Raw genomic sequence first — 72,089 nt, 5'->3', positions numbered from 1 at the left:
AGATTTCATCCTGATAGTTTAGAGGGTAAAGAATCATCCTTTTCTTGGCCTTATTCTAGCTCAAACTTTTTGTTGGCCTATTATTGGTAATACTTCGTAAAGCGATAGTGATGCGCATTTTACGTATACGTGCATGTGAAGGCAAGTATACCTTAATCGTGTATCAAGTAATAAAGTGAAAGTAGAGTATCATTCTTGCGAGGATGGTGATTATAAGTACTAATAGCTTTGCTTACTGTCTATTATTTAAACAATCAAAATGTAAAGTTTCTTGGACAACCAAGTTAAGACTTAAGCAAGAAATGAAATGAAAGTTATACAAATTAGGTGAAGCTTACTTATAATGAAATAAACTAAGGCTTCTAGCTTCCCTTAACCCATTTGCTTGGTAATAACACTTGACTTTTTTAAGTTGTTTTATCCTTTTTAAGATGGCGATTCTTCTTATTAACTAATAGATTCTCGAGATTGGTTCTAAACTCTCGATTAATTACTTTACCTTGGTGCGCTAAAGTAATTAATCTAGAGAAGCATTAAGTTTTATTAATCCAAACTTTTTTAACCTACTTTACCTTGGTCCGGCTAAAGTGATAGACTTAGAAGATGCCTTTTTTTAATTTGTAAACTTTCTCCTCTTGTCCTTTGACTATAAAACCTTTTGGCTTCCCAACAAAAAATTCTTCACAAAGATAGCCATTTAGAAAGGCTGATTTAACATCCAATTGGTAAAGCTTCCACCAATTTTGTGCAGCCAAGGCCAATAACATTCTAATGGTGTACGACCATGTAAAACCCGCCAGCAGGCAACCGAACGAGAGCGAGGGATATTCTTCCCCTAAATAAACCGCTACCATTTGGACGTCTGAACCGAGCCGAATAGTGTAGAGTATAAACCCTTAAATGTGAGACGCCCTTTAGAGCTAGGTTCCCAAATAGAAACGTCACTTTCGTCGAGGCCACGGTGGACTTATTCAATACGGTCTTGTATTTCTATAGGAAGCTGATCAAGGCATTCCAAGGCATCCCCTGAAAGGAAATCCTCTACAGATTCAGAAAGACGCCGTTGAGTTTTGATTGGTATATTCAGCTGGTCCGCAACTGATGGTTTTATCCAAAGCCCAGTCCAATATTTAAGACGTGATCTGCTCCCAATCCACCATCGCGTGCTGTTATAAATGACGATATACATAGATTTGCATAACGACCATACAGATGACAGAGAGACGCAAATCCTAGGCAGTCCCGACACCATAAAAAACTATCGTTTCAACAATTCAACCACAAATCCATTCCCTTGTATCAGACCTTTCCCAACAACGCTAAGTTGAACAAGCCAAATTTTTTCATCCCAAGGCCACCCTCATCAACCCGAAGAAAACAAATGTCCCATTTTACACTTATGAGTTTGCTTTGGTCTATGCAACCCATCCAAAGAAAATTCTTAACAGATTTATTAAGCCGTCGTATGATACTAGTTGGCCATTTAGAAATAAAGAGCGAGTGAACAATTGATCCAGTAACAACTAATTTAAAAAGTGACGGACGACCCGCTAGCGATAGGGCATTACCTTTTCAATTACTGAATTGGGAGAGAAATTTGTCAGCCAAATTACGAAAGTAGCATGCTCTCGGAGCTCCTTTGAACGGATTGTCTATAGAACGAAAGACGTGCCTCCCAAAATAGACACTAGATTTCCCCCAACGGACCTCCTGATCAAAGATACTGCCATAGAACTGAAACACGTCCTTCAGAGCTTTGACATTACGCAAGGTAGCCTTGCCAAAAACCAACATGTCATCCGCATATAATAAGTGTGATGAGAAGGAAGTATTACTAGTATAATCCATCGGGAGAAGAAATCCTCCGCCAGTCCAAACAGAATAGGAGAGAGTGGATCCCCTTGTCTGACCCCTAGAACAACCAAAATAACCGTTAGCAGATCCGCCAATCAAAACCGAGATGTGTGATGAGAGGATATTTAGAATCCAGTCCCTAAATTGTAACGAAAATCCAAAAGTCTCAAGCACAACCAATAAGAAATTCCTGTCTAAGGTGTCAAAGGCCTTCCTAATATCAATTTTGAGCGCCATATTCCCCTTAAATTCGCGCTTGTCAAGCATGTTTATACCTTTAGAGGCTGCCGCGAATAAGAAATTCCAGTCTAAGGTGTCAAAGGCCTTCCTGATATCAATTTTCAGCGCCATATTCCCCCCAAATCCGCGCTTGTCAAGCATATTTATACCTTCCGATGCTGCCGCGATATAGTGCTGCACACTACGACCCTGTACAAAACCAAACTGATTAGCCGATACAATCCGGGAGGCAATAGTGGCAAGCCGATCCGCTAGGATCTTGGATATAATCTTAAATGAGAAATTTCTCATCACAATTGGTCTCAAATTTTCAATTCTATTGGCGCCCTAAGATTTTGGAAGCAGAGCCATCAGGTTAGAATTAGTTTGTCTTCTGTTTCTCCATAACAAAAGTGGCGTGGAATTGACGTGGGCACGGCTTAGCAGACTTTGCCTTCTGCCTAATTATCAACAAATGGAATTCATGTGAAGTGGCGTGCACAGCCTTGTGTCCTACCTCAATAACAATTAGTTTGTTTATTTTAATTAGTCATGCTCCTACGCCAATAACAATTATTTATTTTATTCTCTTTTTAATTTTAATTAGGCAATTTACCCATTTTCCATTAGCTTACTCTTTCATTCTTTAATTGTTTGTAAGGACTATTATGCCCATAGCTAATTAGATTTAGGTTAGGTATTTAAGCTTTGTTTTCGAGGTTGTACGGCAGCCAACGTTTTTTTTTTTAAATTAAATTCAGGATTTGTTCTCTTGAGATTCAAGTGAGGGTTTCTCTTGTGTTCTTTGGGGCACTACAACTGAACAATTCAGAATCGAATCCTTGTTAGTTAGACTAGGGATTGGGTCTTTGCAACTCCGTTTTGCACGGGTTTTCTTCCGTCTCAATTTATCATTCGGATTTTTATTCTTGGTTGTTGGAGATTGGGATTGGGTCTTTGCAACTCCGTTTTACAAAGGGTCTTTTCTATCCAATCCTGATTCGTTAGCTTTCTTGGAGATCAAATCTAGTTGTTGGGTTTTCGAGGCACCGTTCCTCAGTTATAGATATATATATATATATTAAAAAAAACTATAAAAATTTGAGTCTAAATACAGTTGTAGAAGGTAAGGGGTGCCAACGCACCTTGACTCTCAGAAACCATCTCACATTTTGAGGTTTCATTTTTTTTTAAGTTATAGTCTTATGGATTTTATGTGATAAACTTATGCCGTAAAGGAACATTAATACGACAACGAAGACATAGTATATTATCAGTTCGTACTAATTCATATTCAATTGGATTTAGGATTCAGGTTCTATCAAAAAATTGTATTATAAAATTTTATCCAATACAACCATTTTTTGTATTAAATTGATTTTCAACATTTCCTGTTGCAGATATATCAATATATTTATCATCATTATGCATTTTCACGGTGACTTTTGAACCACTCAACTAAATTAGAATCTGTATATATAAATTCTTCCAAATGCATTTTCAATTCTACAAGCCCACAAATGTAAAATAAATTCTCAAATTATTAAGAATTTGTAAATTCATCATCATATCATTATCACTTTATTCATCAATCATAGAGTTAATAAAAAACTCAAGCTTCAAACAATTATTCAAAACATCACCATGTCAAAATAGGAAAATAAGAGATAAATATAGAGAGAAAACCCGTTTGCAGCGAAAGCAAAGCCGGGATTTCCAAGCTTGTAAGCAGAGAGCAATAGAAATTAACCTCTACTGCACTTCATAAGCTTACGGGCCATCCTGTCAACATCGTTAAAGTATATTTGTTGGCCCAAAAAATAAAATATTATTTTTATGTATATAAAATGCTTGGGTTATGTTTTTAGGATATAGTTTATATTTTCTAGAAAATAATACACGTGTAAACTAACCTCCAACCCATGAGATAGTCCGGCACCACGCGGGGCGTGTCCTCCATACGCGGCGCGTAAACAAGGCGTCCGGAGAAATCAAACGTCAGAGACTCAAATACGCAGTGCGTCCTTCACTTTACGCGGGGCGTACTTTCTTACGCGGGATGTACTTGCCAATACGTCATGCGTAAGACGCATCCGCAGAGTATTCCAAGATCAGAAGCGCCAACACGCAGGGCATATCCGCCAATATGCAGGGCGTACTCCTTTACGCGGGACGTGACACCAGAGACGCCACGCGTAAACATCATCAATGAAACGCACAAGGCCTAGGAGCCACAACACGCAGGGCGTAGTAGGACATACGCGGGGCGTATCGTCTCTTTCGGAAGCAGTCAACGGCAGTTGAGGAAGTTAAGTTAGTTGGTTAGAGTTAGTTGGAGTTAGTTGAGTTAGTTGGTGAATAATTACCAAAATGCCATTGAATAATTACCAAAATGCCACTCCAAAATACTATAAATAGACCCCCTCCCCTTCATTAAAAATCACACTCAACACACATACAAACCCCTCTCTAAAGGTTACTCTCAATGCTCTCTTTTTAGTTCTTAGTTCTTAGCTCCAAGTTCTTCAAGTTCTTCAAAGTTCTTCCTTTCGTTCTTCATTTTTCTTAGTTTCAATCCCTTTTTTAGCTCTTCTTCAGCTTTAATCCAAGTTTCAATAGCCTCTTTCCAAGTCCTTTCCAATTCAATTTAGCATTCCAAGCCTTAAATTTGCTCAATTCCTAGCTATAATTCTGTTTTCAAATCAATTTTCCAGATTCGTCCAAGTATTTTCAAAGCCCGATTCCGTCTGTTTAAAGTCATTTTTTGCTTTCAATCCCTTCGACAAAGTTGTTCCTAACGTCCTGAAGTTCGATCTAGTGTTTATTTGCCCAATTCCGTGCCCAGAAACTCTAGTTACAAGCCGATCTTTCCAGCCCAAATTCTTTTAGACATTCAGTTTCCAGAATCTTCCAGATTCGTCCAGTTATTTTCAACTACCAATTTCGTCTACTTAACATCCGTTTTAGCTTTCGATCCCTTATAGAAGTTTGTTCCTGACCTCCTGAAGTTAAATTTAGCCTATTTACTCGTCTAATTCCATGTTCTTAAGCATCCAAACGAGCCTCCCGAAGTTGAGGGTTAAATCTGCCCCATTTGCCTACCAACGTTTTGCCATTGCCAAGATCATATACCGTACGGGCCCGACCGGCTGCAGCTCTCCGAGGACCTCGCACCAACACCAAAATTCAACATCAATCCGAGATAGCTATTGTGGCTCCGAGTTTGTTGTTGAATTCCAATTTAATTTAATTGCACTTCAATTCCTTGTATTTGATTTGTCCTTCCAATTCAATTGAATTAGCTATATGTTTAGTATAGAAGTTCTTCAATTGTAATTCATTTCCAGTTTCATGTTTCAAACACTTATTCAATCAATAAAATACCAATTTTCACCAAATCTTGTGTCAATTTCGCATCTTTCAATTTCTTTATTTTTCACGTCTTCAATTTATTCACATTAGCTTAAATAAAACAATTTATCTAGCAAAGTTTCTATAACGGCGCTAGAGACCCAAGAGGGACTTTTTCAATCCTTGCGTCCCTCGCCAATCGCTTCGATTAGATTTCAAGTTTTGGCGCGCAAATTCCATAAACTTAACCATTTTAATTGAGATGTAATCTTCTCTGGCACGCCCGCACCCTAACCACACGTGACAAGGTTGAAATTAGCATATTTCGAAAATATCGCTAACAATTTTTGGCACGCCCAGTGGGACCTTTGTTTTAGGCTTTTGCCAAAAATTCCAATACATTTTTTTCTAACACGTCCAAATTTTTCACAACACTCTGTTTTTCACTTGTTTTTTTTTCGCCCCACTTCACTTACCAAAATTTATTAGCTAACGCTAACAATTTTTGGCACGCCCAGTGGGACCTTTTGTTTTTTTATTTAGGCTTAGCCAAAAATTTTAAAACCTTTTTTTTTACACTCAACTTTTCAATTTAGCTTATTATTCTATGCTCTTACTTTATACAATTTTACCTATTCGCTTCATTTACTTGATTTTCATAATAAATTTTGTTCAATCATTTTTTCTATTTATTCACGGAGAATGCCTCTGAATATCAATAGGTGCAAAGCAATCAAACCATGACGAGAACATCATACGAAGATGCAAGGAATGCTACGATACCAGTGTATTTTGGTGGTTTCAATCGAGATCGACATTTCACAATAAGTACAATCGGATTGTGGGTCCATTGGTACACCGTCTTTAGATGCTACGACGATGGCTATGTTCAGTTTATTCATAGTGAAGAACATAATATTGACTGTAAGTGTTGTGCTTACGTTCAAACCACGTCATTCTATGATGATCAATATGGTTGCTATGTGGAGCAAGTCCAGGAGTCCCATAAAAATCCACATGGTCCTGATTATGTTGAAGTATGGGAGCATCTTCGAATGAGTAATCCTCATTGCCGAGGTAGTTATATTTGCAATTATAGGGATGAAAACCTCCATTTCCATCGTCCTTGTCGGCAATCTTGCTTCGAAAGAAGTACGATCATGGCACCAGTCGAGCATAAGACCTATGAAAAGTTTGAGTGCTCCGATATAAGCTACGACCAAAATTCTTTCAAGGATTTTAGTCGTGTGGCAGAGATGGAAGCAGTCCAAGTGGTTGAGGATGATGGAGAAATCGAATCATTACTTATGGAGGAGAACCAACCAAAGGACGATGAATATCAACAAAGAATGGACCAACTCGAGAAACAGGCGGACATTACAGCGGCTAACATAGTGGCTTCTTTAAGAGCCTGCATTGAAAGCTATTGGGGGGCAATCCAAAAGGAAGAATTTCATCACAATACGAAGTTAGAAGCATCTCCCACACTCCCAACTCCTCCAAAAACAAAGATGCCTAATGATGAAACGATAATGGAAATTCAAGAGCATGGAGATGATCCCTATGACTATGATTCTAGGTCCATGCAAGAGGATGATGCCGCTTCCAATGATCTTGATTCGGGGGGCATCCACGAAACTCTTATAGCAATTCAAGAAGAAGAAGGATATGTTTCTAGGAGCCATGAATCAGAATCCAACGAAGAGGACAATGTTGTGTCTAGTGATCTTGGTTTGGGGGGCATCGAAGAGGAAGCGATTCAGCAAGAACCCACTCTAGAAGTGTTGCCCAGAAATGCAAATACCCCAAAGACAATGGAAGTTCTATGGAGTCCTGACACGAACAAGAAGGTAGTTGTACTAGCCCAGGAAGAGGATGAAGATATATCTCATGATCTCAATTCGGATTTCAGTCGGGAGGGTGATGACCCATCAAACACTTCTAACTCGGGAGGCATCCATGAATCACCTATAGAAATTCAAGAAGATGAGGAAGATGTTTCTTAGAGCTATGATTCAGAATCCAGTCAAGACGATGAGGTATCCAACCCGAGGGACATCCAACCGGAAGAGGTTCAATAAGAATTTATTCTAGAAGAATCTCTCATTCTTGTGAAGTATTTAAAATCAGAAGATTTTATGAAAAGTTGTGATATCAAAGAAGAAGTGGCTTCAGAAGCACATGAAGATGTTTTCTATGATTGTAAGTCGTAACTCGGTCACGATGAAGAAAACTTTTATGATCATGGTTTGGGGGGCAGTCAAGATCGAGAAGTTAATCGAGAATCCACACCAGAAATACCTCTAATGATTCTTCCAACAACTCATGTTTTTCCAGAGCCTATGATCACCATGAAGTTTGTTAACTCAAATTGGGGACCAAGTTTGCAGACCATGATTCTTCTTTTCGCCAGTCTACTTCAACTTTCCTACCATCCGAACAAGTCACGAGGTTTCTACTTCTTAACCTTGTTTATTTATGTAGACTCTAGTTTACCAATACTTTTTATTATGCGGAAAGAGAGTCATGAAAATAAGAATCTAGACATGGAAACTCATATCCCTCTTGTAGAGATGTTACTGAGCATTTTGTTGTATGAGGCGATAACATAATGTTGTACTTACAACATAGCCCATAAGACCATTTATGGTCAAAATAAGTTGGCGTTTTTGCCAGCACAAAAAAAAAAAAAAGAAAAAAATATTTCAGTTTTCAAAATAAATTATTTATGTTCATGCTTCCATTTGGTTCATATTTTCTACTTTGTTTTCGCATTTTCTTCTTCATTTGCTTCAAACTCCAACTCACAAACCAGAACACGCAATCATTACCATTTCTAAATCGTACTTGTTATCTATTAGTTGATTCCGGATAATTAAAATACCCAGAACCAAGCTTTTGGAAATTATTGATCTCAAAATCATAATTTCCATCAAACAACTGTTCTGGTTAGCTTTTTTCCCAAAATTGATTTCATCCGTCATAAACCACCTTTTCCTTCAAAACCAATCTCAATTTCTTCGTTGATATCCAAATCATAACTCTCAACTTTCATTTTGTTCAAAACGATTTCCTATAACCTCAATTTTCTCACTCGAAATCATCCCATTGCCATTTGATTTTTCTTACATCGGGTAACTCGTGTATTCAAATAATTCCGACACGTCCAATTTCTCCAATTCGACAAATTCCAATCTGATTGTTCTAGAAGTCCATTTAGCTTAGACAAACATTATCCACTCCTCAATTCGAGCCAGTTGTGTCCAAATTAATCATTATTATAGCTTTAAGATATTTTTCATTATTACGAGCCATTCTCTCGTTGCAAACCATTTCCATACCCTTTTCAAAAGCAATCCGTGATTCTAAAGTACCAATTATCTCAGAACCAAGCTTTTGGTATTTATTTGATCTGAATCAAATTTAATCCCATCAAACAACTGTTCTGAACAGCTGTTTTGATCTCAAACCATTCATCGGTCACGAGGTCAAGTTTGTTATTATTTATTTTTTTACAATAATCTCCAATAATTTCGGCGTACATATTGCTTTGTAATTTTCCTGCTTTATTTCTCACATTAGCACAAAAAAAAATCCTAAATACATTCTTTTGTGTACAAATTTTCAATTCTAGTCAATTTATACACAAAAGAGGGGGGCAATTGTTGGCCCAAAAAATAAAATAATTATTTTTATGTATATAAAATGCTTGGGTTATGTTTTTAGGATATAGTTTATATTTTCTAGAAAATAATACACGTGTAAACTAACCTCCAACCCATGAGAGAGTCCGGCACCACGCGGGGCGTGTCCTCCATACGCAGCGCGTAAACAAGGCGTCCGGAGAAATCAAACGTCAGAGACTCAAATACGCAATGCGTCCTTCACTTTACGCGGGGCGTACTTTCTTACGCGGGACGTACTTGCCAATACGTCATGGGTAAGACGCATCCGCAGAGTATTCCAAGATCAGAAGCGCCAACACGCAGGGCGTATCCGCCAATACGCAGGGCGTACTCCTTTACGCGGGACGTGACACCAGAGACGCCACGCGTAAACATCATCAATGAAACGCACAAGGCCCAGGAGCCACAACACGCAGGGTGTAGTAGGACATACGCGGGGCGTATCGTCTCTTCCGGAAGCAGTCAACGGCAGTTGAGGAAGTTAAGTTAGTTGGTTAGAGTTAGTTGGAGTTAGTTGAGTTAGTTGGTGAATAATTACCAAAATGCCACTGAATAATTACCAAAATGCCACTCCAAAATACTATAAATAGACCCCCTCCCCTTCATTAAAAATCACACTCAACACACATACAAACCCCTCTCTAAAGGTTACTCTCAATGCTCTCTTTTTAGTTCTTAGTTCTTAGCTCCTAGTTCTTCAAAGTTCTTCCTTTCGTTCTTCATTTTTCTTAGTTTCAATCCCTTTTTTAGCTCTTCTTCATCTTTAATCCAAGTTTCAATAGCCTCTTTCCAAGTCCTTTCCAATTCAATTTAGCATTCCAAGCCTTCAATTTGCTCAATTCCTAGCTATAATTATGTTTTCAAATCAATTTTCCAGATTCGTCCAAGTATTTTCAAAGCCCGATTCCGTCTGTTTAAATTTATTTTTTGCTTTCAATCCCTTCGACAAAGTTGTTCCTAACGTCCTGAAGTTCGATCTAGTGTATTTATTTGCCCAATTCAGTGCATAGAAACTCTAGTTACAAGCCGATCTTTCCAGCCCAAATTCTTTTAGACATTCTGTTTCCAGAATTTTCCAGATTCGTCCAGTTATTTTCAACTCCCAATTTCGTCTACTTAACATCCGTTTTAGCTTTCGATCCCTTATAGAAGTTTGTTCCTGACCTCCTGAAGTTAAATTTAGCCTATTTACTCATCCAATTCCGTGTTCTTAAGCATCCAAACGAGCATCCCGAAGTTGAGGGTTAAATCTGCCCCATTTGCCTACCAACGTTTTGCCATTGCCAAGATCATATACCATACGGGCCCGACCGGCTGCAGCTCTCCGAGGACCTCGCACCAACACCAAAATTCAACATCAATCAGAGATAGCTATTGTGGCTCCGAGTTTGTTGTTGAATTCCAATTTAATTTAATTGCACTTCAATTCCTTGTATTTGATTTGTCCTTCCAATTCAATTGAATTAGCTATATGTTTAGTATAGAAGTTCTTCAATTGTAATTCATTTCCAGTTTCATGTTTCAAACACTTATTCAATCAATAAAATACCAATTTTCACCAAATCTTGTGTCAATTTCGCATCTTTCAATTTCTTTATTTTTCACGTCTTCAATTTATTCACATTAGCTTAAATAAAACAATTTATCTAGCAAAGTTTCTATAACGGCGCTAGAGACCCAAGAGGGACTTTTTCAATCCTTGCGTCCCTCGCCAATCGCTTCGATTAGATTTCAAGTTTTGGCGCGCAAATTCCATAAATTTAACCATTTTAATTGAGAAGTAATCTTCTCTGGCACGCCCGCACCCTAACCACAGGTGACAAGGTTGAAATTAGCATATTTCGAAAATATCGCTAACAGTTAAGCTTCCATATTCAGATTTGGGACGAAGTGAGTATAAGTTTTGGATCCAAATTGAAGGTAACTATTGTGAAAATATTTTTCTAGCATGTAAGATGAAAATTTATGATATAGGGATATGACTATAAAAAAATAAAAAAATTATGGCAGGTGAAGATAAATTAACATTTATTTTTGTGTTACAAAATATAAATTGATTTGTAATTTTTCTTTCCTGTCATACAAATTCTCGGGTAAATTTCAATTTTTTCCTCATTTCACAGTGATGTACAATATTCAATTTATCTCACTAATGTATACGATCCTCCCACTTTGATGTATAGCCGGTAAAAATGACCGATCAACATGGCAGGTCATCATTTTCATTCAAATAACTAGTAAAGTGGGACCCACAAATTAAAAAAAAATCAATTTATCATTTTCCTCTGTTATCCCTCCACCTCTTTTTCTTCTTCTCTCTATTTCTTTCTCACTCTTCAAATTTATTTCTCTCTCTAAATTTCTTTCTCTCTCTAAGTCACCCCTCTCTCTCTAACATGATCTGAAAGTGAAATTGATTCTCAATAGTGCAAAAGATTGGACTTTAATTAAGTTTTGGTGTTACTATCAAATTGAACAGATAAAAAAAATAATTGTGAAAAACAAAATAAAAATATTGAAATATGAATTGGACAAAGTTTAAAACAGAGGTATGAAGGCTGAAATTTAGATAAACATAGGTGAAAACATAAAAGAGGATGAAATAGGCACAAAGTTTAATATGAATTGGACATATACAAAGATTGTTTTGATTTGAATGCCAACATTATGAGAATTCAAAATCTATTTATTTACTATGTACACAAAGTTGAGAGGCAAACATGACAGAGTCACCTACACCAAAAGCATCCTTGATATGCTGCCTGTCATGGAATCGTTACCCTCAATCGCTTAGTCTAAGAGACTTAGATACCATGCCATGCAATTTAATCAACAAGTGGAACTGCTAGGAATCGAACCCTAAACCACTTGGTCAAACTCGCTTTTATACCATGTCATGAAACTGTTTTAACTAAAAACTCAAGCTTATAGTTAAAGCTCAATCATAGATTTTCTATTAAGATCTGACGCTGCCTACCTACATGTCACTGAATACTCAATAGAACCTTTACAATTGCTATAAACACTTCCTGCATAATTCATTTCAAACTCCTCCTTCCACTCTCAAAATCTCAATTGCTCAACTCTGCATACTCTTAAAGCAAAATGCAAAAAAAGAAAAGGGAAAATTGACAATTCTCATGACACAGTTACAATGTATGTAGTGCAAGACGCGCCTCCTGATCTAACAGCACCACCTTCCCACCTTTCAACCACATAAGAGAATTACAAATATCCTACCTTAGAAGCAAAATGATGATTTTTATTTGCCTAGGAGTAGGACTATGGACTCTTTTAGCAGACCAAACTTCCTTTGACTATAGGCATGGACAGGGGTGGAGCCAGGGGTAGGGGAGGGTCTCCCGACCCTCCGTCCCGTCGGAAAACACCCACCCCTGACTAGGCGATTTTCTGCCATGGCCGGAGCCCCTCTGGCCATGGCAGAGGTTGTAGAAGAGGGATATCCTCTTCTTCAACCATCAGATGGGAAGGACAATTTCGTCCTTCCCATCTGTTTATTTTTTTAAAACTAAAGGCACAAAACGACGTCGTTTTGTGCCTTTAGGTTTAAATGAAAAATAGATGAGACGGACTAATTTTCCCTTACCATATTTAACAAATACCAAGGTCAAAATTAAAAACCTTTCACGCGCAGGCATAAAAGAAAGGGGTGGAATTTGAAAAAATTCCAAAATCACTCCATATTTCTTTTTAAATTCTAATTGTTCTCAATTTTTTCTCTCAATCAACTTCTAACCTCCAATTTTCAAATAAGTTTTTTTTTTGTATTTCTCATTCTTTATTTTATTTCTGTTCTAGATTTAATTTTATAATTTCTAAAATAGAGTTTATTATTAGGGGATTATTATTAATATGTTCTTTACTTAAAGATTCTTTACAATTAATTTATGAACTTCTAATCTAATTTAGGAACTCTAATTTAGAGATTTTAATTTAGGTTTTAATTTCTAATTTACTTTAATTTCGGGTGGTTATTTTTATGTTATTTAGGAACAAGGTGCATAAATTTCTGGAAACGGATATGCAATTAGTGTAGAATAACGAATAAAATGTCTTTGTTGTATAATGATGTCTAAAATTGACCTAACTTGTCAATATTAGGGATAAAATTGCTCTTGGCTGCCAATGTTAGAAGTAAAATTGTACCATTTTAAACGTTAGATGTAAAATTGCTCCTGGATGTAAACGTTAAAGTATTTTTGCACCATATAATTTTTTATAAATACGTTGAAGTAATATTTAAATTTTTTTTTGCCTACGGTCTATCCCCTCCGACCTTTAGCTCCTAGCTCCGCCAGTGGGTATGGAAAATCAAACTACTTCAACTATATAACTACTTATAGAAGCAAGTACGAATGATTTTCTAATTGAACTATGAATAAATATATGCATGCCGATGTAGGTAATCTCTTGTACACAAATGCATGTAATTGGTACAACCATTAAATAATCTAACGGTTACTCACACACTTTTGTTTGCACAGATAGACCAACTAACAATATTATTTTAAACCCAGTTTCATAGAAAGTAGAAGAGACCAATATCCACAAATTTAAATTGCAATCAAATAATTAAAAAAACATCCATTCATGTGGGCACGGTTCGGTTAACCGGTCCATTAGGAAAAAAAATTAACCGAACTGTTATCAACGGTTTTTAAACCATCCAAACCGAAACCGGTCCATATCAATCGGTTAACCATTAATTTCGTTTAGGTTTTTCGGTTAACGGTTTTTAACCAATTCTCACTAGCTAACCAAAAATCAATGGTTAAATTTTTACTCAAACCTAAATTTTTCAACAATATTAAAATACACATAATTTCAAAAATTTAAACGAAACGAATTCATATAAAAGTTTAGAATTCAAACATAAGTGCCGAACTAAAAAACAATTCATCAAGTTTACATTTAAAACATAAAGAAATATAAATAATATTTCGTCAAAATACTTATTACAACATAAAGCAGTATAATCTATGTTATATATTTATATTAATCTATGTTATAATCTATGTATTTATATTAGGGTAAAGTACGAAAAAAATGCTCGTGGTTTTCCTTGTTTGCAAATAGAGGTCTGTGGTTTCAAAATTTACAAATAGAGGTACGTAATATGCTTTTTTTACAAAACAAAGTATCTAAAATTAAACTTATAAGTAATTGATGACAATTAAGAGAATTTTTTAAATTTTTTTTCAATTACATTTATTTATTGACATAACACGGATCCAAAAATCAAATTTTAATTGTGTAAAATGAACTTAAATATTAATTTAGTTCACAACCTGTCAAATTAGTAAAAAAACTGTTAGAGAATAATAATAGTTGAGGGAGTTATATTGTAATTAGCCTTAGGGCTTTTCCTAATTGTATAAATAGCTGATATTTTATCAGCAACACCAAGTAATTGAAATTCCTTTCTTCTTCTTTTCAGGGAGATCTGAAAGTAGCGATTCCAATAACAATCGCAATTCAGATTCTAGAGAAGGAGAAGGCGATTCAACGATGAATTCAAACTCGAATTCATCAACTGTCAACAATAGCAATGATAATCCCAGACTTGTTATTGTCAGCACGATTTTGAATGGATCTAATTACATACCATGGCGGAGATCGATGTTGCTCGCTCTGAGCGCCAAACGCAAGTCAAATCATATTCTTCAAGATGAAGAACCAGTAGATAACACCTCAGATGCATACAACAAGTGGAAATGAGAGAACAATCTTGTTTTTTCCTGGATTATAAATGCGATGTCCAGAGATTTAGCCGATGTGTACTTGTACGCACCAACAACCAGAAAATTATGGGCGGAACTGGAGGAACGATATGGCGAGAGTAATGGACCATTGATTTTTCAATTGCGTCAAGAGATCTGTAGCTTGAATCAAGGAGGTATGTCTCTGGTTGATTTCTTCAATAAAATGAAACGAATGTGGATGAATATGCTATTGTGAAGCCTCCAATTGCTTGTTCTTGTGAGGCAAGGAAATTAGTACAGGAACAGGTCCAGGAAGAGCAACTTATACAATTGTTATCTGGATTAAATCCAGAGTTTGATCATGTGAGAGATCAAATATTGTTGATGGATCCTCTACCTCCAGTCAATAGATCTTATTCGATGCTTATACGTATCGAAAAGCAGAGAAATCCTAATTCCATTGCTTCTATTCAGAATGATTTTATGAATTTAACAACTAGAAATCGAAATTTCAGTAATAAAAAAACTGGAAATGTCAATCGTAATAATAATGGTGGCAATTATGGTAATCGGGGTAATAATGCTAATTCCTCGGTGAAAAGCAAGGAGGAGAAATTTTGTTCTTATTGCAGGAAAGGAGGACATGAGAAGAGTGAGTGTTTCTGTATTAAAGGATATCCTGATTTGTTTAAAGGAAAGAGAGTTACAGGTCTAGCTCTAGTTAACCATCGGGCACATATGTCTCATGAGCAACAAGAGTTTTCTCCACTAGATGATTTTGAAGAAGGTGAAGGAAGTTCTGCTAAGAAAGAATATGTACAAGAACTAGTGCAGAGAGAAGTACAGAGGATACTCAAAGGGAAAACAACACAAGACTATCTTCCACAAGAGTTTTCAGCATTTGTAGGGGCATGTGCACGTAACAGTTCTTACTCAAGTTCTCTTAGCATTGATGAATGGATAATTGATTCAGGAGAAACAACTCATATGACATATAATGCTGGTTTATTGAGGAATATGGTCAAATTAGATGTCCCTAAGAGAGTATTTTTACCAACTGGTGAGGCTCAAATAGTCAGTCATCAAGGAGAAGTATTATTTGCTGAGAATTTCAAATTATTGAATGTGCTTTATGTTCCCAAATTCAAATACAATTTGATGTCAGTTAGTAAACTGCTACAAGATCAAGGTGTCTCAGTATGTTTTTGGACCACATATTGTATCTTGCAGGGCCGAAATTTTAATCAACGATTAGCAGTTGGAAGATTGAAGAGAGGGTTGTATTATCTTGCTAAAGATTCCTTTGATAGGAATGCAATTCAAAAAGTTGTAAGCCAAACTGATTTGTGTCTTTATCTGTTATAGACAATAATGTTGATGTCGAATTATGGCATAAACGTTTGGGGCATACCTCACATGAGAAATTATCACATGTTTTTAATTTGCCTAAGAGTTCTATTATTAGTTTTGCTGATTGTGATATCTGCTTAAGAGCTAAACAAATTAGAAATTCCTTTGGATTAAGTTTCATTAAGACCTTGTAAGTGTTTGATCTGATTCATGTTGATTGTTGGGGGCCTTATAAACAAACATCTATTAGTCGTGATAGATATATGTTGACTATAGTTGATGATTTTTCCCGTGTGATATGGACTATTTTATTTAAACACAAAGACCAAGTGTCAGGCTTACTAGATGGTTTTATCACAATGGTAAATACTCAGTTTCATACTAAAGTCAAGACAGTTAGAAGTGATAATGGGACTGAATTTTTTTGGGCATTCAACACAGTTAGTGTTTGCAAAACATAGCATCACGCATCAGAAAACTTATGTGTACACACCTCAGCAGAATGGGGTGGTAGAAAGGCGGCATAGTCATTACTCAAGCAAGGAGGATTGTTTGTCAAATTATATCTATCTGACTAAGGTATTGCAGTGGAAATCTCCACATTTTTTGTTATATGGAAAAGAACCAAGTTTGACAAACTTGAAGATTTTTGGTTGCCAAGGATATATGTTGAACAACAATCCTCAGAGAGGGAAATTTGATGACTGGTCAACACAGTGTATCTATGTTGGGCTCTCAACTGAACAAAAAGGATGGAAGATGTATAACATGGAAACTCACCGTTTGTGTGTGTCCACGGATGTTCATTTCAATGAGCATATTTTTCCTTATTTATCTAACACTATTGTTTCAGTACATGACAGGCCCTTAACATCATCAATGTTGTTTTAGTCTTCGCTTGATAATGATCAAGGTCTCACTGATATTGAAGCAAGCACCTCTTCACAGCCTTCACAACCTCCTGATCGTCTTCATAGTGCTCAAAATGATGATTATTCAGCAGAAAATACACCACAAATTCCTTCATCAGCAATTACCAGAACTGACTCACCGACAACTAATCACAATATGCCAATTGTTGAAAATGAAATTCTAGCAAGAAGATCTACCAGGGTCACTCAAAAACCTTCATGGTTACAAGATTTTGTTGTCAATCAAGTGATTCATTATGACAATATTATTCAATACAACGATCATTATCAAGCTTCTTTGTTCTCTATGAGTAAAGAGCATGAACCAAGAAGTTATAAAGAAGCAAAAGGACAACCTCAATGGGAGAAAGCTATGGCGGAAGAGATTGCAGCCTTGGAGAAAAACAAAACCTGGACAATCGTGCAATTGCCGCCTGGTAAACGTACAGTTACTTCCAGGTGGATTTTTAAGATTAAATATGCTCTTAATGGATCAGTTGATCGATGCAAAGCAAGATTAGTTGCTCGAGGTTATGATCAGCAAATTAGTGTAGATTATCATGATAGCTATTCTCTTGTCACTAAAATCACAACGGTAAGGGTGTTTCTTACGGTGGCAACTACGAATGGTTGGCCAATGCAGCAGATTGACATCAACAACGCGTATTTGCATGGTTCTATTGTAGAAGAACTATATATGCAGCCACTAGAGGGGTATATCAATTCTAATTGTAACCTTGTTTGCAGGCTTGATAAGTCCTGGTATGGCTTGAAGCAAGCCGGGAGATAATGAAAGATGTTCATGATTATTGCTTGTTTACCAAACAAACTGAAGATGGGAATTTTTTGGCACTTATAGTCTATGTGGATGATGTGTTAATCACTGGCACTTCCATGATACTAATTGAAGAAGTTAAAAAATCTTTGGATGCAAGTTTTACTATAAAGGATATGAGGAGGCTAAATTTTTCCTTGGTGTTGAATTGGCCAGGTCTGATAGAGGGTTGTTTATTTCACAATCTAAATATATAAGGGATTTGATCAAGGACGCTGGTTTGAGTGAAGCTCACAGTGTTGATAATCCTTTCCCTACAGGGTTAAAGTTAGATGAAGAATCTTCTGCCTATGAAAAACTAGAGAGCTATAGAAGATTAGTTGGGAGATTGTTATATTTAGGCTTTACCAAGCCTGATATTGCTTTTGCTACACAACAATTGAGCCAGTTCATGAGTATTCCTACTTGTATCCAAATGGAGGCAGCCAAGCATGTCGTGAAATACTTGAAGGGCACTGTTTACGGTGGGTTTGTATTACACAGACAATTCTGATTTATCTCAAATGAGAGGCTATTATGATTCAGATTGGGGTAGGTGTTCAGTTACTAGACGATCGATGACAGGCTATTGTGTGTTTGTTGGAGATTGCCTTGTGTCTTGGAAATCAAAGAAACAAAGCCAGTTAGCAAAAGTTCTGCAGAAGCATAATATAGAGCTATGTTAATTACATCTTATGAATTGAAGTGGTTGACATATTTGTTGGCTGAATTTCATATTGCACCCCAATTACCAATCACATTGTTTTGTGACAGTCAAGCTGTAATATATATAGCAACCAATCCTGTTTTCCATGAGAAGATGAAGCACGTGGAAATCGACTGTCATTTTGTTCGACAATATATGGAGGCAGGATTTCTATATACTCCGTATATTACTTCGGTTAATCAGCTTGCTAATTTGTTCACAGAGCCTCTTACAGGAGCTCAGATGGCTTCAGCCTTGAATCAAATGCACTTGTATCAAAGTGTTGATGTTTCATCTTCTTTTACTGCAAATGGAAATAAACCCAGTAACAACACAGTTGTGAAAGACAAGATGAAAAGTATTTCATCTTGAAGAGGGGGTGTTAGAGAATAATAATAGTTGAGGGAGTTATATTGTAATTAGCCTTAGGGCTTTTCCTAATTGTATAAATAGCTGATATTTTATCAGCAGCACCAATTAATTGAAATTCCTTTCTTCTTCTTTTATCCGTTTCACTTATAAAAACGTAAAATTCCACAATATTATTCATTGTTTCAATTTAGGAAGTTGCTTTTTTCGGTGGTTATGTTTTGCTTATATGTAAGAATAATTTTTTTTAAGATAAAAATGTATTTGGTTGCAATTAGAACTTAATTGTGTATTTTTAATACTTTGTTTTCTAAATAAAACATACCACATACCTTTATTTGTAAACTACATGCCTCTATTTGCAAATTGGACAAACCACAAGCATTTTTTTTATACTTTCCCCTTTATACTAAGCAGTATAATCTATGTATTTATATTTATATTTGCCTTGCCTTCGTCGTCAAATGGTCTATATCTTTTTTTAAAAATTTATATTTATTAAAGGCCTAATTCACAAATAACCCCCTAAACTTGTCCAAATGTTGCAACTGTCCCCCTCAACTTTCAATTGTAACAACTTACCCCTTAAACTTGTTCAATTGTAAAACATAACCCCAAATTGGGAATTTTTTTTAGCCCGTACTTGAAGCAACAGTAAAAGCATTTTCTCGGATTCGTATCACGCCAAAGATCTGATTATCACACTCCACGAGCATTGCAGATTTTGCATTTCACGCGTTTCTTCAACTGCAGTCCATGTCAACAATTTGGGGTTATATTTTACAATTGGACAAGTTTAAGGGGTAAATTGTTACAATTAAACAAGTTCGAGGGGTAAGTTGTTACAATTGAAAGTTGGAGGGGGCAGTTGCAACATTTGGACAAGTTCAGGGGGTTATTTGTGTATTAAGCCTTTATTAAACGGTTCGGTTAATCGTTAACCGCGGTTTTTGAACACTCTAACTTGAAACCGGTACCTATATATTTTTTTCACCATTAAGAAAACCACCGGTTCAGTTAACCACTTTTTCCGGTTCGGATTATCGGTTTTTGGTTCGGTTACCGGTTTGACCGGTTTTTTTGCCCACCCCTAAGTTCTATATAGATAATTATCAAGTTCTATTCATTTAAATTTTAAGTAGGAAATGATGTTACAGATTGCTTATAAATATGTCCAATCATTAGAAAAGAAATTTACCTTCCTCCATGTTATCTTTATAACTCAAATAAATATCAATTGTGATCCTTTTTGTCTTTTTCTTTTTCTTACCACTTTGAAGTTGCTAACTACACATAGGCGGATAAAATCCATACACAAGTCATAGTCTTACAACCATATAGCAGTTGTTGTCACCCTCAAAATATTAATTTTCATGGCATATAAATTACAAAACATGCTTAAATTATTTAGGGGCACCACAGAAAAATTATAAAAAGTGTCATATATGAATCAAGTATATGATGAGAAGTCAACAAAAAAAAAGGCTTAATGCTTCTTCAGCCACCTTAACTTGTCCAAATTAGTCATTTTACCCCTCCAACTCATCGAATGTCCTATTTACCCCCTTAACTCCATAAAAATGGTATTTCTCACCCCTTTAACTTGTCCAAATTTGTCATTTTACCCCTTCTCAACTCATTGAATATCCTATTTACCCCATTAACTCCATAAAAGTGACATTTCTCACCACTTATGATCCTATTTACCCTCTTAACTCCATAAAAATGGTATTTCTTATCCCTTTATAGTAGTCAAAAAATTTGGAAAGAGAAAGAACGAATAAAAAATACAAATAACAAGAACATTAATATAAACAAGTTAAATACATGATTGACTCAACTTTTTGGTTCTAGATCGATAGATTAAATTTTCGAGCAAGTTACATGCTACTTGAGCGAGCAACAACCTTGTGCTACTTGACCGAGCAAAATTTTGGACTAACTAAAATTATCAATCAACTTTTTGGTTCTAGATCGATAGATTAAATTTTCGAACAACTTTTTAGATATTTTGTTTTGTAAATAAGAAATTTTCTATCTCTAGATGAAACTAACTTTACAAAGACTTTTTTTTTGATATATATTGTAATTATTGAATGATTGATCTATCAATCTTTATTACATGGTAGTTTTTTATGATTAATTTATGTTGAGATGTTTTAATTGTGAAAAATGATAATTTACAAACCACTATATATTTTTTGGTGATAAAGACATTTTTATATAATAAGGGAAATTTTAGTTATTATAAAAAAATGAATGAGAAAAATATTTATTATTGTAATTCTTATTTAATAAGTGGTTTTTTTTATTATTGTAAATAATTTCTAATAAGGGTTTTAATCATTATAAGTACTCTTTATAAAGAGGTTATTTATAAAGTGGTGAAGCTCTTAGCCTAGTGGTTGAGAACTTACCTATGCCTTGGGAGGTCATGGGTTCGAATCACATCCGGGTCTGGTGGGAATTTTTCTTTCTTCTTTAATGTAAGCACATAAATAGGACATTCGATAAGTTGATGGGTAAAATAACCAATTTGGACAAGTTAAGGGGGCTGGAGAAACATTAGGCAAAAAAAAAACTATCAATTCTCCCAACCAGAGTAACATACAAATTCAACCAATTCAAAAAAGAACATGTGTTATTAAATAATTATGTCACATTAACCAAAAAATAATAATTATGTTTACCTAACACATGAAATTGGAAGACTTACAGTTACTAATCCAAAAGATAATTAGATACAAATGAGCAAAATAAGAAGAGAACTTCGCACAATAATGTCAATCCATAATGAGAACCATGGCTCTAGAAATTTGCGTGCATCCTGCAGATAATGACATTGTAAGTGGACAATGGTGCTACAGAATAAGGAATTTTATTAGATGATGGGAAGAACCGTGCTAGAGAATTAAGGAAAATTAAATTGAAAGTAAATTGCCAAAGCCACCACTGATGAACGCATTCTTTACAGTTTTAGAGGCAAAAAAATATTACCCTGGGTGAAGAAGAAGCAAGGACTGTGGTGCCGCCTCCACTGTGAGAAGATCAGTTTTCAGATTTCTGTGTTTTGAATTCAAATTCCTTTAAGAAATTTTCTTCCAATTCCTAATAAAAAAGATTCAATTTTTGAATAAAAAAAACAGAGATAAATTTACAACCCAGAAAGTGAAAAAACTGAAGCTTACCAACATAGGATTATCCGCCAATAAAACGTGTAATCTGAATAGATAAAGAATGGGTAGATTGAGAATGTGGGTAATTATTTGGGAACCCTTTATCATCATGTTATGCAAAGTTAAGGAGAAAAGTTGTGAAGAAGAAGAAGAGTTACAGTATTTTAAGAAAATGCCACGTCGGCCATAGATATCTTCAAGAGATGACACATCAGTACTATTAACTACAAATTTAGCATATAGTATAGATTCCTTTTATATTTAAGCAAATAATATGTGGCAAGTCTGACTAGTCTTTTAGCTTTTTTTTTTTAGCTTATATGGTCAATTGGTTATTAAGCTTTAAAATAGGTCAATAAAATTAGGCATAGTAGATTGACTCTCTCAACTTTGCAAGTGTCTAACCAGTTTTCTAAACTTGTTTATTTCATATCACCAGTTCCCTAAACTTGTCCATAAAAATTTATTAGCTTCCCTGAACTTTGCAAATGACTCACCAGTTCCCTAAATTTGCTTATTCTGTAACAACTAAATACGAAAACTTATTAAACCTAAATTCTAAAAATACATCTTCATCTATTTGTGAGGTAATTTTTTCTTCCCCTGCCTTTCAACCTATTATAAGAGTTAGTGTTGTAAGATTGAGATCGAAATAAGATGGTATATCCAATTCCTACATAAGATAGTATATTTTTTTTCCACATCCAACATATGTTTGTGATTTGTTACGGATAAAATGATGCACGTGTGAAGTGTAGATGACAAGATTCATGACCGAGAAGATAATTTGATGAATTATTTCTCCAATTAACCCAATTTATCAATGTTAGGGGTAAAATGCTCTTGGCTTCCAACGTTATGGACAATATTGCACTATTTTAGACATTAGGGGTAAAATTACTCCTGTCCCAAAACGTTATGGGTATTTTTGCACTTTAATAAGAGTTAGTATTATGGTTTTTCTATAAATTTTATGGACAAGTTTAGGTAGCTCGTGATACGAAATAAGCAAGTTTAGGGAGCTGATGAGACACTTGCAAAGTTTAGGGAGCCAATCTACTATTATGGATAAGTTCAGAGAGCTAGCGATATATTAAGCCATAAAATTATTTCAGTTTTGCTTTTGACCATAATAAAATCATTCATGGTGCCGAAATGATGGTATGAACTATTTGCAAGGGAACTCAATGTCACGTGTTAGTCGCACATGAAAACAAATCATGTGGGAGATACATTGATTATGATTATAAATTTTAAAAAAAATAAAATTAATTGGAGTTCGACCCATCTATCCTTCCTTGTACATCCCCTCTAACAAACAACGTATATAAAGAGCCAATTTTTATCCCTATCTCACCTCGTATATCACCTCTGTTAAACATAGTGGTAGTGTATTTAGGAAACCACAAGTACCTAATAGTACAATACTATGACAAAACTCAATAACTATTTAAATTATTCTGTGATCTTCATCTCGAGATTAGCGAACGGAGCGACTCATGCTATGGCTAGGCATGCTCGGTCCAATGCTAGTTTCTTTAGTGATTTTTCTATCCATGATTTGTTGGTTTCTATAGTTTGTAATAAATCTTTCTTAATTTCTTAATAACATTTTGTTTGGTTTCAAAAAAGAAACTATTTAAATTATTTATTTAGCTTTTTATTTGAGAGGAAGTTGACTTAAACCCCATAGATCCACTCCAAACCCTGATTTTATGCTCTTCAATTCACTCGGATCTCTCCCTCAGTGCCACAGTTCATTGCCTTGCACAGTCTTCTTGTTTGGCCATCCTAGGTCTTTAACGCTCAGGAATTCTATACTTATATTTCTGGGTAAGCTCATTGTTGGAGCGACCAAATTAGTGTCCATAATTTTACAGTTGTGCATTTTGTAATTTAAGATGGAATTTGTCTGGTTCTTTTTAATTGCTTAATTTTCTTTGATTATTGGGATAATTCCAATTTTCTAATATAAATTGGGCTCAATTCCTCTTGCTAAGAAAAATTGTTTTGTATGGATTTTTATAAATCGATAATCAGATAATTTCAAGTGAATTTTGTTTTACTTGGTATATAAGTGAGTCACAAAAATTAGTTTGACAAGTTAAATTTGTTGTTGTCAACACCTAACCGCGTTGATCTGAATCACGTATGGATGGTAATACTGCCTTTCAGGTTTAATGAACAGTTCTTTTCAGTTTCCAACTAACCAGGCTTAGACCATCTCCAACACATTTCATCAAATTTACTACATCAAACCATGTTTTCATCATTTTCTCTCTCTGTTTTGATGTTGCTACAATGTTTTTACTCCAACCCATTTCATCATTATTAGAGTTAAATGATTTTGTATGGATTAATTATTAGTGTTAAATGATTTTTGATTTCTGGTTTTTATGTATATAAAATAAATGAAAAAGAAAATAAATAATATTATTTTATTAAATGATGCCCATCAAAAAAATTGATGGAGCATCAAATTTGATGATAAATGACCGTATTTTGATGCATACGGTTTGATGCTAGGTTGGAGATGGTCTTAGAGCTGCTATGAAGCACTGATACTTTCCGGAGGTCACCGTACGCGTATCCGATACTTCGGGTGAGGGGATTCCGCGGGATAAGTACGGACACGCCTGGGAGTATCCCCTTTTTCTTTAAATGAGGGGATACGCGGGGACACACCAGGGACACTTCGGCGATATTTTACGGTTTTTTTTATAAAAAAAACTTCGAAAGTATAAGGGTTTTTTTTTTAAACTCAAAAAATATAAGGATTAAAATGAAATAATCTCAGGATTACTAGTATATACCGACACGAAATCTATTGAACCCTAACAAAATTGAAATTCCTAAATCTTTTCCCTCATCTGGTCGAGTTCTTCTGTTAAGTGGTTCTGTGCAATCAGTTGTCTTCCGCGATTGCTTTGTTCAAGTCGATCCCTCTCATCTGGTGGATCTGCTTTGATCGAGTTTTTCCTCTCATCTGGTCGATCTGCTATGAATTAATTACTTATTAGTTAATATTATAGATGTTATTTGTGGTTTTATAATGACTTGAGAGTATTATTTCTGTTTTTATAATGACTTTGTGAATATGATTTGTGATTTATATATTTATGTATCTTTTGAATTTTCATTATAAATGATATATATATATATATATATATTATTAATTATATATAAAATTTGCCGTATCGAGCCTACCGGTACCGGTGCTTCATAATAGAACTGTAATTCTGGTGAAAGTTGTATGCTCTTGGCTTGGAAAATGATTTTTCATCGTGATTGTTGTTTGAAAATCATGGAAGTTTCTTTGAATTATTGCTTAAATGAGAATGATAAATTTGGAGACCCTAAGAAGGCTCGTGATTAGTGTGGCTGGATTCTGTTTCCCTTTTTCGCTATTTGTTTTTTCCTGCTTCATTTTGCTTCACTTAGTGAACTATATTTTGAAAGTTTTCCATAGCCCTAAGATGAATCCAGGCTTTAGATCATTCACAGTGTTAAAGGCATAAAAAGATGGAATTTACAGCTTGAAATGTAAAAACTTCAAATATGGGTTGACATCTAGAAGAGTAGAAGCCATGTATATGCTTGCATTGTTGTTATCAAAGAAATTAAATTGTCAGCCCTTGTTTCTGAATGGTAGAGAACTTTTAAACTTTGTAGCTAATTTTGATGACTTCATCTTCCAATAGTTAGGACATTAATTGAGAGCATAAGCTTTGAAGGCTTTTAATTTGTTCACTATATGCAGTGAGACCATAAAGAAATTATGTCTGAGGCTTCATATGTTTTAGACTTTTATCACCTTTAGATTTCAGAAGATTACTATGACCATTTTCTATTATTAGTAAATATGGTTTTTGTTTGTCGGCTTTTTATCATTTCTTGAGGTGCACTGTGATGCATATAAATGTGCCTTGCTTTACCTATTTGTGTAAGGAACATATTCTTGTTGCTCTTTGAGATGATATGTTCATAGTTGCAAATGCTAAGTCGATCCTTTTGCTTCAACTGTAATTCTTACGTAGAGTGTTTCCGCAGGATTTGTGAGCTCTAATGAAAGAAGAAGCTAGTATTATCCCAAGTAATGAAATGCAAAATGGTGGTTCTATGCAAGCCCAATCCATCACATACAATTCTAAGGTTTTCAGTTTGCATAGCATCTTTACATTTTGTTGTGATGTGGGTGTAATTCAAAAGCAATTCTTCTCTTATTTATATTTTGTTTTATGGAGTTGACATTTGTAAAAAAAAAAACAGAAATTTCACATTGCAATTTGTTCGTTTTTTAGACATCCTTTAAGTTACTGGAGCTTATTTACAATGTAAAGTAGGTCAAAGAACTAATTGTTAAATTGTAACATTTGCAGAAATTTCAAGATGATCTACAAGCAGCAGGAATCAAAATCAAGCAGCATGAGGATAACTTGAAAATTTTGAAAAGTCAACGAAACAAATTAAAAACCTCAATACTTGATCTGCAAGGTATGATAAATTTTATTTTTTGTGCCTTTTCTAGAGGATTAGTTCTTCTTGAAGATTACTCAGCTAAGAAGTATTTGCATGTGCTGTTCACTTAGATAAAAGCACATCTAGGAACAAATTTATGTTGTGTAGTGTAATGGTTTTTAATTTAAGCATGGTAGCTACCTAACAAATTCAACTGAGTCACCTGTTTTTAATTCTTGGTTCTCCAGGTGCTTTAACTACTGTGGTGACAATGTTTAGATCTGTCACTCGTATATACTGTTTCCTTCAATGTTTTAGTTAATTTAATTAGACAAAATATTTCAGTAAAGTTTTTGCTGATATAAACCGAAAATGATGTTGTTAGGAAACTGTTGTAGCTAGTCTAAATCAGAGTAAATTTATTTAGAAATTGTTATTTTCAGAATTATCATTTATTTAGGAAGTCTTAGTATTAGTAGAAATAGGAGTTTATTTTCAGAACTATTATTTAGGAAGTTCTAATTCTAATAGGATAGGAGTTTGTTTTCAGAATTTTTATTTAGGAAGTGTTAAATCTAATAGAATAGGAATCCTAGTTTAAGTCTGCCTTTTGTACTATTATAGAAAGGAACCATTTATCATTGGTAAAGTACTATTTGAAAAACAAATTCAGAGATCAGGAATTCTCATCATAAAGATCCGGGTTTCTCTCTAACGAGCTGTATTAATTAATTCTCATCATACTAGCTCGAAAGAAAAAGAAGTAAGATTCACTTCCTGATTTCAAGGTTCAAGGACCCGTAATTTGATCTAAAGTTCAGGAGCTTAACAAAGTGGTATTAGAGCAAGTTATGGCTGAATCAAGTAATGTGGAAAAACAGTTTGAAGCCTTTTTGAGCTTCATATTGCAGAGACAGGCCAAAGGTGGAGGCCATGGTACTCAAACTAGAAATTATCACAACAAGGAAGGAGACTGGAGGGTGGACAGTAGAATACGACCGCAGAGGAGGTCTGCTTCCAAAATTCTCGAAACTGGTTTTCTAAGTTTGGTGGGTCATATGATCCCTTGAGCTGGTTGGTTGCATATGTGTGAGCATTTTAATAAGCATCAACACACTGTTGAAGAAGAAAATGTGGTACTAGCTTCCTTCCGCTTTGAAGGACGTGCTGAATCATGATTCACAAAGAGAGGGGTAAACTGCAGTTGACATTGGAAGAGTTTCAATCCAGAGGTTTGGACCATCAATCCAGGATGATACAATTGGAGAATTGGTGAAAGTTAAACAGATAGGCACAATTGAGGATTAGGACGATTTGAACAACTACCGGCAAGGACGCGAAGATGAGCATTTCGATGGCAAAACAGGAGGTCGGAATATTCCTGAGTGGGCTGAAAGGCACAATAGTGGTTAAAGTAGAGTTGCATAAGTCTGCTGAATTGCCAAGGCTATATGAAAAAAGAGAAATTATCAAGATGGGACTGTTGGCCAGTAGTGGAAGGACCGTTTAGAGAAACGAAAGACTAAGAGGATTTGTTATAATTATGACTAATCATATACATGAGGACATCAGTATGAACCTTTACTAGAACCAGATGTTGAAGATCCTATCACCAACTGATGCTTTGGTGAAAGTAGCTCCAGTTATCATCTTTGTGCATGAGATCACATTCATTTTTGTAGGGGAAGGCAATGTTAAAACTGTTGTAGCTAGTCTATATCATAATAAATAGTTATTTTGATTAGGTTTAGGACTTACTAGTTTCATAATTGTTATTTATTTAGGAAGTCTTAGTCCTTGAGGAGTAGGAATTTATTATCAGAATTGTTATTTAGGAAGTTTTAATTCTAATAGGGGTATGATTTTATTTTAGAATTTTTATTTAGGAAGTTTGAATGATAATATGAGCACGAGTCCTAGTTCAAGTCTGCCTTTTGTACTCCTCATTTGAAAAACAAATTCTGAGGTCAGGAAATTAATTCTCATTATAGGTAAGCTAGGTCGAAAAAGAAAAGAAGATTTACTTCTTGATTTCATAGTCAAGGACCCGTAACTCAATCCAAAGCTCAGAACTTATAGTGTGAGCAGTTTTTTTATCTCAACTTCCATCCAGTGTTTCCGAATGAAAGGATTTACTTTTAGATGCTAGAATTGTTTGGAGATTTTATGTGTATAATGATTTGTGATGCATAATATCTCTTTCCATTTTCATTTTTTTTTATACTGACAAGTTTCCTTTAGTTATTCTTGGTAATTATCACTCCGCAAGACCTCCTAGTGGTGAAAGTGAAAGCCATTCCTCCAATCAGAGTGAGGCAGAAATAGTAAAGCATGAAACTTCTGCTGCAGGCATTCCGTGTCAGCTGACAACACATCGTGGTACTCATGCACCTCAACTCGCATTCACTAACGATGTGCTTGGTATTGTTGCTACTCTGGGCAAGGTGGATGATGATAATCTTAGCAGGTTAGTTTGAAGTTGCATGTTATCTGTTATTGATATTTACTATCTATCTAACATGTAGATTCTTCCTCTTCTATGAAATAAGTCTTATGATTAGTTTCCTTGCTGATATAGCATACTGTTCCTTGTACTAATGTAGTCAGTTAATCTATGTACTCCACAATTCCAAGAGCCCTTATTATTTTCAATCAGTGAAATGCCTCCGTACTTACTGCCACGCTGATCTTTGCTTTAAAGAGCTGCATGATAATGCAGTTGTTGTTAGTTATCTGCACTGTTTTCAATCTACTTTTACTTATTCTTTCTTAATTGCAGGCTTTGCTAGGAATTGTTTGCAAAACTTACGAAGGTGTTAAAGCTCTTGAAACTTATGACAAGGAAGGCCATATAAATAGTGATTATGGAATTGGAGGCTTTGGTACTACTATCGGACGGACTCTGGATGGTCGATTTCTTGTCATTTGTCTTGAAAACTTAAGGCATGTATCTCTTTCTTTTCTTTATTGAAGTTTGATATTCAGCTCTTGAATTACAAACTTTTTTTCCCTTGTAGACCTTACTGTGGTGAATTTGTGGATGATGACCCTGAAAGAAGGCTTGATCTTCTAAAGCCAAAATTGCCTAATGGCGAGTGCCCACCTGGATTTATTGGTTTCGCTGTTAACATGATCCATGTGGCTTACATGAATTTGTTGTATGTATCCGATGTGTATGGCCTCATAAAGACTCTATTTTATAGCCTCTTTTCTCGTCTGCAAGTTTACAAAAGTGATGGAGCAATTTCACTGGATGGAGGGATTATTAAGCCTAATGGTTTCTTTTCCTTGTGGAATCGGTAAGTGTTTTGCTTTCATTATTGACATTTGTCTTCCAATTGGATCTAATGGTGAATTTCATTGTTTACAGCATCTCCTTTTGTGGTATTTCGGAATTTGCTTTCTGCATGTAGGTAGTTTAAATGCACTAAGAAAGAAATGTCTTTCTGAATCGTGATAGATTGTAGAATTATGTTTGTGCTATAATTCGATTATAATAGGCCACCTATAGGGTTCATAGCATTAGCCTCTAACCTTCCAAATTCAACTCATGATATTTGGTGCATGGATTTTTCTTCCGCCAATTTTTGTACAACTATCATACAAAAGAAAAGAAATATGTATTTTGTCTAGAATGTCGATCCAAAGGGTGAGCCTTGGCGCAACGGTAAACGTTGTTGTTGTGTGATCGAGAGGTCACGGGTTCAAGTCTTAGGAGCAGCCTCTTGCCAATGAAATTGGCAGTGGAAGGGTTGCCCCAGTAGACCCTTATGGTGGGATCCCTCCCTGGACCCTCACGGACGCATAGTGCACCGGGCCATCTTTTATGTTTCATGCGATGCATCTGGCTATTAAATAACATATTTTGACATGCATACCCTATGTTTAGAGTTGCATGTGTGTGTGAGCGCATGTTGTGTGTGTATTTCTCATTTGGTATCTCTTCTTTCTGGATTTTTTTTGTTCAGCAGGACTGATGTTGATGTAAGATTTCCAAAACCTTCCATGTCAGCAAATCCACCTGATAACTGCATGGAAACTGAGAATCAGCTCAAGCAGAAGACATTGGAAAAGGAGAAGTTGACAGATGATTTAAAGCGAGAGCAAATGCTGTTGAATTCTGCGAGATTCAATTATGAGAGTAAGAAGGAAGAGTTTGTTAAGGTTCTCGCACAAACTTCTGCATACACAGCTCAAGTATTTCACTGAACACATCTTAATTGAGTTAGATTGGAGTTGTATTTGATAAATATTGAACACAATAGACAAATTGCAACGCAATGCAAAGAGTATTTGTTATTTAGAATGTAAACTGAGGAAGCTTTAAATAGCTTTACAGTGAACAGAAATCCAAAAACAGAGACTAACGCATCCCACATATACAGGAAACGTGATTACAGCAAAGACCAAATCAAACTTTAACTTATTCCTAGTTTCTAGGAACTTATTGTTAACAGCAAAGACTAATTCAAACAAGAAGACACGTTACTTAACACTTATTGTTAACAGCAAAGACTACTTCAAACAAGAAGACACGTTACTTAACAAAACTCTCCCCTAAACTAAACTTGCTTACAACAAGTTAGTTTATACCCAAGCTGCTTCGAACACCAAGTGCTTCTCTAAGCTTCTCAAATTGATCAAGCTTTAACGGTTTTGTCATGATATCTGCAACTTGCTCATTCGTGCCACAATATTCCATTTTAATTGACCCATCATTTACAAGATTTCTTAAAAAATGAAATCGTACATCAATATGTTTGCTTCTCCCATGAAGTATCGGATTATTTGCAAGTTTAATAGTAGAAGAATTGTCACAGAGAACCTTCACAGAGTCAATTTTTGTACCTTCAATTTGTTTCAGAATTCTCTGCATCCAGACACATTGACACGCACATGAGGCAGCAGCTATATATTCTGCCTCTGTAGTTGACAGACTCACTACAGGTTGCTTCTTGGACACCCAAGCTACAGTTCCTCCACTTAATACGAAAGCATATCCTGATGTACTCTTTCGATCATCTATATCACTGTCCGCATATGCCATTAACTCAGTTGTGCAGCCTCGTTTGTAAACAATGCCAAAATCAGTAGTACTTTGAATATATCTCAAGATTCTCTTAGCTGCTAACATATGTATCTCCATTGGTTTTGACATAAATCTGCTTATGAGACATACACTGTACATCAAATCTGGTATTGTGACAGTCATATATAGCAAGCTTCCAACAATCTGCTTGATCAAGGTTCCATTTACTTGAGTGCCTTCCTCCTCCTTTGATAGTTTGTTTCCTGGAACAATTGGATTTCTGACTCAATTGCACCCTTTCATCCCGAATTTTTCAAGCATTTCACTGGCATATTTCTTCTGGCTGATGAAAATGCCATTTACTCCTTGATGAACTTCCACTCCCAAGAAATACTTCATTTCTCCTAGATCAGTCATCTCGAACTCATTCTTCATAGAGTTTTTACAATTTTGTATCATAATCAAATCATTGCCTGTAAAAACAAGATCATCAACATAGAGACTTATAATTAGAATCTTGTTGTTCTCCTGTTTTACAAACAAGGTAGGATCACAGCAGCTTCTTTCGAACCCTTCTTTGACGAAGTATCCTTCAATTCTACTAAACCACGCCCTTGGAGCTTGCTTTAAGCCATAAAGAGCTTTGTTTAGTTTGTATACTTTGTTCTCATCTCCCTTAACTTCATAGCCTTGTGGCTGAGCGACGTAGACGTCTTCTTTGAGTTCTCCGTGTAGAAATGCGCTTTTAACGTCTAGTTGAAACAGCTTCCAACCATTTTTCGCTGCTACTGCAATTACCATGTGAATAGTATCCCATCGTGCTACTGGTGCAAAGACCTCATTGTAGTCAATTCCCTTTTCTTGAGCATACCCTTTTGCCATGAGACGTGCTTTACATTTGTCAATCTCTCCATTTTCGTTCATCTTGGTTCGATACACCCACTTGACACCTATCACCTTCACTTCCAAAGGAGCCTTTATAAGTTCCCAAGTTTGATTTTTCTTTATTGCTTCGATTTCAAGATCCATTGCATCCCTCCATTTCTTTAATTTTGCTGCTTGTTCATAGAAAATGGGATCAGCAGATATACATAGAGCAAAGTTTTGTACCTCATCTTCAGAGAATCCTTCTCCACTTGTGTAATCTTCTAAGTAGGCAGGAGCTCTTCGTTCTCTGATTGAGAAAGATGAATTAGAGGTATTGTTGGGGCTGGAATTCAGTGAGTTAGAGCTGGAACTTGCTGAATTTGGAACATCACTGTTGGAGCTTAAATTTTCTGCGTCATTGGAGGTGATGTCTTCATCTACATCTGCTGTATTTTCTTCATCTAAATCTGCTTCTTCTTCACTTTCATCTCCTTGATTGTGGGCTTCTTCATATTCTTCTCCCCAATCAAGTACATCAGTAGTCTCCTCTTTTGTTTTTGCCCAATCCCATCTTTCATCTTCTTCAAAGATGACATCTCTGCTGATGGTTACTTTCTTTGTGAAAGGATTAATCAGCTTATATCCTTTGGACTCCACACTGTAGCTGATTAGGACTAATTTCTGACTTTTTGCATCTAACTTCAATCTCTTAGCATCAGGTACATGAACATTTCCAATGCAGCCAAAGACCCTGAAATATTCAATGTTAGGTTTCAAATCGCTCCAACATTCTTCTGGAGTTTTATTTTTCACAAAGGCAATGGGACTTCGATTGAGAATGTGACATGTCCACTTCGCAGCATCTGGCCAAAGAATTTTGGGCATTTGTTTTTCTTCAAGCAAGCATCTCACCATATTGAGGATTGTACGGTTTTTATGCTCCGCAACTCCGTTTTGCTGAGGCGTATACGCCGTAGTAAGTTGTCTTCTTATGCCTTGTGTTTTGCAAAATTCTGAAAATTCTTTGGAGTTGAATTCTCCTCCTCTATCTGTTCTTAAGCTGCACATTGATAAACCACACTCTTTCTCCACCATTATTTTGAAATTTTTGAAAGTCACAAAAGCTTCACTCTTTTCGTTCAGAAAATAAATCCACAGCTTTCGACTAAAGTCATCTATGAATGTTAATATGTACCTCTTTTGACTGTAGGAGGCAGGCGAAATAGGACCGCAAATGTCTGAGTGTATGAGCTGTAATTTCTTTGTGGCTCTCCAATTACTCTTCTTTGAAATGGCTACTCTGTGTTGTTTTCCCATCATGCAACTTGTACATTTTTTTGTTGGGGTTTTGATGTTTGCCAGCCCTCGAACCATCTCTTTGTTGTGCAGCAATGCTAGATTTTTATAGCTCAGATGCCCAAATCTTTGATGCCAAATTTCACTCGATTCTTCAATTTGTGCGTTGAAGCAAGAAGGTGATTTCATGAGAATGTTTGCAATAACTACAAACATTTTGTTTGCTGTCATTTCGCTTTTCATTATAACACCACGGGTCGGATGATATAACTTGCACACTCCATGTTTGATAAGAATGGTGATTCCTCGTTCTTGTAATTGACCTATGCTCAGCAGGTTATTACGCAATTCAGGTACATAAAAAACATCACTCACAATTTGGATTTGGCCTCCAACTTCGAGCTTGATACTCCCTTTCCCCATCACTATCAGCTTGGAATCATTCCCAAGTTTAACAGAATGCTTAAAAACTTCATCAAGTCGTGTGAACCACTCTTTGTTTCCTGACATGGGGTTCGAACATCCAGAATCAAGAAACCAGATCCCTTTCCTTTTGTCTTGCTTGAGATCAACTTGCGCCATTAACAACATCTCATCTTCATCATCAATCTCGGCATAGTGAGCCCGTTTCTCTGAATTTTGACATTCATGCTGAAAATGTCCCAAATTGTGACATGTATAACATTCAATAGCAGATTTGTCAAAGAACGATCTGCCTTTGCCTCTTCCTCGACCTCTAAACGTGCCTCTACCTCGTCCACTTCGGTCTTCATGTGTAACTTTCAATACTTGATCTTCTTCTACAGATCCTTTCATCCTTTGTTCGTGAATTAAAAGGATGCTTTGGAGTTCGTCCACAGTTAAAACATCAACATTATTTGATTCTTCAATTGAACATACCACATAGTTGAATTTTGGAACTAAGGATCGAAGAATCTTTCCTGTGATATCAGCTTCTTTCAGACTTTCACCACATGATTTCATCCTTTTGGCAATTGAGAGTGTTCTTCCAAAATAGGCATTGACACTTTCCCCTTCTTTCATCTTCAGAATTTCGAATTCAGCTTTTAGGGTTTGAACTTGTGCTCTTTTAACCCTTGTTGACCCTTTAAATTTCTGCTTCATCGAGTCCCAAATCTGCTTAGATGTATCATCGTTCAGAATGGTTTCCATAATTTCTCTGTCAATGGCTTGATAGAGATAATTCTTCACCTTCTTGTCTTTCAATTGCTGTTCTGCAATAACTTTAGACTCTGCTTCTGATGGCTCTCTTCCTGCTGGAATCTCTGTTATTCCGTCTTCTACTAGGCTCCAGAATTCCTTTGCTCGAAGGAAATTCTCCATCAATTTTGCCCAATGTTCATAGAAGCCATCAAATTTTGGGATAGCTGGTTGCACAAAACCATTATTGTTGCTTTCTGCCATCTCTTCACACTCTTCTCTCGTGTTTCTCTCACACTTTTCTCTCTCAATCAGGCCTGTTCTGGCTCTGATACCAAATGATAAATATTGAACACAATAGACAAATTGCAACGCAATGCAAAGAGTATTTGTTATTTAGAATGTAAACTGAGGAAGCTTTAAATAGCTTTACAGTGATCAGAAATCCAAAAACAGAGACTAACGTATCCCACATATACAGGTGATTACAGCAAAGACCAAATCAAACTCTAACTTATTCCTAGTTTCTAGGAACTTATTGTTAACAGCAAAGACTAATTCAAACAAGAAGACACGTTACTTAACACTTATTATTAACAGCAAAGACTACTTCAAACAAGAAGACACGTTACTTAACAGTATTTTGGAGAATTCAACAACATTTGCTCTTGCTTTAGATGCAGGCAGGCAGGACAAGGTAGGTTCAACCCTAGATTATATTAGAAGGGGGAATCAAATCCTTATTAGGATAACAACTCGGAAAAGTCTTCTATTTTGTTATCGTTTCTGAATGGGTTACGAATTTCTTTTCGTGAAAAGTGCAACTTACTCAGTTACCAGGAGCAATTGGTTTTGTGAAGTCAATGGTTTGAAAACCATCCTTTTCGATCTGTGGTGTGCAGTAAGGACGGGTTCGTATTAGGAGTAGCAGTGGGTAAATTTAGTAACTTTTGGACTCTTAACATCTTCATAATCAATGTTTTTAACAGACTTTTTGTATTGACTAAGTTGGAGTTGTTTAAAAATGTTCTGCACTTATGTGAAATTATTTTGGTTTTTCTTTTTGCATACTTTTTGATTAATTTGGATAAATAATTTACTAATTTCTATGTTTTTATATGTTAAGCTAGTCTGCTTTTGGAAATAATTGTATAGTCATTAAGTTTTTTTGTTTCTATCAATTCTTTAAAATTAATAGTCAAAATAGATTAAATTAAATTTGAAGTGACAACTCTTTATCCTATTTTATAAAAATAAAACATCTATGTTTTTATTTTCCAACATAGTCATAATTTATAATCTCTTCAATATACAGCAATTGATATTAATTTTTTGTATAGTTATAAAAATTTAATTTAGCGATATAGAACTTAATGAAAAAAAAATATTGGCTTAGAATTTATCAATAATTGTAGATTGACTCTCTAAACTTTACAAGTGTATCACCAGTTGATTGAACTTGATTATTTCGTATCACCAACTCTTTGAAGTTGTCCATAAAAGTATATTAGCTCATTCAACTTTATAAGTGTCTCACCAACTCCCTAAACTTATTTATTTTGTAACAACTAAATACAAAAACCTATCAAACCTAAATTCTAAAAATACATTAAATATCACAAAAGTGGTAGTTTAATAATGTAATTATATATAAAATTACTTATCATCTCATTTATATAAATAAAAGGGTTAAGGTGCAAAAATACCCCCTAACATTTTGGGTCAGGAGCAATTTTCCCCTAATGTAAGAAATGGTGCAATTTTACCACTAGCGTTGGAAACCAAGAGTAATTTTACACCTAACATTAAAAAATTGGATTAATTTGAGAAATAATTCATCAAACTGTCTTCTCGGTCATGAATCTTATCATCTACACTTCACACGTGCGTCATTTTATCAGTAACAAATTACAAACATATGTTGGGATGTGAAAAAATATAAAAAAAATATAAAAATATATTGTATCTTGTAAGAATTTGGCAAAAAATTTCAAAAAATTCACTGAATTTATAAATACTAATCTCTAATTCAATTATTAAATTATAAAAAACATGAAATCATTTTTTAGAACGAATTGATATGAAATTGGTACAGAATAAGGAACAAAAATATATGTGTTTTATAATAGTGTCTGAATATGCCCAAATTATCAACGTGACGGGTAAAATTGCACCATTTTACACGTTAGATGTAAAATTACTCCTGACCCAAAACGTTAGGGGCATTTTTGTACCTTAACTCTAAATAAAATAAAAAATGATAATTTCGGAAGAAAAACATATGTATCACAATTTCTCTCCAATTTGGGAGTTTAAGAAAAATTACTCAAAATTCACTCACCTACCCCTCTTACTAGATAAATTACACTCATGGCCACTGGACTTTACTTATTTTAATATTTAGCCACTGAATTTCAATTCTTAACCGTATATCCACTAAATTTTACACTTTTTAACACAGGTTGCCACTCACCTTTAATCAACTCTTCCAAATGGCCGTTAAAGATCTCAAAATGAAAATATTAAAGAACTATAGTTTTTCAGAACAACATTTACCATGAAATCATATTTTTTATTTTCCAAAATCACATTTATTGGAGCTTTCTTTCTCTAAAAATTTCATTCTTTCTTCTAACCAAACAATACCTCAATGACTTTAAAACGAAATTTTCAAAAATTAAAGTTCCTTATAATATCATTAACTCTTCGAATTTATTATTTCGAGTCTTCAAGGATCATTTTAAGGCGTTGAGTGATCACTGATATTAAAAATTGTAACATTCAGTGGTCATACTGTTAAGAATTGAAGTTAACCGGCCACATTATTAAAATAAGTAAACGTCAGTAGCCATGGGTGTAATTTACCCTCGCTTACAGTTTCTAACCGAACCGACTTACCACTACAAAGAGCTGTTCATGTATAAAAAGAGCATGGAAGAAGCGCAAAAGTTGATAATTCATTTCAATCTCCAGCCGAAAAGATGACTGACGGTCACCTCTTCAACAATATCTCTCTCGGTGGTCGCGGCGGGGCTGTAAGCTATTCCTCTCTCTTCATCTCTATTCTTCTTAATTTTGCTTTTGTCTGCTCAGATTATCGCCTTTTCTTTTGACTGGTTTTTGGGTGTTCGTATTGTTTTCTACCTGGAAACCCTAACTTCTCCTAATATTCAATCTTACTTGTTAATAGCTATGTTTCTGTGTCGTTGCCTTGTCAGGAATATGAATGCCAAGAGATGAAATGACTAGAAATTTAATTATGTGTTATTTTCTTCCGTTTTAGCTGTAGTTGTGATATCCTTCCAGACTTCATTTCACCTTCTTGGTCCAATATCATGTAGATATTGTCCACTCTAGCCCAAATCCAACATATTGGCCTCACGGCTTTAAAACGCATCTGCATGTATTGGATTCTCATCTCACTAATAAGCCCCAGTCACTCTCTCTCCATTTCCGATGTGGGATTCAGTTCATTCCTGTCCCCATCGTCATCCCTTAGGGCCGCTCCTTGCTCAGGTCTTCTACCCCGGCGCCACCCACTTCGGACCGGGTCGTTACACTTTTGGACTCTTAACATCTTGATAATCAGTGTTTTTAACTGACTTTTTTGTATTGACTGAGTTTTACAAGTTCTTTCATAATAAGTTTTTGTTTCTATCGATTCTTTAAAATTAATAGTTAAAATAGATTACATTAAATTTGAAGTGACAAATCTTTATCCTATTTTAAAATTTGAAGTATAAATTTATAAAAATAAAACATCTATGTTTTTATTTTCCAACATAGTCATAATTTAGTTATAAATATTTAATTTAGCGATATAGAACTTAATGAAAGAAAAATATTGGCCTAGAATTTGTCCATAATTGTAGATTGACTCTCTAAACTTTGCAAGTGTATCACCAGTTTATTGAACTTGATTATTTCGTATCACCAACTTTTTGAAGTTGTCCATAAACGTATATTAGCTCATTGAACTTTATAAGTGTCTCACCAACTCCCTAAACTTATTTATTTTGTAACAACTAAATACAAAAACCTCTTAAACCTAAATTCCAAAAATACATCTCCATCTATGCAAGAGGTAATTTTTTCTCTTCTCATATCTTTCAACTTATTATAATAGTTAGTTTTGCAGGTTTAAGAGATCGAATGGATAAGAATTGAAAGTTAATATTATGATCTTTGTATTTAGTTGTTACCAAATAAACAATTTTATGGAGCTGGTGAAAAACTTATAAAATTCAGGGGAAGTAAGTGAGTTATATGAAATAACTTGTTGTGTTTTGATGAAAGGTAAGGTAAGTGGTGGTTTAATAATGTAATTATATATAAAATTACTTATCATCTCATTTGTATAAATAAAAGAGTTAAGGTGCAAAAATACCCCTAACATTTTGGGTCAGGAGCAATTTTACCCCTAACGTAAAAATTGGTGCAATTTTACTACTAGCGTTGGAAACCAAGAGTCATTTTACCCCTAACATTAAAAATTTGGATTAATTTAAGAAATAATTCATCAAACTGTCTTCTCGATCATGAATCTTATCATCTATATTTCACACGTGCGTCATTTTATCAGTAACAAATCACAAACATATGTTGGTATATGAAAAAATATAAAAAAATAAAAAATATACTTTTTTTTTGGTAGAATAGGAAGGCTCACGGCCCAATAAAAAATATACTGTATCTTGTAAAAATTGGGCAAAAAATTTCAAAAAATTCACTGAATTTATAAATACTAATCTCTAATTCAATTATTAAATTATAAAAAACATGAAATCATTTTTTTAGAACGAATTGATATGAAATTGGTGCAGAATAAGGAACAAAAATATATGTGTTTTATAATAGTGTCTGAAATTGACCCAAATTATCAACGTTAGGATAAAATTGCACCATTTTACACGTTAGGGGTATTTTTGTACCTTAACCCTAAATAAAATAAAAAATGATAATTTTGGAAGAAAAACATATGTATCACAATGTCTCTCCAATTTGAGAGTTTAAGAAAAATTACTCAAAATTTACTCACCTACCCCCACTTACTAGATAGATTACACTTATGCCCACTGGACTTTACTTATTTTAACATTTAGCCACTGAATTTCAATTCTTAACGGTATAGCCACTGAATTTTACACTTTTTAATGCAGATTGCCACTCCACTTTAACTAACTCCTCCAAATGGAGGATGATGAAAATATTCAAGAATTATAGTTTTTCAGAACAACATTTACCATGAAACAATATTTTTTATTTTCCAAAATCAGCTTTATTGGAGCTTTCTTTCTCTAAAAATTTCATTCTTTCTTCTAACCAAACAACACCTAAATGATTTATAATATCATTAACTTTTTGAATTTTTTATTTCGAGTCTTCAAGAGTGATTTTAAGGCGTTGAGTGATCATTGAAATAAAAAATTGTAACATTCACTGGCCACAGTGTTAAAATGAGTAAACTTCAGTGGCCATGGGTGTAATTTACCCTCGCTTACAGTTTCTAACCGAACCGACTTACCACTGCAAAGAGCTGTTCATGTATAAAAGAGCATGGAAGAAGCGCAGAAGTTGATAACTCATTTCAATCTCCCGCCGAAAAGATGACTGATGGTCACCTCTTCAACAATATCTCTCTCGGTGGTCGCGGCCGGGCTGTAAGCTATTCCTCTCTCTTCATCTCTATTCTTCTTAATTTTGCTTTTGTCTGCTCAGTTTATCGCCTTTTCTTTTGACTGGTTTTTGGGTGTTCGTATTGTTTTCTACCTGGAAACCCTAACTTCTCCTAATATTCAATCTTACTTGTTAATAGCTATGTTTCTGTGTCGTTGCCTTGTCAGGAATATGAATGCCAAGAGATGACCTTACTAAATACATTGTTATCTCAATGACCTTACTATGACAAAGTTAAAAAAAACAGTTGTCATAACTAAACTACAATGACAGATACGAACATAACCTCTGTCATATTATACATAAAAGTTTTTGAGTTTCACTCACTCCAGTGACAGACTATATAAAAAATTTATGGTTAGAATACATCTAATTGTCGGTTCCTAATAATAATAACGTCATCGTAACAATGAAAAGATGAAAGAGCGCAAGTGAGCGTATGTCAAGTGATGCTGCTAGAGATGACAGAACACCATTGTCGTCTGATGCACCATGAGACGGCAGCGAGGCCATGACAATTTTATATCTTGCGAGACGACCGTTTTGAATCGTCATCTGAAAAGATATTCGGTTTAGTGTTTGTCTACTTTCTCGATTTGACACTCGTCAAACTAAGACTCAAACACAAAGGCTTTAACCACTCGAGCCAAATTTAATTAGTGTAAATTCATATGTTTCAAAACCACTCAATTAAATACAGAAAAAGAGGTTTAAGGTCTAATTATATCCCTCTAAATTATAGCTTATAAATCTATGCTAATTTAAAAGTTAATTAGGTGTCTAACTTTTTAAAATTACCATTTAGGTTCTTAATGTATGCTAAAACTGTTAATTAAATCCATCTCATAATGGAAATAATTTTTGGTTCAAAACTGTTTAATATTTTCAGTTCAAATGAGATTAGTATTTTATAATATTTTTTATTTTGATTATCAGTTCAGTTTAAATCGAACAAAATCAATATTACATCAAAACATTTCTTAACATGTGTATATAATTGATTAGGTTTAATTGATTACTAAAACTGAACCAATAACTGAAAATATCATAAAATAAGTCAAAACCCACAAAATCCAGTTTTTCTTTGAACCCATTTCATCAATTTCCCACTGCACTTTTTGGTCTCTGTTTCATCCTTTTTTACCTACAATTCCTGCTTTCAGATCCAATTTCCTCTTTTTCTTTTCAAAGGTTTCATAAGGTTTTAACTTTGAATCCGACATTGGAAATAAGAGTATTATTGATAAAATGTATTAGAAAAGTTTAGTTTAGTAGTCTATGTTTAAATAGGTCGAAATATGTAAATAGATTTATTCATTGGGCCAGTTGTATAAATTTCTCTAGAATACCGATCATAACCGAGCTGAAAATATATAAAAACTAAACCGATTTGTGTTTCCAATTACAGAAGCGATTAATTAACACTTCAGCATAGTTAGGATCTAATTTATGATTTTACAAAATGAAGGATCTAATTAATTTTTAAAATATAGGTTGAGAACCTAATTGATTTTAAAAGATTTGGGATTCTCTGAACTTAAAATTCAAATTGAGAATTCAAATTGTAATTTCAATTCAAATTGAGAAATCAAATTGTAATTTCAGTATTAATTATCAAATTTTAAATTTTAATTATTCAATTATATATTGAATAAATAAAGTTGATTTTGTAATTAACTTAATAGTTTTTTATAACACTATTTATCATGAAACCACATTTTTTATTTTCTAAATTCTTAATTTAAAGTTTTTATTCTCTAAAATTTGACGTTCTCCCTACCAATCTAATAACAGTTAAATGATATCAAAACGAAAATTTTGAAAACTTAAAGTTGTTTAGAAATGTCACAAATTCTTCAATTTATTTATTTTAGAATTGTTAATAGTAATTTTCATGCGTTGATTGAAGTTTAGTTGCAATTATTTTAGTACGTAAAGTTTAATGGCTTTTGTTTACATTTTGTAGTTTAGTGGTTATACTGTGAAAATGAGTAAAGTTGAGTTGGTCAGTGAATTTTCATGTTTGTATCAAAATGGTCACTCAACTTCAAATTGTCTTAATAAAATAATTCAATTTTGAATTTTGTCTCGATAAAGTCACTTCGACGATTTTAAGAGTAAAAAACCGGAAAGGTGATGTGATTGTCACGCCAGCTATTGTCAACTTTTATCGTTGACCCAAACGATACTCGACATCAACCTGGATGACATGTGGTTGCCATCTAACAGACCGAAACCACACATATCATTTCGGTCAGGTAGATGGAACATATATGTCATTTCGGTCAAGTAGGTGGCACCAAGTATCGTTTCAGTCAGCAATAGAAGTTGAATAGTAATGACGTGTCTATCATATTATATTTTTTCTATTATTTTACTTTAAAGTCGCTAAAATGACTTTATTAAAACATAATTCATGAATAAAAATAAATAAATTAATGAATGAATAAAAATATCAAAACACCTTTGGCAAAGATAATTCATAATGTAAATATTTAAAATGATTATATATTTTTTTTTTAAATATTTGCGCACAATGCTCTTACATTAAAGAAGAAAAAAAAATCCCCACCAGATCCGGATTATATTTAATTACTAAAATTATATTTAAAATGGAAATAAACTAACCTAAACACCTTAGAAATATCTAAATAATACGAGATATGCATACTCATATTTCAAAGAAATAATTTCCTTTTAATAATTACAATCAATATTCAACACTAATTTATTCGCCTAAAATATTTCAAAGAAATAATAAAAGAATATGCATACTCATATATACTAAATAATAATATTAAGTGATAAACATCAAAATTGATCCAAACATTTTATGACTATTAATAAACCTTGTTAGGATTGTAACGTGTTAAATCAACAAGTAAACAATAATGTTCAAATTTTTGACCCTAATATTTTACAAATATTATGAAATCTTGTTGGGATTGTAACGTGTTAAGTCAACAAATAAACAGTAATAGTCAAATAGATCATGTAAGGAATTTGGTCAGTCACCATTAAATCCAATTTTATTAAATTTAAATATTAGAATAATTTTAATTTCCACCGTATGATTTTAATATGCCTAAATCTAATAATATGATTAAAGTCTAAATAAATTAATTAATTAATGAATAAATAAATAGGTGAATAAATAAAAATTTCAAAATACCTTTGAAAAAAGAATTCACAATGAATTTTTTTGTAATGAATATTTTTCATTACTAAAATGATATTTAATTAAAATAGATAAAGGAAATAAATCTTGTTTCCATATTCTTAAAAATATTCCATATCCATAACATCAACATATTCCTTAATAAAAATAATGATTGCAAATATATAACACTAATTTATAGGCTAAAAAATTTGAAAAAAATAATAAAAAATTATTACAGTGTATTGTCTTTGCAAAGATGTCCAAAATACCCTAATCACAATTGTAATATGTGTATAAAAAGGAGGGGAGAATAGCTTAATCAAACTTTATACCGGTCTCCAGAAGAAAAAATAGTTCTTTCTTTCCCCTATTTCTTCTCACTTTTCCATTCATGGCTTCTTTCAATGGTGGAGATTGTATCGAAGGCCCATGGAGTCCTCAAGAAGATGATACTTTAATCAAGCTAGTTAAACAACACGGCCCCAGAAATTGGACTTTCATAAGCACCCGAATTCATGGCCGCTCAGGAAAATCATGCCCGGTGGCTTAATCAACTCTCGCCAGAGGTTCAGGACAGACCTTTTACTACGAAGGAGGATGATACCATTGTTCAAGCTCACGCTATTCACGGTAATAAATGAGCCACAATTGCTGGACTCTTGCCTGGCCGGACTGATAATGCCATTAAAAATCGTTGGAAATCTACTTTGCAGAGAAAACGCCAGGCCGAGTTCTTGTCTGCATCATCCAAGTCTAACTTGATGGTCAAGAAGATGAGTCTTGACGTTTCATCTGAGTCTAGGTCTGATTCGGGAGCGAAGAGGTTGTGTTTGGGTGTACGAACGGATTATAGTTGTTTCAGTAGGGTGCCTGAGACAGTGTGGACTTTGTGTCCATCGGGGGATGGGTTGGTTCTGGGAACTGCTGTGGCGGAGAAGGGAGGAGAAGAAGGCGGAGACGCTGAGAAAGAGGAACTGGAGGAGAATGTTTGCTCAGTTTAATGCAAAAGATGATAGCTGTTGAAGTGAAGAGTTATATTGATAAATTAAGGTTAAAATGAGACAAGACTAGATTTATAAACTCTTCTTTTATGAGTAATAATGTTTTTAAGATAATTAGGATTAATATTTAACTGCATTTGATCTAATTCATTTTTCTATACATTTTTCGGATAAGTTTTTTTTACTACAAGATTATCATTATCTCGTATACATGATTTAGAAAATATTACAAGGAAATTCAATTTGGGGTTTTTATATTTTTTGTCACAACACGATTTCAAAAATAACTTGTTTGATGCAATTACTAGTTTTTTTAATCACAAATACACGATTTTAAAAATAACTTCTTTGACATTATTATCTTTATTTTAGATAAATAATCAGTTTTGATCAACTTTAAACATCTGCTATCAATATGCTATCACTTAGTCACGATTTTATACCTAACTTTTGACATCTTCTATCAATATTTTTATTTTGTTTTTCCCAATTGTTTTTTTATCTATTCAATTTAATTGTAACACCAAAACTTAATTAAAGTCCATTCGTTGCACTATTGAGAATCAATTTCACTTTCAGAAACTAGTAAATTATTTATCCAAATTAATCAAAAAGTATGCAAAAAAAAAAAACCCATAATAATTTCACATAATGCAAAAACTTCAGGGTTTATGAAAGAACTTAAGGAAAAAAAATGGCAGATTTGCTACTCCTTACTGCACACCACAGATCGAAAAGAAATTCGTAGCCCATTCAAAAACGATAACAGAATAGAAGACTTTTCCGAGTTGCTATCCTGATAAGGATTTGATTCCCCCTTCTAATATCATCTAGGGTTGAACTTATCCTGTCCTCCCTGCATCTGAAGCGAGAGCAAATGCTGTTGAAATCTGCAAAATACAACTCCAATCCAACTCAATTAAGATGTGTTCGGGTCCGGAGAGGGATCCCATCACAAGGGTCTACTGGGGGCAAGCGTTCCCTGCCAATTTTTTTGGAACATCTCTAAACTGGATATGGGGTCCCTGTGGGGACGGGGATGGAGATCAGGGGATGGGAAATGCATTCCCTACCCCATCCGGTTTACATCCGTAGAGAATTCTTGCCGCAGCAGATGAAATCTCTGCTTCCACTTGCTCTACTATTATTTTGTATAAACTCAGAAACAATCCGGTGTAGGCTAGCATCATCACCTATGGAATGTTCAATTTATACAAACGAAAAGTAAAGTTTAAGTTCCATATAAGAAGGTGTTTCATCTTAGCAAATTACTAATTAGCATAGATTGTCTCACCACATCTTGTGGATTGCCATTCTTAAGCCAAACCTATTGTAAACAAAAAACTGAAATGAAAGGTTTTGGACAATTTTGACTTCATTTTTATTTTCACTATAAATCCATTTTAATATAAGAAAAAGTTGTAAAAAAAAACATTTATGAAACCTGTTCTAGAGCTAGTACATATTCTTCATTAGACAATTAAATAATAGTAACTTTGTAAGGATTTTATAAAAGGACAGGTTCACACTGAGCTCATGGAATTTTTCATTATGGCATATATATTCATCTGAATTAACACACTTTCTTCTTTGTCTATGTCATAGGGATGAAGGCTTAAACATTGTACTAACGGTGACACATAATATTAATCATAATAAAGCAAATGGATCATAACATGAAGAGTCATATATATTTTACTAAAACTATTATTGGATCTATATTGATAATTTTCATGATAGAACTTCCCATAATTAAACAAGATAACATCTTATTATTATTGATGTTCAGTCGAGATATGTTCAGGTGGTGATCCAGGTCCAGGGTTATGAATTGGGTTTTGTCCCCCATGAGTTTCTCTCAAAGAATGACTGTTTGTCGGGAGCTGGGGTGGTTCTCCAGGTCCGGGGTTATGAATTGGGTTTGGTCTGCCAGGGGTTCTTCTGAAAGAATGACGGCTGTGATGAATTGGGTCAGGTCCACCAGGAGATAGTCTAAAAGAATGACCATAAACTCGGCTTGACTGTTCATGATCAGCAGTAATGAGTTGGGATGGGTGATGAATTGGGTCTGGTCCACCAGGAGATAGTCTAAAAGAATGACCATAAACTCGGGATGACTGTTGATGATCATCGGTAATGAGTTGGGTTGGGTGATGAATTGGGTCTGGCCCGCCAGGAACTTCTCTAAAAGAATGACCATAAACTCGGGTTGAATGTTGATGATCAGCTGTAATGAGTTGGGGTCGGTGATGAATTGGGTCTGGTCCGCCAGGAACTTGTCTAAAAGAATGACCATAAACTCGGGTTGACGGTTGATGTTGAGCTGTAATGAGTTTGGGTGGGTTATGAATTGGATCTGGTCCGCCAGGAACTTGATTGAAAGAATGACGGTAAACTTGAGGCAATTGAAGAGAAGGATTTGCATTAGAAACTTGCACAGTTAGAGCATGAAGAAGAATGAGCATCATAGCTCCTATTGTTGATAAAATCATACTGGATAAGTGTATTGCATTAAGATATCCAATTAGAGAGATATATATATACAAACACTGAAAATCTTAGAGGATCTGATATAAAACCATGAATTGCAAGTATACAGAATTTGAGTTTTATATTTAGCAACTTGGGTCAGAGGAGATTTGATCCCTTGAACCCAAACCAATATTTTCACTTGGACTAGATTTGGCTTCCTTGTTTTCTAACAATCAAACCCATAGATAACCAATATTTTCACTTGGACTAGATTTGGCTTCCTTGTTTTCTAACAATCATACCCATAGATAAGCTTGAGTGGGTAGCTTCATTTTTGTTGCAAAAAAATTAAATTCACTTAACCCAATTCAAAATCTTTTAGTGATAGAAATTATATTTAGCATCTTGTTTTCTTTCATGTATAAACTCTTTTAGTGATAGAAATTTAAAAATATATAAGGACAATTTTAAAATTTCAATGTTATTTTTGTATTAGGAAGTAAATTAACACCATCTTCCAAAAATTTGATTCTAAATCTATTTAACAAATTTTAACCCATTAATAATATTATATTGGATTTTTGTAATGTTTTCGTAAATCACGTGTAATTTTACTATCTCTATAAAAATGACATGTCAAAATATGAGATGTTCAATTTGTGTTTGCGAGTGAATCCTATTAATAGCTAATCATATTTTATTTTTCTGATTAATATTATTAGCTTTTATTGCATTATATTGTGTAAGGGTTGATTTAAAAAATTTATTAACAACCTCAAAATGAATTTTTTCAAGAATTAAAATTTTTTAGTATCACATTTACTATGAAATAATATTTTTTATTTTTTTAGCTTTCTCTCAAGTGTAAACATTAACTTTCTTTTAATCACCAGACAATGCATAAATTACATCAAAACTAAAAAGTTGAAGAATTAAAATTCTTTAAAATATGCTCTTTAAAACATCCTCTTCAAGAAGTCCATCATTTCACAATCATGCATATCTATGAACTATTTTTTTACATCTATATAATGTGTAAAAGTTAATCAATGAAGTCATGTTATAGTTATCCGCGAAGTTCTGTGGTTAAATTGCATGTTTGAGTCGTGATCAATTTATTTTTTATTCATTAAGTCATTATAAATTAAACTGTTGATTAATTATTTTTAAATACATTAAGTCTCTATTTTTTAAATGGATATACTAAGTCTTTGATTAATTATTTTTTTTCAATATATTAAGCCCTCCCGTAACAATTCATTTATGCCAAAAATTCAAACTCGTTTTAGCATGCATAAACTGTCAGCATATCAATATTTTTCTAAAATAAAATGTATGTGCCACAAGCTTTGATTGGTTTGCTAGCATGTGAGACAGAAATGTACAAGTTATGGATACAAATATGCATTGAAAGATGCGGTAAAATACTACTGTGATATCAGCAAATGTTCCAAAAGGCTTTGGAATTTGGATATGCATAATAAAACCAAGATATTATTTTTAATTGAAGTTATTATTATTATTTGATAAATTATTTTTAACGAATATTATATTAATTCTCTTCCAATCATTAAAGAACTAAACCACTTCAAAGGGAATAACATTCTAATTTTATATTGAACCACACAAAATTAAGAAATAGTCATTTATTTGGATTCTCACACTACAAGAAAAAGGAGTATTAGTAAGAAAAATTTAATAAGGGTCTAAAATTCCTAAAATTCACTTATAAAAAATACTTTTAATAAGCACAAATTCTATTATTATTTAATAATAAGCAAAAACCTTTTTTGATTTACTTTTACCAAAAAAAACCCCTTATTAATTCATTCTAAAGTAAAACCCCTTTATTTTCTATTTTAATATCTAAATTAAAACCCCTTATAAATTCTAATAAAAAAATTAAATACTTATTAATTATAGTAATAACAAGTTAATCACTTATTAATTTCTTTTGCTTTTAATGCCCTAAATTTTCCCCCCATGAATTTTCATTTCCCTTCCAAACTTTTGGTTCTCTCCCTCTTTTCTTTTTGTTCCCCCCAAATTAAGGGTCATTACCCTAACCCCATGGCTGCTGTTCTTCTTCCGTCAAACACAATGACTGATGTTTTCTCCTCTCTTCCCCACTCTCCATGAACGTCAATTTCCTCTCTTGGCCGCTCTCTATGAACGTCATTCTCCTCTCTTGGCCGCTCACCTCCTGCCTCAGTTCGGTCTCACTGCTAAGGTTTCTTTCTTTCTTCCATTTTTGTAATCGTTCTCCATGTATGTTTGTGTTTTCTGCGAATCTGTTCTATTGATTGCAGGTTAAGAGAAGGAAGTCACAGAATGTTAAGTCCAAGCAAAAACATATCCACATGGAGTCTCGAGAACCTAATCACAGTATCCAATTTGTAAAAACTTTAAACGTCTCTTCTTTTTCTTTCTTATTCTTGAGCTATTTTGCTTATTGATTCTACATACATTTAAACTTTTATTTTGATTAGATTCGATTTAATCTTTGTTTGGTGTTTATTAGTTGAAAAATGAGGTTTCCCCTCTTAATTCGTGCTCATTATTTGTCTTAGCTGCTTTAATTTTAGGGTTTTCTTCTTATTTTCTCTTCCTAAGTTTGTAAGTACATGGAAGAGGTGGAATAGTGTTTTAGGTTTCAGCAGTCAGATTGGACTTAGTTTTTCAAAATTGAAAATGAGTGCTGAAGTCGTTTTTGGCTTTTTACATGGTGTTATGTATAAAGTGGAATACTGGGAGACTTCTTACAAGGATTGAGGTTTGTGTGATTGATTTGATCGTGTTCATGTTTTTGCATAGAGTGTCAAAAGCAGATTTTGGGAGTTGGATTTAGCAAGGATTGCAGGCTTTCCTCCCTAAGGCTGGGCTAATAAGCAGAGTTAACAACTTCAAGGAGTTAAAAGAAAATATTAATTTAAAATTCTTCAAATTTATTGCTTTCATTAGTTGACCATGTATATACTCTGAATTTTATAACCAAATTATGTATAACATATGAAATGCGCAGAATGTGTTTAGAGGATTTGAAAATTTGAGAACATGAGTGAATTTGTTGAAAGGGCAATTTCGTCTTTTCACGGGGTTAGGGTGGGAAATGGTGGCTAGGTTTAGTAATCCACAATATAAATTATAATTTATATTAAATTAAATGAATTCTGGAAACTATTGTATGTGTATAGTCTCAGGGTTCAGAATATTATACTATATAATAATTTCAACCATTTAATTTATTATATATTAAATCTAAAGCTAACTTATAATCAGATACAATTAAATTATACTAACTAATAATTAATAAATATAGTTTCTAATTAAATTTAACTTAGTTCGATCGGTTCGGTCAATTCGATAATTTTGATTTAAAAACCGAACCGACCGAATTTACCGAATTGTTATAAAAAATAAAACCAAAACCGAACCTAATAGATCGAAAAGCCGAACCAAAAAACCGAAATGCTTCGGTTCGGTCGGTTATTTCGGTCCGGTTCGGTTTTTGAACACCCATTGTAACTCTGATATTATTAGTCATATTGTTATTTTTTCTAGTTTTTTTATATTGATTTTTAAAAATAATATAAAATATAAAAATTAACTAATTAGAAATTAGAATAAAAGAAATGAAAACCTAATATAAACATTGTTTTGTTAACAACAATTGCATCCGGTATTCTTCATCCAGAAGACATATTGATGGGCAATTGTTATTGTTACTTGGTCCGCTTTTGAATTTATGAAAAAAGCCCAACCTTAGTCTTCAATCCACGTCGGGTTGGGTTGGTGTGTGGACTCTATATTTTTTATTGAAAAAATAATAATATTTATTGTTATTATTTTTAATAATTCGGATTTAATTGTTTTTTATATAATTAAATTCATTTTCTCCTAACGTTTCTTCAATGGTCATGGTCAGTGGTCATAGTAAATCGAAACTGAGCATTTATAAAGTGAAGACAGAAACAAGTTGGTACAATGCAATTTGAATTCGTACGATGCAATTTTCTTTAAGTCATTGTTTTATGTTATTTTTTAGTATTTTATGAGCGTTTTGTACTTAGTTTTCATTGTATCTTACCTTATTCTCGTCTTAATTGGAGTTTGGAGTAATTTTAGAAATTACTTGATGAGCTGCGATTCCAAAATTAGAAGGAAGAAATCAAATCTAGCTAAACTCCAAAACCTTCCTTACTAAATGCTAAATCAATTATGGCAAGAAAAAGAAACATCCTTGAAGGTTATGGAGATATAAATCTGCCTAAAAAGACTCCAAAACCTTCCTTGGTCAATTCCAAATCAAATATGGCAAGGTAAGACAACAACATTAAAGACTATAGAGACAATTTAGGTGGTTTTTATGTAAATATGTGACCCAAAACTCCTATAAATAGGGACCTTATTGCTAGTTAGCTCCTGACACCATTTTTACATCGTTTGTAGCTTATTTTCATTCACTTTACCTTTCAGTTTCACTGGTTCTTAGAAATTATTATCTTTATTTCAGTTCTACTTCTCTTTTAGTGTCGCAAAGGTTAAACTAATCCATAGTTTAGACCTTGCAAAGCTAGACTTTGGTTTGCATTCACCTTGTGTACTCTAAGTACTATTATATTGACGTTCTTATTTTCTTTCATCTTTATCTTCTTCCATTTCTAAGATTTCAATTTTAGTATATTTGAGCATGAGTTCCCTAATTCTATTTCTACGATGCTTACATGTTTTAGCTCAATCATGAGCTAAATCCACATGGGCTAGGAAGAAGGTAAACTTAGCCTAATCAAATATGAATCTTTAATGAGTTTTAATATTGTGTTGTAAGAACTTAGCAAAAGAATTAAGTGACAACCATTGCTTTATCTCTATTTGAAAATACACTTTTACCCTTGTACAATTTACCTTATTTTCTGTCATCCTCTATCGCTCTCATCAATTTCTCTCAACCCTAACTTACTATTTTCTTTCAAAATACAAGGAGATAATGTAAAAATTATTTACCCTTGCTACATAAAAAACAATGAAAGCCTAAACAAAAGTAGTTTATGCATGCTTGTATTAATATCAATTTCAGATACCTAATGTAAAATCCTCTTGTGAATTGGCACTTAAAGAATTGAAAAATTGAAAACAATTATCTATCTTAGTGTTATATTTTTTAAGAACACCTTAAACAAAACATAGTTGTCAAATCCAGATTCATGAATTATGACTCATTCATCCAATTGTAAGATTGGGTTCAAATTTATAATATTATATATATATATATATATATATATATATATATATATATATATATAATTTACCATGATATGCTTAATACTATCAAATATTAATCTAGAGTGAGTTTAGTAGTTTCTGTCGTTGAAGTTCTTAATGAACAATGTGGAAAATTATGAAGATAATTTGGTTCTTATCGACTGTTGTTGCACGATGACAAAGTGCACACGTTCTCTAAATGGGCTCGGATAGGATGGAACTTGTGTATTGAAATTTAAAAATCATGTTCACATGTTTTGATTTGTTAATTAATTATATTAATCTTGTTTCTTATTCTTTAAATTTGTTATTGGTTCTTTTTCCACTAATTTATCTCATTCCTTGATTAGAGTTACAATTTTCTTAAACAACAATATGAAATTTGGGATAAGGTAGATTGGCCGCCCTATAGATCCTATTCAAAATAGAGCTGAATCGACCTAAATCATACCATTCCAATTGTCAATTGTAAGATTATGTGATAATTTGGATTGACCTTATAGATTTCGCTCGAATTATAGCTCAATGGGTTCGAATCCTGAATCATAAAATTCTATTAATAGTGAAACAAAGTGACGTTTTACTTGAATTGCACTTTTAGAGAAAGTCCTGAATAATAAGCTTTTGTTTCGTCATGAGGGGCTTAATGTTACCAAATATGAATGATTAGGTGCCTCGGGATGTCTGGAAACCAAATTACACTTCTAGCCATTACTTATTATTATTACTTTTTTAATATTCTTAAAGAAAGTATACTGATAGTAGCTATTGATACAATTTCTTGGTTTTTAAGGAAGTAGCAGCCAAGACATATATTTAGTTATACTAGAGAAGAAGAAAGCAGATAAAAAAGGAAAAAGAAAAACTTGATGCTCAAAATGATTGGGTTCCCAAGACAATGATGAAGCATGTCTTGGCCAAACCATATATTGTGTATTATGAAAGGAGACTAGCAGGCAACGTTCTACCACAGAAGAAGTAAGAAGATGAAGAAGGAAAATGAACAACTTGATGCTCTAAAGAATTAGGTTCTAGATACACTAGTGAAGCCTGTCCTGGCCAAACAACATATTATGTATTATGAAAGGACACCGCCAGGACAGACTTCAGATGTGTCTCTGAAACCCAATTTTTCTGAGCACCAAGTTTTTCCTTCTCCTTTTTCATCTGCTTACTTCTTCTCTCGTAGAACTTAAAACTTTGTCCGGGTGCTGAGTTTCATGTCACTCTCCTTTTATAATACACAATATACAATTACCAAGGACAGACTTTATCAGTGTCTCTCGAACCCAATTCTTTTAAGCAACAAGTTGTTCATTTTCCTTCTTCATCTGCTTACTTCTTCTTTAGTAGAACTGAATATCTGTATGGATAGTACTTCCCTGGATATAATTTCTTTAAGAATATTAACAATAATAATAAGTAGAGGCTATAAGTAATGTTATCAGAACCGGATCAGATATCAAATCGGATTTATAACTGGGTCATGGGTCACTTGGTCGGACCATATGGCTCGGATTGGTCGGTCTGGATAACGTAATAAATAAATAATATTTATATATTAAATATATATAATTAATTTAAAATTATTTTTATAAATTATATATAAACCAATATATGGCATGGAATATTAATAATAATAAATTTTTTTGAAGAAACTAATAATAAGAAATAGAATATAATAAGAAGTTAAGATTATGTTGTTAAAAAAAATAATAAGAAGTCAAGCATATGTTAAAAAAAAGTTTAAGAAATAAAACACTGAGTAAAGAAGTCTGATGGAAGGTCCAACTAACAATTTGAGATAGAAAGTTTCCCACATCGGAATAATAAATCAAGTCAAGATAGGTGCTCCATATATATATAGTTTCAATACCTCTGTTAATCTTGTGCGCATGAAATTATTGTGCGCATGAAAGACATTGATTGTATTTCCTGCACTGATCAAGAACAAACTTGTTGACGCTCAAATGAGGTTCTCCTTCATAAGCTCCAACAACTTGATGAATCTTCTCCATCAATTTTGCGCTCATGTAACTGTTTTCAGGCACCCGTATCCCATGAAATCCACCATTTATAGTTAGTGGAGGCATTTGAACAATGGGAAACCTGTTAAGAACTTGAAGATTGTGAATGTATCCCTTTTTCTTTGTTGGAGCACTAATATGTTTTGAATCAACAAATTATGACTTCACTTCAAATAAGAAACTTCGACAAACAATGTCAAGTTTTTTATATGAAGTGAGGTCATAATTTGGTAATTTGAAACATATTAGTGATGCAATGAGGAATAGGGGATACCGTCACAATCTTCCAATTCATAACATGTTTCCTCTTGTTCAAATGCATCCACTGACCATAAATGGTGGCCTTTATGGGACACGAGTGCCTAAAAACGATTACCGAAGCGTGAAATTGACCGAGAAGCATTAGTCGAACTGATTAATATAAATCACTTGGTAACTCATTCTCGGTAAGATTTATGCATTTGCAAAGACATTTTTATAGTTTAAAAGTTTACGAATGCGGCTTATGAGTGTTAGTTAACCTAATATTCCTTCTCCAATCTAATATATGGTTTTAAGATTGATACAGTTGCGTACCATTTAACTGTACTGAAAGACTTGTTCCCAAGAGGCATAAATATGTTGTCTATACGAGAGGCAGAAGTTTCTCTTCACCGGCTAGATATTAGACTAAAGAATGTAGTGTCAGTTGAGCAGCAAAAAGTCAATAGAAACGTAATGAGGTGTTGGTGGGAGCAAACCAACCAGACCAGCAATTTGATAGACTTAGAAGATGTCCAATATTTAAAGGAAGACAAAACTAGTGCAACTAATTCAATCATTTTGAGGATTGGATGTAACAATCTTGCCGGTAGCAATAGATTTCATCCTGATAGTTTAGAGGGTAAAGAATCATCCTTTTCTTGGCCTTATTCTAGCTCAAACTTTTTGTTGGCCTATTATTGGTAATACTTCGTAAAGCCATAGTGATGCGCATTTTACGTATACGTGCATGTGAAGGCAAGTATACCTTAATCGTGTATCAAGTAATAAAGTGAAAGTAGAGTATCATTCCTGCGAGGATGGTGATTATAAGTACTAATAGCTTTGCTTACTGTCTATTATTTAAACAATCAAAATGTAAAGTTTCTTGGACAATAGTACATAGCTTATTGAATCCCATTTTATGATATCCTTTCTAATTGTCCATCAGAACTGGTATTTTATATTTTCAATTCAAGGCCTTGTGCAAATTCTTTCAAATGTTCACTTGTCATCATAGTTACACAACCATAATTCACATACACTACATATTAAATTACACGCCATTTGGAATTTACATCTAATTAAGCATCTAATCAATCTTAAGATGGTGTAGAAGTAAGTTTCAAAAATAGGACAAACCAATGACCATGTCTAATTGACACCATAGCACATAAGCATAGCACTGTGATTGAATAACTTACCATGGGATCTTTGAATAAGGGTATATCATTTGCAACATGACCCTTTTGTTTAGAAAAATTCCCTGAACTAGTAATTTAACCAGAGTTTCTCCTTATAGAAGGATCAATTGAAGACCAACCTAGTATACCCTCTTCCCCACCTATGATTAACTACATAATCACACATTAACTATATCTTTTACCTGTGCAAAGACGAATAAAAATATAAAACTTGAGTTTAAAGAATAAGCAGAATTACCTTACTGCTTGTCAACATCAGCACTAAGAGGTATACCAGAACTTGGTCGGGTGTCAGGGCCCTTTGGAAATATTAGGACATCAAGGTATAAATACTACAAGTCAGAGAAAATAAATTGATGAAAATGAGAAGATGAGTGTTCATTCTACCATATCTCATTGTTCCAATCAAATTTTTATTTTCTCTGCAGTATAAATATGAAAATGAGGTTGAAAGTGATCATTTACATATATAATTTGAGCCAAGTAACATGTTAATTGGAAATTGCATAAAATTAGTCACTAAAGAAAGCATTGGAAATAAAAGCTAATCACTAAATGGATGAGGAGGATTTTAAGATTTTTTCTTAATAAGAGTTGTGGAAGTTTAGTAGCCTTCCTTTGAAAGTTTATAAAGTGGGGGGAAGAGATTATATGGATTGGTGGCTGATGGTTTTTGACCGAACAGATCAGGAGGATTTTAAGCTTTTGTGCTATTGTTTGGCTTTTGTGGTATAAAAGAAATCATAAGAAAATCCATCCATGCCACTCGATTGGATCCCATGCAAAGAAAATCAATTTTGGCAGCTTTCAATTCCAATAAAATGTAACAGAAAAATAGTTTTTTGCAGCTCCAATTTTATCCAGCATGCTTTTCGCATTTAGGAAGGGCCCTTCTTCGCTTGTGAAGTTCAATTGTGATGCCACTTTCCTGCTAAATGGCCTGAAATGCACAATTGGGGTGGTAGCTCGAGACTATTTGGTCCGTTATGATTAGCGCTACTCTCTGGATGATTAACTGTGTCAATCCAGAATACGCAGAGTTGTTAGCATTCTATAATGCATTGCTATAGATTGTTTCTTGAAGGATGTGGTAATCTCCTTTAATTCACTCTTAGTGATTCAAGAGGATAAGGTATCAAAATAAGCCTATTGGTACCATTTTTTAAACGTTAAGCCTATATTAGTGCTATTTTTTGTATGTGGATCCTAAATTGATACTTCCTCAAAAACCATAGCCCTATTTTGGTACCTTATCCCCTCAATGTTCAGTTTGATCCTAGTTTTCTCATGACTGATCTTACTGATGAAATAAAGTCTCTTGTATCTCTTTTGAAATCTTTAATATTCGTACATGAAGGCAGAGAAGTCAGTTCCGCTGCTCATTCTATGGCTAAATGGGGATATGCATGCTGGCTTCCAAAAGCTAGAGATAACTAATGTGGTGATAAGATATAACATTCAAGACTCAAGAACAATAAAGATTAAATAAATCAGTCTAAATCTAGTTCAAAAATAATTAACTTGTAAGGAATATGATGATGTGTGAAGTGTCTCTGTAGTCCGCATGACCGAAGTCAATAATATAGACATGTACAAAGTACATGAGCAGATGCCCAGTAATTTACCAAAATCAAGAAACAAACAAATGGTAAGTAATAGGAATCAGCAACAAACTCTGACCTGATTTGCACATAACCTATTATCTTGCTTGATATCTTAGTATGATTGGGGATAAAACGACAGCATCACAATTCGTTCTATTCCGTTCCGTTAACTTTGCCTCTAAGCTGAAGCTGCAAAATGCCTAAAGAATCTGATGCAGTTTGATGCCTATAAACCCTAATTAATTAACTAGTTGATGAAAATGTATGTAAATACCTCAACACTCATTCAATTATGCAGCTTTACCGAAAATATATCAAGAATAGTGTCACATACATTGTAAACTCTCTCTAATTTAACACATCAAGATCCAACAATCTGCACAATCTCTTATAGGATACATGAACATTCCCCTAACATCACAATTGCTCAAGCATTATCGAAACGCTTTCTCATTCAAGACATTTCTATTCATAATATTTAAGAAAAGCACACATTTAATTATGAGATTAAATTAAACATATAACAGAACAACAATTCATTATGACTTGGAAGAAAACATTAATAATGAATTGAGTAGGGTCTCAATTATATATACGCACCCGAATTGAACCATACGAGAAGTCGGAGTTCTCTCCATTACATCTGACCAATCCACATCTGACTTGACCCGTTTTCAATTTTAGCCTATCCCATAGCCGCTGCACTAGCGGTTGCAACCCTTATATCAATTGCTAAAGTCGATTTAGGATTTAGGTATCGTGAATGATAAACAGGTACCCTAGAAGTTAAGAGGTTTTCTTTTACATAGTCTTTTCCTGTTAATGTCACAGAAAGAACAAGAAAAGTTCTAGGGTGGGAAGAAGATATGGGTTCGCGGTGTTTTTTTCTTTTCAACTTTTTAGTAGTTTTGTTTTGGAGGGAATACATAGCGCTAAAAATAATTGTAAACCCACGAAAATCTGAAATTAATTTTAAATTTTTTCTTTTCAAATTTTTAGTATTTTTTATTTTCAATGTAATTTTAAAAAATTGAAAGTCCCAAATTAATTCTATCGATATTTTAATAATAATAGTTGTATTTTTATAGTTAGTAATGATTATTTTTTGTTTTATAATGATTTTATGCTACGAGTAAATTATTTCCGTGGCATAAGTAGATTTAGCCACGAAAAAAATTATTAGTGATGTCATAATTTGGTAATTTGAAACATATTAGTGATGCAATGAGGAATAGGGGATACCGTCACAATCTTCCAATTCATAACATGTTTCCTCTTGTTCAAATGCATCCACTGACCATAAATGGTGGCCTTTATGGGACACGAGTGCCTAAAAACGATTACCGGAGCGTGAAATTGACCGAGAAGCATTAGTCGAACTGATTAATATAAATCACTTGGTAACTCATTCTCGGTAAGATTTATGCATTTGCAAAGACATTTTTATAGTTTAAAAGTTTACAAATGCGGCTTATGGGTGTTAGTTAACCTAATATTCCTTCTCCAATCTAATATATGGTTTTAAGATTGATACAGTTGCGTACCATTTAACTGTACTGAAAGACTTGTTCCCAAGAGGCATAAATATGTTGTCTATACGAGAGGCAAAAGTTTCTCTTCACCGGCTAGATATTAGACTAAAGAATGTAGTGTCAGTTGAGCAGCAAAAAGTCAATAGAAACGTAATGAGGTGTTGGTGGGAGCAAACCAACCAGACCAGCAATTTGATAGACTTAGAAGATGTCCAATATTTAAAGGAAGACAAAATTAGTGCAACTAATTCAATCATTTTGAGGATTGGATGTAACAATCTTGCCGGGTAGCAATAGATTTCATCCTGATAGTTTAGAGGGTAAAGAATCATCCTTTTCTTGGCCTTATTCTAGCTCAAACTTTTTGTTGGCCTATTATTGGTAATACTTCGTAAAGCCATAGTGATGCGCATTTTACGTATACGTGCATGTGAAGGCAAGTATACCTTAATCGTGTATCAAGTAATAAAGTGAAAGTAGAGTATCATTCCTGCGAGGATGGTGATTATAAGTACTAATAGCTTTGCTTACTGTCTATTATTTAAACAATCAAAATGTAAAGTTTCTTGGACAACCAAGTTAAGACTTAAGCAAGAAATGAAATGAAAGTTATACAAATTAGGTGAAGCTTACTTATAATGAAATAAACTAAGGCTTCTAGCTTTACTTAACCCCTTTGCTTGGTAATAACACTTGACTTTTTTAAGTTGTTTTATCCTTTTTAAGATGGCGATTTTTCTTATTAACTAATAGATTCTCGAGATTGGTTCTAAACTCTCCATTAATTACTTTACCTTGGTGCGCTAAAGTAATTAATCTAGAGAAGCATTAAGTTTTATTAATCCAAACTTTTTTAACCTACTTTACCTTGGTCCGGCTAAAGTGATAGACTTAGAAGATGCCTTTTTTTAATTTGTAAACTTTCTCCTCCTGTCCTTTGACTATAAAACCTTTTGGCTTCCCAACAAAAATTTCTTCACAAAGATAGCCATTTATAAAGGCTGATTTAACATCCAATTGGTAAAGCTTCCACCAATTTTGTGCAGCCAAGGCCAATAACATTCTAATGGTGTATGACCATGTAAAACCCGCCAGCAGGCAACCGAACGAGAGCGAGGGATATTCTTCCCCTAAATAAACCGCTACCATTTGGTCTGAACCGAACCGAATAGTGTAGAGTATAAACCCTTAAATGTGAGACCCCCTTTAGAGCTAGGTTCCCAAATAGAAACGTCACTTTCGTCGAGGCCACGGTGGACTTATTCAATACGGTCTTGTATTTCTATAGGAAGCTGATCAAGGCGTTCCAAGGCATCCCCCGAAAGGAAATCCTTTACAGATTCATAAAGACGCCGTTGAGTTTTGATTGGTATATTCAGCTGGTCCGCAACTGATGGTTTTATCCAAAGCCCAGTCCAATATTTAAGACGTGATCTGCTCCCAATCCACCATCGCGTGCTGTTATAAATGACGATATACATAGATTTGCATAATGACCATACAGATGACGGAGAGACGCAAATCCTAGGCAGTCCCGACACCATAAAAAACTGTCGTTTCAACAATTCAACCACAAATCCATTCCCTTGTATCAGACCTTTCCCAACAACGCTAAGTTGAACAAGCCAAATTTTTTCATCCCAAGGCCACCCTCATCAACCCGAAGAAAACAAATGTCCCATTTTACACTTATGAGTTTGCTTTGGTCTATGCAACCCATCCAAAGAAAATTCTTAACAGATTTATTAAGCCGTCGTATGATACTAGTTGGCCATTTAGAAATAAAGAACGAGTGAACAATTGATCCGGTAACAACTAATTTAAAAAGTGACAGACGACCCGCTAGCGATAGGGCATTACCTTTTCAATTATTGAATTGGGAGAGAAATTTGTCAGCCAGATTACGAAAGTAGCATGCTCTCGGAGCTCCTTTGAACGGATTGTCTATAGAACGAAAGACGTGCCTCCCAAAATAGACACTAGATTTCCCCCAACGGACCTCCTGATCAAAGATACTGCCATAGAACTGAAACACGTCCTTCAGAGCTTTGACATTACGCAAGGTAGCCTTGCCAAAAACCAACATGTCATCTGCATATAATAAGTGTGATGAGAAGGAAGTATTACTAGTATAATCCATCGGGAGAAGAAATCCTCCGCCAATCCAAACAGAATAGGAGAGAGTGGATCCCCTTGTCTGACCCCTAGAACAACCAAAATAACCGTTAGCAGATCCGCCAATCAAAACCGAGATGTGTGATGAGAGGATATTTAGAATCCAGTCCCTAAATTGTAACGAAAATCCAAAAGTCACAAGCACAACCAATAAGAAATTCCAGTCTAAGGTGTCAAAGGCCTTCCTAATATCAATTTTCAGCGCCATATTCCCCTTAAATTCGCGCTTGTCAAGCATGTTTATACCTTTAGAGGCTGCCGCGAATAAGAAATTCCAGTCTAAGGTGTCAAAGGCCTTCCTCATATCAATTTTCAGCGCCATATTCCCCCCAAATCCGCGCTTGTCAAGCATATGTATACCTTCCGAGGCTGCCGCGATATAGTGCTGCACACTACGACCCTGTACAAAACCAAACTGATTAGCCGATACAATCCGGGAGGCAATAGTGGCAAGCCGATCCGCTAGGATCTTGGATATAATCTTAAATGAGAAATTGCTCATCACAATTGGTCTCAAATTTTCAATTCTATTGGCGCCCTAAGATTTTGGAAGCAGAGCCATCAGGTTAGAATTAGTTTGTCTTATGTTTCTCCATAACAAAAGTGGCGTGAAATTGACGTGGACACGGCTTAGCAGACTTTGCCTTCTGCCTAATTATCAACAAATGGAATTCATGTGAAGTGGCGTGGACAGCCTTGTGTCCTACCTCAACAACAATTAGTTTGTTTATTTTAATTCGTCATGCTCATACTCCAATAACAATTATTTATTTTATTCTCTTTTTAATTTTAATGGCTTAATACATACCCAGCCCCCTAAAGTTGTCCATTTTATTCATTTAACCCCTTCAACTTAAGGGACATCCTTTTAACCCCCTAAACTCCAAAAAAACGCTACTTTTAACCGCCTATTTTAGAATACCGAGATATAATGTTGTCCGTGTGTATCACGCGCGTGACACGTGTGTATCCTGAATTACCCAGCCCCCTAAAGTTGTCCATTTTGTTCATTTAACCCCCTCACCTCACGGGCCGCCCCTTTAACCCCCTAAACTCCAAAAAAACGCTACTTTTAACCCCATATTTTAGACTGCCGAGATATAATATTGTCCGTGTGTATAATTTGCTCTTTTCTTTCCTACTTTCTTCTTTTGAAAGTCCTTAATATTGAAAAATTGCTATAAATATCATTTAGTCATCACTTCTCTTCCACTGTATTCTATACTTCATATCAAATCAGATTTTAACTCTTCCTTTGTATTGCCTTCCACTGTATCTATATACACTGTGGTCATAATTCATACAAAGTTAAAGCATTTTTTACGATTCCAACGTGGATTGAGACCAAAAAAAGCACCAATTAAAAATTAGAAAGACACCAATTAAATCTTCTTTATCTCCAATGCCCGTACTTGAGTTGGAACTAGGATTTTTTTGGAGTTTAGGGGGTTAAAGGGTTGTCCCGTGAGGTGAGGGGGTTAAATGAACAAAATGGACAACTTTAGGGGGCTGTATGCATTTTTTTACCGTTGGAGGCAAGAACAAAATCCTCCCACGCGCCTCCTGTGTTTGAGACACAAACGTTGACTAGGTCAATGCCACGTCGGATGATAGGGGGTTAAAAGTAGCGTTTTTTTTTTTGAGTTTAGGGGGCTAAAAGGATGTCCCTTAAGTTGAAGGGGTTAAATGAAAAAAATGGACAACTTTAGGGGGCTAGGTATGTATTAAGCCAATTTTAATTAGGCAAATTACCCATTTCCATTAGCTTACTCTTTCATTCTTTAATTGTTTGTAAGGACTATTATGCCCATAGCTAATTAGATTTAGGTTAGGTATTTAAGCTTTGTTTTCGAGGTTGTACGGCAACCAACGTTTTTTTATTGAAATTAAATTCAGGATTTGTTCTCTTGAGATTCAAGTGAGGGTTTCTCTTGTGTTCTTTGGGGCACTACAACTGAACAATTCAGAATCGAATCCTTGTTAGTTAGACTAGGGATTGGGTCTTTGCAACTCCGTTTTTCACGGGTTTTCTTCTGTCTCAATTTATCATTCGAATTTTTATTCTTGGTTGTTGGAGATTGGGATTGGGTCTTTGCAACTCCGTTTTACAAAGGCTCTTTTCTATCCAATCCTGATTCGTTAGCTTTCTTGGAGATCAAATCTAGTTGTTCGGTTTTCGAGGCACCGTTCCTCAGTTATAGATATATATATATATATTAAAAAAAACTATAAAAATTTGAGTCTAAATACAGTTGTAGAAGGTAAGGGGTGCCAACGCACCTTGACTCTCAGAAACCATCTCACATTTTGAGGTTTCATTTTTTTTTAAGTCATAGTCTTATGGATTTTATGTGATAAACTTATGCCGTAAAGGAACATTAATACGACAACGAAGACATAGTATATTATCGGTGCATACTAATTCATATTCAAGTGGATTTAGGATTCAGGTTCTATCAAAAAATTGTATTATAAAATTTTATCCAATACAACCATTTTTTGTATTAAATTGATTTTCAACATTTCCTGTTGCAGATATATCAATATATTTATCATCATTATGCATTTTCACGGTGCCTTTTGAACCACTCAACTAAATTAGAATCTGTATATATAAATTCTTCCAAATGCATTTTCAATTCTACAAGCCCACAAATGTAAAATAAATTCTCAAATTATTAAGAATTTGTAAATTCATCATCATATCATTATCACTTTATTCATCAATCATAGAGTTAATAAAAAACTCAAGCTTCAAACAATTATTCAAAACATCACCATGTCAAAATAGGAAAATAAGAGATAAATATAGAGAGAAAACCCGTTTGCAGCGAAAGCAAAGCCGGGATTTCCAAGCTTGTAAGCAGAGAGCAATAGAAATTAACCTCTACTGCAGTTCATAAGCTTACGGGTCATCCTGTCAACATCGTTAAAGTATATTGTTAAGCTTCCATATTCAGATTTGGGACGAAGTGAGTATAAGTTTTGGATCCAAATTGAAGGTAACTATTGTGAAAATATTTTTCTAGCATGTAAGATGAAAATTTATGATATAGGGATATGACTATAAAAAAATAAAAAAATTATGGCAGGTGAAGATAAATTAACATTTATTTTTGTGTTACAAAATATAAATTGATTTGTATTTTTTCTTTCCTGTCATACAAATTCTCGGGTAAATTTCAATTTTTTCCTCATTTCACAGTGATGTACAATATTCAATTTATCTCACTAATGTATACGATCCTCCCACTTTGATGTATAGCCGGTAAAAATGACCGGTCAACATGACAAGTCATCATTTTCATTCAAATAACTAGTAAAGTGGGACCCACAAATTAAAAAAAAAATCAATTTATCATTTTTCTCTGTTATCCCTCCACCTCTTTTTCTTCTTCTCTCTATTTCTTTCTCACTCTTCAAATTTATTTCTCTCTCTAACATCTCTCTCTAAATTTCTTTCTCTCTCTAAGTCACCCCTCTCTCTCTAACATGATCTGAAAGTGAAATTGATTCTCAATAGTGCAAAAGATTGGACTTTAATTAAGTTTTGGTGTTACTATCAAATTGAACAAAGTTTAATATGAATTGGACATATACAAAGATTGTTTTGATTTGAATGCCAACATTATGAGAATTCAAAATCTATTTATTTACTATGTACACAAAGTTGAGAGGCAAACATGACAGAGTCACCTACACCAAAAGCATCCTTAATATACTGCCTGTCATGGAATCGTTACCCTCAACCGCTTAGTCTAAGAGACTTAGATACCATGCCATGCAATTTAATCAACAAGTGGAACTGCTAGGAATCGAACACTAAACCACTTGGTCAAACTCGCTTTTATACCATGTCATGAAACTGTTTTAACTAAAAACTCAAGCTTATAGTTAAAGCTCAATCATAGATTTTCTATTAAGATCTGACGCTGCCTACCTACATGTCACTCAATAGAACCTTTACAATTGCTATAAACACTTCCTGCATAATTCATTTCAAACTCCTCCTTCCACTCTCAAAATCTCAATTGCTCAACTCTGCATACTCTTAAAGCAAAATGCAAAAAAAGAAAAGGGAAAATTGACAATTCTCATGACACAGTTACAATGTATGTAGTGCAAGACGCGCCTCCTGATCTAACAGCACCACCTTCCCACCTTTCAACCACATAAGAGAATTACAAATATCCTACCTTAGAAGCAAAATGACTTAGAAGCAAAATGATGATTTTTATTTGCCTAGGAGTAGGACTATGGACTCTTTTAGCAGACCAAACTTCCTTTGACTATAGGCATGGACAGGGGTGGAGCCAGGGGTAGGGGTAGGGGAGGGTCTCCCGACCCTCCGGCCCGTCGGAAAACACCACCAATGGTGTTTTCCACCCCTGACTAGGCGATTTTCTGCCATGGCCGGAGCCCCTCCGGCCATGGCAGAGGTTGTAGAAGAGGGATATCCTCTTCTTCAACCATCAGATGGGAAGGACAATTTCGTCCTTCCCATCTGTTTATTTTTTTAAAACTAAAGGCACAAAACGACGTCGTTTTGTGCCTTTAGGTTTAAATGAAAAATAGATGAGACGGACTAATTTGCCCTTACCATATTTAACAAATACCAAGGTTTAAATTAAAAACCTTTCACGCGCAGGCATAAAAGAAAGGGGTGGAATTTGGAAAAATTCCAAAATCACTCCATATTTCTTTTTAAATTCTAATTGTGCTCAATTTTTTCTCTCAATCAACTTCTAACCTCCAATTTTCAAATAAGTTTTTTTTTTATATTTCTCATTCTTTATTTTATTTCTCTTCTAGATTTAATTTTATAATTTCTAAAATAGAGTTTATTATTAGGGGATTATTATTAATATGTTCTTTACTTAAAGATTCTTTACAATTAATTTATGAACTTCTAATCTAATTTAGGAACTCTAATTTAGAGATTTTAATTAAGGGTTTAATTTCTAATTTACTTTAATTTCGGGTGGTTATTTTTATGTTATTTAGGAACAAGGTGCATAAATTTCTGGAAACGGATATGCAATTAGTGTAGAATAACGAATAAAATGTCTGTGTTGTGTAATGATGTCTAAAATTGACCTAACTTGTCAATATTAGGGATAAAATTGCTCTTGGCTGCCAATGTTAGAAGTAAAATTGTACCATTTTAAACGTTAGATGTAAAATTGCTCCTGGATGTAAACGTTAAAGTATTTTTGCACCATATAATTATTTATAAATACGTTGAAGTAATATTTACATGTTTTTTTGCCTACGGTCTATCCCCTCCGACCTTTAGCTCCTAGCTCCGCCACTGGGTATGGAAAATCAAACTACTTCAACTATATAACTACTTATAGAAGCAAGTACGAATGATTTTCTAATTGAACTATGAATAAATATATGCATGCCGATGTAGGTAATCTCTTGTACACAAATGCATGTAATTGGTACAACCATTAAATAATCTAACGGTTACTCACACACTTTTGTTTGCACAGATAGACCAACTAACAATATTATTTTAAACCCAGTTTCATAGAAAGTAGAAGAGACCAATATCCACAAATTTAAATTGCAATCAAATAATTAAAAAAACATCCATTCATGTGGGCACGGTTCGGTTAACCGGTCCATTAGGCAAAAAAATTAACCGAACTGTTATCAACGGTTTTTAAACCATCCAAACCGAAACCGCTCCATATCAATCGGTTAACCATTAATTTTGTTTAGGTTTTTCGGTTAACGGTTTTTAACCAATTCTCACTAGCTAACCAAAAATCAACGGTTAAATTTTTACTCAAACCTAAATTTTTCAACAATATTAAAATACACATAATTTCAAAAATTTAAACGAAACGAATTCATATAAAAGTTTAGAATTCAAACATAAGTACCGAACTAAAAAACAATTCATCAAGTTTACATTTAAAACATAAAGAAATATAAATAATATTTCGTCAAAATACTTATTACAACATAAAGCAGTATAATCTATGTTATATATTTATATTAATCTATGTTATTATCTATGTATTTATATTAGGGTAAAGTACGAAAAAAATGCTCATGGTTTTCCTTGTTTGCAAATAGAGGTCTGTGGTTTCAAAATTTACAAATAGAGGTACGTAATATGCTTTTTTTACAAAACAAAGTATCTAAAATTAAACTTATAAGTAATTGATGACAATTAAGAGAATTTTTTAAATTTTTTTTCAATTACATTTATTTATTGACATAACACGGATCCAAAAATCAAATTTTAATTGTGTAAAATGAACTTAAATATTAATTTAGTTCACAACCTGTCAAATTAGTAAAAAACTGTTAGAGAATAATAATAGTTGAGGGAGTTATATTGTAATTAGCCTTAGGGCTTTTCCTAATTGTATAAATAGCTGATATTTTATCAGCAACACCAATTAATTGAAATTCCTTTCTTCTTCTTTTCTCTGTTTCACTTATATGGTATCAGAGCAACAATGGCAGATCCTTTGATGCTCATCACTAAGATTTCTCATGACTAGAAAGCGCAAATTGTATGTTGATGCGTTGAATTCTAGTCAGAATATAAGAGAAGAAGATTTGAGTGAATCGGAAGGGAGATCTGAAAGTAGCGATTCCAATAACAATCGCAATTCAGATTCTAGAGAAGGAGAAGGCGATTCAACGATGAATTCAAACTCGAATTCATCAACTGTCAACAATAGCAATGATAATCCTAGACTTGTTATTGTCAGCACAATTTTGAATGGATCTAATTACATACCATGGCGGAGATTGATGTTGCTCGCTCTGAGCGCCAAACGCAAGTCAAATCATATTCTTCAAGATGAAGAACCAGCAGATAAGACCTCAGATGCATACAACAAGTGGAAATGAGAGAACTATCTTGTTTTTTCCTGGATTATAAATGCGATGTCTAGAGATTTAGCCGATGTGTACTTGTACGCACCAACAGCCAGAAAATTATGGGCGGAACTGGAGGAACGATATGGCGAGAGTAATGGACCATTGATTTTTCAATTGCGTCAAGAGATCTGTAGCTTGAATCAAGGAGGTATGTCTCTGGTTGATTTCTTCAATAAAATGAAACGAATGTGGATGAATATGCTATTGTGAAGCCTCCAATTGCTTGTTCTTGTGAGGCAAGGAAATTAGTACAGGAACAGGTCCAGGAAGAGCAACTTATACAATTGTTATCTGGATTAAATCCAGAGTTTGATCATGTGAGAGATCAAATATTGTTGATGGATCCTCTACCTCCAGTCAATAGAGCTTATTCAATGCTTATACGTATCGAAAAGCAGAGAAATCCTAATTCCATTGCTTCTATTCAGAATGATTTTGTGAATTTAACAACTGGAAATCGAAATTTCAGTAATAAAAAAACTGGAAATGTCAATCGTAATAATAATGGTGGCAATTATGGTAATCGGGGTAATAATTCTAATTCCTCGGTGAAAAGCAAGGAGGAGAAATTTTGTTCTTATTGCAGGAAAGGAGGACATGAGAAGAGTGAGTGTTTCTGTATTAAAGGATATCCTGATTGGTTTAAAGGAAAGAGAGTTACAGGTCCAGCTCCAGTTAACCATCAGGCACATATGTCTCATGAGCAACAAGAGTTTTCTCCAGTAGATGATTTTGAAGAAGGTGAAGGAAATTCTGCTAAGAAAGAATCTGTACAAGAACTAGTGCAGAGAGAAGTACAGAGGATACTCAAAGGGAAAACAACACAAGACTATCTTCCACAAGAGTTTTCAGCATTTGTAGGGGTATGTGCAGGTAACAGTTCTTGCTCAAGTTCTCTTAGCATTGATGAATGGATAATTGATTCAGGAGAAACAACTCATATGACATATAATGCTGGTTTATTGAGGAATATGGTCAAATTAGATGTCCCTAAGAGAGTATTTTTACCAACTGGTGAGGCTCAAATAGTCAGTCATCAAGGAGAAGTATTATTTGCTGGGAATTTCAAATTATTGAATGTGCTTTATGTTCCCAAATTCAAATACAATTTGATGTCAGTTAGTAAACTGCTACAAGATCAAGGTGTCTCAGTATGTTTTTGGACCACATATTGTATCTTGCAGGACAGGAATTTTAATCAACGATTAACAGTTGGAAGATTGAAGAGAGGGCTGTATTATCTTGCTAAAGATTCCTTTGATAGGAATGCAATTCAAAAAGTTGTAAGCCAAACTGATTTGTGTCTTTATCTGTTATAGACAATAATGTTGATGTCGAAATATGGCATAAACGTTTGGGGCATATCTCACATGAGAAATTATCACATGTTTTTAATTTGCCTAAGAGTTCTATTATTAGTTTTGCTGATTGTGATATCTGCTTAAGAGCTAAACAAATTAGAAATTCTTTTGGATTAAGTTTCATTAAGACCTTGCAAGTGTTTGATCTGATTCATCTTGATTGTTGGGGGCCTTATAAACAAACATCTATTAGTCGTGATAGATATATGTTGACTATAGTTGATGATTTTTCCCGTGTGATATGGACTATTTTATTTAAACACAAAGACCAAGTGTCAAGATTACTAGATGGTTTTATCACAATGGTAAATACTCAGTTTCATACTAAAGTCAAGACAGTTAGAAGTGATAATGGGACTGAATTTTGTTGGGCATTCAACACAGTTAGTGTTTGCAAAACATGGCATCACTCAGAAAACTTATGTGTACACACCTCAGCAGAATGGGGTGGTAGAAAGGCGGCATAGAAGTCTGACTACTGTGGCGAGCGCATTACTCAAGCAAGGAGGATTGTCTGTTAAATTTTTAGGGTGAAGCTATGTTATATGCCACTACACTTCTCAATATCTATCCGACTAAGGTATTGCAGTGGAAATCTCCACATTTTTTGTTATATGGAAAAGAACCAAGTTTGACAAACTTGAAGATTTTTGGTTGCTAAGGATATATGTTGAACAACAATCCTCAGAGAGGGAAATTTGATGACCGGTCAGCACAATGTATCTATGTTGGGCTCTCAACTGGACAAAAAGGATGGAAGATGTATAACATGGAAACTCACCGTTTGTGTGTGTCCAGGGATGTTCATTTCAATGAGCATATTTTTTCTTATTTATCTAACACTATTGTTTCAGTACATGACAGGCCCTTAACATCATCAATGTTGTTTTAGTCTTCGCTTGATAATGATCAAGGTCTCACTGATACTGAAGCAAGCACCTCTTCACAGCCTTCACAACCTCCTGATCCTCTTCATAGTGCTCAAAATGATGATTATTCAGCAGAAAATACACCACAAATTCCTTCATCAGCAATTACCATAACTGACTCACCGACAACTAATCACAATATGCCAATTGTTGAAAATGAAATTCTAGCAAGAAGATCTACCAGGGTCACTCAAAAACCTTCGTGGTTACAAGATTTTGTTGTCAATCAAGTGATTCATTATGACAATATTATTCAATACAACGATCATTATCAAGCTTCTTTGGTCTCTATGAGTAAAGAGCATGAACCAAGAAGTTATAAAGAAGCAAAAGGACAACCTCAATGGGAGAAAGCTATGGCAGAAGAGATTGCAGCCTTGGAGAAAAACAAAACATGGACAATCGTGCAATTGCCGCCTGGTAAACGTACAGTTACTTCCAGGTGGATTTTTAAGATTAAATATGCTCTTAATGGATCGGTTGATCGATGCAAAGCAAGATTAGTTGCTCGAGGTTATGATCAGCAAATTGGTGTAGATTATAATGATAGCTATTCTCTTATCACTAAAATCACAACGGTAAGGGTGTTTCTTGCGGTGGCAACTACGAATGGTTGGCCAATACAGCAGATTGACATCAACAACGCGTATTTGCATGGTTCTATTGAAGAAGAACTATATATGCAGCCACTAGAGGGGTATATCAATTCTAATCGTAACCTTGTTTGCAGGCTTGATAAGTCCTGGTATGGCTTGAAGCAAGCCGGGAGACAATGGAACAAAGCTTTTTCAGAAAAGCTTTTACAGTTGGGATTTGTAAAGGCTGTTCATGATTATTGCTTGTTTACCAAACAAACTGAAGATGGGAATTTTTTGGCACTTATAGTCTATGTGGATGATGTGTTAATCACTGGCACTTCCATGATACTAATTGAAGAAGTTAAAAAAGCTTTGGATGCAAGTTTTACTATAAAGGATATGAGGAGGATAAATTTTTCCTTAGTGTTGAATTGGCCAGGTCTGATAGAGGGTTGATTATTTCACAGTCTAAATATATAAGGGATTTGATCAAGGACGCTGGTTTCAGTGAAGCTCACAGTGTTGATAATCCTTTCCCTACAGGGTTAAAGTTAGATGAAGAATCTCCTGCCTATGAAAAACTAAAGAGCTATAGAAGATTAGTTGGGAGATTGTTATATTTAGGCTTTACCAAGCCTGATATTGCTTTTGCTACATAACAATTGAGCCAGTTCATGAGTATTCCTACTTGTATCCAAATGGAGGCAGCCAAGCATGTCGTGAAATACTTGAAGGGCACTACTTACGGTGGGTTTGTATTACACAGGCAATTCTGATTTATCTCAAATGAGAGGCTATTGTGATTCAGATTGGGGTAGGTGTTCAGTTACTAGACGATCGATGACAGGCTATTGTGTGTTTGTTGGAGATTGCCTTGTGTCTTGGAAATCAAAGAAACAAGGCCAGTTAGCAAAAGTTCTGCAGAAGCATAATATAGAGCTATGTTAATTACATCTTATGAATTGAAATGGTTGACATATTTGTTGGC

General features: G+C 34.2%; 1 long non-coding RNA gene and 1 pseudogene across 1 annotated transcript; both read left to right on the top strand.

The window, feature by feature from the left end:
- Positions 1-17,247: 17,247 nt before the first annotated feature.
- Positions 17,248-28,955, top strand: LOC136224560 (uncharacterized). Its single transcript, XR_010686487.1, has 4 exons — positions 17,248-17,531; positions 26,210-26,311; positions 26,539-26,653; positions 28,859-28,955. It is a non-coding gene; the product is annotated as an uncharacterized lncRNA (long non-coding RNA).
- A 15,242-nt stretch (positions 28,956-44,197) lies between these two features.
- On the top strand, positions 44,198-44,866 carry LOC136222863 (transcription factor MYB73-like; annotated as a pseudogene).
- The last annotated feature ends 27,223 nt before the right edge of the window (positions 44,867-72,089 follow it).

The sequence above is a fragment of the Euphorbia lathyris genome, chromosome 3 (assembly GCF_963576675.1).
Source record: "Euphorbia lathyris chromosome 3, ddEupLath1.1, whole genome shotgun sequence".
Taxonomy (NCBI): Eukaryota; Viridiplantae; Streptophyta; class Magnoliopsida; order Malpighiales; family Euphorbiaceae; genus Euphorbia; species Euphorbia lathyris.
Note: the sequence above shows the minus strand (reverse complement) of the source record. Positions and strands in the feature narration are given on the sequence as shown.